This window comes from Neomonachus schauinslandi, chromosome 7, assembly GCF_002201575.2.
Source record: "Neomonachus schauinslandi chromosome 7, ASM220157v2, whole genome shotgun sequence".
Taxonomy (NCBI): Eukaryota; Metazoa; Chordata; class Mammalia; order Carnivora; family Phocidae; genus Neomonachus; species Neomonachus schauinslandi.
In genome coordinates, this window is record NC_058409.1 from 102,713,099 (window position 1) to 102,785,187 (window position 72,089).

Consider the following 72,089-nt stretch of genomic DNA (forward strand, 5'->3'; position numbering starts at 1 on the left):
CATTATATGTCACCAAATACCATTTCTTCCCCATAGTAAAGAGCTGCAGCTGGGATTGGATGTCCTCTTGACTATACCCTGATATGTGGCTGTGCCCTTAAAACAGGCAAGGGCTCAGATTTGCAGTCTTGGGAGTCAGAGCTCTGTTCACCCACTCATCCTGGCCCTGAAGGAATGGACGGTTCTTGGAGAGCCTCTATGGCCCTTTCAGTGAACCAGCCTCTTAGGACTGTGAAGAATTCAGCTTCACAGCAACAGAGCCTGGCAGGAAGAAAGAAAGAGAGGACTGGCTGCCCACCCATCATTTGAGACTAAGAAAAAATTCTGGAATTAATAGAAATGTTCAGGTCATGTAAGTCTCAGGAGAGATATTTGGAGTTATTGCATATAAGGAAGAGTTTAAGCAATCTATTGGAAAAATCAACCATCTATGTATCCATCCCTTCACTACACAAGTAATTATTGAGCACTTACTATGTGCTGGGATGAGCAAAACACTGGGCAGGAGTGGGAGAAAGTGTTAAACAGGGAGGTGTTGGTCAAGAGCACAAAGTTTCAGTTATGCAAGATTAGTGAGACCTACAGATCTGGGACGCCTGGGTGGCTCAGTCGGTTAAGCAGCTGCCTTCGGCTCAGGTCATGATCCCGGGGTCCTGGGATCGAGTCCCACATCGGGCTCCTTGCTCAGCAGGGAGCCTGCTTCTCCCTCTGCCTGCCTCTCCCCCTGCTTGTGTTCTATTTCTCTCTCTGACAAATAAATAAAATCTTCAAAAAAAAAAAAAAAAGACCTAGAGATCTACTGTATACCATGGTGCCCATAGTTAACAATAAATACTATATACCTAAAAATTTGCAAAAAGGGTAGATCTGAAGTTGAGTGTTCTTCTCACTAAATAAGTAGGATGGGAAGAAACTCTTAGAGGTGATGGATACGTTTATGGCATTGATTGTGGTGATAGTTTCATGGGTGTAAACTCATGTTCAAACTCATCAGGTCGTATACATTAAATATGTGCAGCTTTTTGTATTTTGATGATACCTCAATAAAGAGGTTTAAAAAAAAAACACTAGCAATACAACAGTTAACAAGATAGTCAAAGAGATGTGACTACATTTGTACCCTGTGATTGTGTGGCAGTTCATATAAGCCATCAAACATGGGATTATCTTGTAATGTCAGTTGTGTACTTTTTAGTTGACACTTGCATCCTCCACCCACCCCCCACAGTGCGTCTACCCTCACCCAGGGGTAGGGGCATCCATGTATAATGACGGTTATATACAGCCAAATGCTTGTTTCATTGGCCTGCCCCCAAGACTGTAATTCTCAAGGAGTCATTTCTCTGGGTTCAGACTGTGCAAATGCAAAAGTCCCCATTTAAATGCAAATAGTCCTGCAGCCATGACACATTACATCATTGTCATTCATTAACACCTTTCAAGTGCAACAGCAACCAGGAGGTCTAAGAAATCTTGAAGAGGGAGAGAATCTAAGAGAGTGCTTCCAGGAAGAATAAGGCTAGCTGGCCAACCACAGCAGGGGGGTGGGAAGGGGCCTACCAAGAGATTGAATAAAAGTGAAGTGAGAATGAAAATTCTACTTGGAGTGGTTGAAAAACTCTTTTGAAGGAGAGACCAGGGGCAATGGGATAAACAGTAACAAAGTGAATGATGCCTGGTATTATGTAATTAACTACTCCTATATATTTTTACAAATATCTGAACCTCTTAATGGTTCACAGTCATTTTTGGAAGTAGGGAGGATATACCTTAATAACAATATGAGAAAAATCTTTACTCAGCAGGAGAACCAACCTACCCAAATAATTTTAGTTGGAGAAATAACTAAATTGGAAGCTCTGATGAGGGAGGAGTCCTCCAAGAGGTACTAGATGACCACTCTAGAGCTAATTCCAGAGTCTGGTTTTGTTGAAGTGGGGGTGGTCTATAAATTGGGGACATAAGCTGAATAGCTTGGATAATAAAGGAGTCTTCAAAGCCTATTTGGAGTAAGAGACAGGGAATGACCAGTTTGCTGGCAGAAGACAGAACAGGGATGGGACCTTTATCAGCTCTCTACAACGTGGTCTATGATACAAATCATCTTCCTTGTTTCTTCATGAAATCTTCAGTAAAAAATGAATTTTTGTTTATGTGTCTTAGAACTGAGGGTTCACCAACGACCCTAGTGAATAGCAGGAGCACCAGCTTTCCTCAGGAGGTCTGCCACATCTGGATTCCAATTATAACTATTTAAGCACCTCGAGTTGTACCGGACCCAATGCATGGAGCCTGCTGCTTAATGCAGGGTTAGATTTGGAGATGGAATTTTTTTTCATGGTAGTGAAAAGGTCTAGGATATTCAGAATACAGTATTTTTAATGGGACAACACCAATCATTGCTTCGTTTTCAAAACCAGTTCTCTACTTCTTAAAAACGAAGATGGCTAATTTTCAAAGCCAGGGGAACATAGCAGGTATAATTTCCCCCATTTTCAGGAGAGATGTGACTTTCACTAAGCAAGACTAGAGAATTCCACCAAGGTCACTTTTCTCAATGATGACAAGAATCAAAGAACCTAGCTCTCCACTGAGAGACAGATATAATCCATGGGGCCTGGGAGCCACATTTGAGCACAGAGCTTCATGAATTTGATCTAAAAGTAAAATCTATTTTCCTCTCCACCAGAAGGCTGCTGAGACACCATTGGGTGGTACTATTGCTTACATTTTGAAATTCCAGATAGTCAAGGCAAGTCACATTTCAAACCCACAGCAGAAAGAAGAGCAGAGCATTCTCCAAGGAGCCTAGAAGTTGGCATTCCACCAAGGTATATCACCAAGACAGTTCAACTACAGAAGGTTCAAGGTAAGTAAAATATAATGTCTTGGAAAATAACCCAACTCACATAAAAGACACGATCTACAGATTCAATGAGCATTAGCAACCCTCATTACAATTTCCATGCAATTTGACATCCTAAAGAGCTCTACTCTTGGTTTGAGATGGATTGCCAGCAATTGCCACTCACTTTTGTTTAGGGGCTAATGGGGGAAGGCATACTGTTTTGTGGTTTTTGCTTTCTGCAAACATGCTTAAGCCTTGATTAGTCGATTACCCCCATGACTCCTATATCCATTTACAGTAATTTCTATTAAGAAAAGTTCCACCTCTTGCACTAATGGGAGCTTTGACGATCAACTCAAGGTCCCTAGCTACTATGTTTAGCTACTATTCCTGCTTGGCATTCCAAGACCTATCTCTGAATTATAGAAAAACGGATCTTTGAGGAATGTAATGATTCTGATTACGCCTCCTCTCACATGCCCTTCACTAGCAGATAGAAATCAGCATGGGTGACAGCCAGGAAGTCAACAGTGAAAACAATCGTTACAGTTGTCACCGTCTGCCATAACACACACAGGCGTACATGTGCCACACACAATGGGATTTCATTCAACAGAGCAATCCTGTATTAATTATATGTTTCACTGTTAATACTTTGTCACTAATTTAAATAGCTCCTTCCATGCTGCTTTCCCAGAGTAAAACCAGACATGCCCACTGCTCATTACATTACAATAAAGATTTTATTATCACAATGAATTACATGTGCCACCTTTTTTCAGGGGCACATTCCCAGCTCGTGACAGCCAGAGGAGCAAGAGGGGAGAAGGAAAAAACCAAAAACATAAGTCATATATAAAACAGGAGGAAAAAGACAATAGAGAAGTATACCAAAATTTGATGCAATGACTATGACTGGTGGCGGGAACCCTCCCCATCCAAGCCTGGTGCCTAGAAAACTAAGAAAAAGCTCCAAAGCAGTGACTTTAAGTAAAGTCCTCTCCTTACTACTCAAAGTGTGGTCCACATGACAGCACCAACGGCATGCCTGAGAGCCTGACAGAAAGGCAGAATCTCAGGCCTCACTTAGGCCCACTGAATCAGATTCTGCATTTTAATAAACATGCAGGTGATAAGCATGCCCACTGAAGCTTGAGAATTACTGCCATTGTCAGCAGTCACCAATATAGAATAAATGCCCCCCACTCCTCTCCATGACACCACATGAGCCCATCAGTACTCCGATGTCATCTAGAGATAAGGAAGGAAGACAGACGATACTGACTTGACTGACTTTAGCTAGAATAAATTAGTATTACGTTTCCTGGCATCAAGCAGAATGAAGTCTCAAAAAGGAGACCAAGTTAAGCTATCAAAAACTAAAGTGACTTTTTTTGCATAGCTAATTAATTGTTAAATCCACACCTTTACTATTATCAGCCTTCAAGCATCAGTTCACGTGTTTTTTAATGGGTCAATTATTTAAATTGGGTTCTTTGCAAGACAGTTCACATTTCTCTATCATCCATCCATGATAGGCCCACCAGGCTGTGTTATTCACTCAATACACGGTACACATCATCTTGCATTGGTAAGTATTTTTTTAATTTATATATTTATTTTGAATTCATTAATATTTGAATTTGTTAATGCAAGCCTTTTTTTAGAGCATCTGTGTAGGTTAGAATTGCTTTCAGCCCCAAGTAGCAATGCATATCTTACAGCTGCTTGCAAATTTTCACAATTCAATTCCCTTTCTGGCAGTTTCAGGACTGATGCAGAGGTTTAGCAATGTCACCCAGCACTCAGACTCTCCCTACCTTTCTTCTCTTCAGTCTTTACCATATTATCTTTTTATATTTGGGCTTCTTGCTTCAGCAATATGGCTGACTCAAGTCCAAACATCACATCTTCACACAACCACATTTAAGACAAGAAAGGAGCTAATCTCCTCATCTCATTTTACTCAAAGCAAAATCCCTCCCAGAAGACTTCCTTTTATGTCTCACTGGCCACAAGTTGATCACATGGCCACCCTGAAATCTCTAGAGCAAATGGGGAATGGGATTACCAAACTAGGTTTGGACCCTGGACTCTGGGAAGTAGTCCATATTCCCAGATCATATTGTAGGCTGGACAAAATTGGGGGTCTCTAAACTTAGGAAGAAATGAGGAACAGCTGCTTTATAAGCAGCCAACAGTGTCTGATGCAACCACAATGCTCAAGGCATCCTTCTAGTCACTGTTTAGAATACAAAAATGAATTAGGCAACTGCAGGCCTAACTCACAACATTGATTGTTTGCACTTAATAGACACTGGGTGCACTTAGCAGGCACTGGGACCCATGCATGATATGATCTCTGCCCTCCTAAGGACCTTTTGGCCCCATCCCTAAGCACACTCCTCAGAGCTAACCACTCTTCACAGTTTGATGTATATCTGTGTAGGTGGATACCCCCACACTTATTTTTATTAAAATGTTATCACAGTCTTACCAAACACTTACTATATTCCAAGAACTATTCTAGATGCTTGAAATAAAACAGTGAATGAGACAGATGCTTCAGAAGCATGCTTTGTTCACATTAAAATCTGCTTTTTTCTCATGGTTGTCTTGAAGGCCTACTTCTTTCTTTGTAATGTTTTTCTGTATCACATTCTATGTTTCTACCAAAATATATTTAATTATTCCCTTTTTAACAGACATTGGGGTTTTAATTTCCCACCATTGATGGCATACAAGATCTTGATGAACTTTCTTTAAAAGTACCCTATAAACACATACAGGAGTTTTTCTGTTGGACAGCTTCCTCAAGTAGCTTGCTAACATACTTTTTTCCTTTGTCGCCTCAACACGAGGCACAGTATTTTACACACAGTGGGTGTTTCAATAACATTTACTGAATGATCAGTCTCCACCATCCCCACCCAATCAAGAACCCCTTGAACTTTCAACATGACTTTTTTTTTTAATGTTTCAATAAGAAACTGAATTCTTGCATTTAGAGTACATAAATAAAAAATTTAAACCCTAATTCTATTTTGTAGATTTAAGTTATAATTCACTCCAGTTTATTAAAAGAATTCTTTTGGACTTTCCACAACAATTTGGCATTTTTAATATGTTTTCATTATTAATAAAAATCTGTGTTTTAAGGAACACGTTTTCAGACTGGCTTTTGAAAGGGTCCCCAGAGAACCGCTGTGAATAGCTACCGACGTGAAGAAAACCCAGCATTGACCATGTGAAGTTATCATCTGCATATCCACAGGGTCCCTTCCCAGAGGCTGTTTGGGGATCAGTGCTCCACATGGCACTCCTACTGTGTGACAGACAGCAGGGAAGATGTCTTCTTCCATATCTCGCCCATCTGATGTGGGTGCCAGTAAGTGACAAATGAACACAATTGTTATTTGTGTCGAATGTGATAGATGTGGGCTACCACCTAATAGAGTGCTTATTAAATGTGTACATTTTTTGTCATTTAATAACCAAAGGGAACTCCGTACTTGCGGGATTGTGAAGAGAATTTCAAAGGCATGCGGCACCGAACTCAGCACGCACCAGCCACATCTTATAAAAGGCATGTAGGGTAAGTCAGGGATGGCTGTGAGGGAGCAAAAAATGCTGTACTTCAGGGAATTTGTGATTTGTGAACTTGGAGGATGAGAGGAACTTCTCCATATTTAAGAATGCAGAAACTAACAAGAACCCTTTAGGCACATAAAAGTTCAAACATTAGGGGGGAAGAAAATGAACGTATGAGTAGGTTAGTGCAGGGTTTTCAAATATTTTTTACTGCAACCCACAATAAGAAATACATTTTACATCATGACCCAGTGCAGACATGCCACACACATGTAACTGAAATGAAAGTTGCATAGAGTAATACCCTTACTACATGATATTTTCCATCCTATTCCATTCCATTTCAGCTTTTAATGAGGTCTGTGCCCCACTAAATTGATTTCAGGACTCACTGATGAATGGTTTATTATCACTGATGGTCAGCAGGTATCCACTGCAATTTTTTTTAAGTCACCTTCATGAAAGATAGGAAACTCGGGCACATAATCATCACATACCTACAGTTTTAGAATCATAAAAGATCTGGGTTTTAGTCCCTGCTCTATTACTAGTGTATAACCTGGAAAAAGTGCTTAAATTTCATAAGCTTCAGTCTCTCCGTCTGTAAAGTGGGGATAATAACAGCATTAATCATATAATGTACTCTCAAATGACAACTACTATCTCCAATATCAGGAGGATGATGACGATGGTGATTTACTCACTCATCCTGAAAAATAGCCCAGAAATGGGAACATAATCCAGGGGAGGGCAAGCGCTACAAAAGGCAAGAAACTTCTGTGGAGATACCATTCCATTTATGAACTGCAGTTACCCAAATAAAGGTTTCCTAAAAACATAGTGATCACATTTTTCAAATTCTTAAAAGGCACAGTTTATAAGATACTGCTAAAACAAGTACATATACATGCATGCCCATAGCCGCACTATTCACAATAGCCCAAAGATGAAAACATCACAAATCATCATCAACAGATGAATGGACAAACACAATAGAATATTATTCATCCATAAAAAGGAATAAAATACTGCTACATGCTACAACATGGATGAACCTGCAAACCATCCTAACCGAAAAAAACCAGGCACAAAAAGTCACATACAGATTTCATTTATATGAAATATCCAAAATAAGTAAGACCACTGAAACATAGAAAGCAGAATGGTCGTTGCCAGGAGCTGAGAGGAGGGGAGTGTGGAAGAATATGCTTAATGGGTAAAGGGTTTTACTTTTGGGTGATGAAATTGTTTTGGAAATGGAGTGGTGATTGTACAACATTATGAATATATTTAATACCACTGAACTGATCATTTTAAAATGGTTAATTTTATGATATGTGACTTTCACCTCAATAAAATATGTTTCTTAAATGAGCATGCATAGTACATAAAAAGAAACCCACTAATTATTAGTGAGTTTTATTATCTTACTAATAAGTTCTTTTCAGCCTCTCAACAAAATATAATGTTATTATCACATTGTTATTCTTAAAAGATTGTTACAATCTAAAGGTATTAAGTCTGTCTTAATAACATTCTGACTAAAAAAATTCACATTCACCTCAAGAGATAGGAAGAGAAGCCAGCATCTAAAGAAAGAAATGTATTTAACAACACACAAAACTCCCACAGGGGCCACACAAATAGGAGAGGGAGACCCAGCCAAATCTGAATGCCAAAACATGGCACAAACCTACAGGAAGAAAGTCAAGGAAAGTTAATACTTTTAAAAGGCAAATTTATTTATTAAACCTGGAGATGACAACAGGGAGGATGCTTTCATGGGACCAAGACTATTTCAACAAGCTAGAAGAGAAAAAGAGAGAGACTGAGAAAAAACAAAATTGAAGAATTTTATAGACTTTCTTCATTGAGATATATTTGACATACAACATTTTGTTAGTTTAAAGTATACAGCATACTGATTTGATACATTTACTTTGCTTTGGTTGTCACTATAACATTAGCTAACACCTCTATCACATCACATGACTTCCATTTCTTCTAGTGTTGGGAAAAATTAAGATCTACTCTCTTAGCAAGTTTAATTTTATAACAAAGTTTTGTTGTCTATAATCACTGTTCTGTGTATTAGGTCTCCAGGACTTATTTATCTATTATTTGCACAAAATAAAATTTAATGGGAGCAATATGACACGTATATCCAAGTGTCTTAAAACACCTATATTTTGGTGTTTTTAAAAAGGTGTAGAATGGTTATCTGGTAAATCTGGTTTAGGAGCTATGTGTTTTTTTAAAAAGACAAATTCCAGAGTCGTCAAAAGCGTTGAAGTGGTATAGATAAGCTTTGTCATTCCACATGGAAAATAATTCATTTTTTCCCCAGTAACTTCACATTCCATTAGTCTGAACGACATGGTTTTTCTGTTTGTAACTTTAATTTATTATAGATCTGGCATTTGATATCTTTCTGTGAACAACATTAAAGCCCCTTCCCTTGTCTTACTGTTTTTGGGGTATGAAATCAGTCTTATTTTTATATACTTGTATATTTTCTTCACGATGAAAGTTATATAATCTCATTACGGCGAATTTGGAATGAATTCATCTCTAATACCAATACTCACTGAAGAACACCAAGTAGTTATCAATGCTAGGAGCTAGGGCATTGGAGGTGAACAATAATGTGAACGTTCTGGTTTATTTCCTCCATTCTGTAAAGGCATGTCCTGTTTTGTTTTTTTTTTTTGCTTTGTTTTTGTGTTTTGTAGTTATAATTATAGCAAACAATTTCATATCCTTTTTACTTAAATTAGCCCTTCCATTTTGTTACATCACTAAATTTTTTAAAAGTAATATATGTTCACAGTAAAAATTAAAATAAATATTTTTATTGCTTGCAAAAAAAAAAGACATAGGGTTTCATTTAAATAACTGATATGTGGTTGCTTAAAAAAAAAAAAAGCAAAGTTAGATTTCATTGGTAGAAGTACAGTGTCCATATCCAAGGAAAGGACAGTAACAGTCCCACTGTAATTCCTATACTGAGTACCACATTTTATGAGGGACACTGATCCACTGTAATATATTCAAAGGAGAACACATTAGGTTGGTGAGGGGTCTAGAAAAATATTGCAAGAAAAATGGGAAGAATTTTGTCCAGGGGAGAGAAAGCAAAGAGAAACACCATACAAAGAAGATTAGGGGTTACATTCTAAATGATCAAATAAGAAAATTTCAGACAGTCAAAATTATCCACAAAAATACTCTAAACCACCTATAGAATACATTTATGTGTTTTTGTTTATATGCACTGATATTTGAAAACCTCAGAGGGAATGAACAAAAAAGGAAAGTTTCTATGCAACTCTGCATCCAATCTTTCGAATAATTTATCAACCCCTATCCATGAATGGGAGCTTGTATTAGATTCTTAGAGCTTCTGTAACAAAGTACCACAAACCTGAGGGCTTAAAACAAAAGAAATTTATTTCTCCACAGCTCTGGATGCTAAATGTCTGAAATCAAGGTGTCAGCAGGACCATGCTCTCTAAGACTCTGGATAGAATCCTTGTCTTTCTAGCTTCTGGTAGTGGCTTCAATCCTTGGTGTCCCTTGTCCTGCAGCAGCTGCACTCAAATCTCTGCCTCTTTTGCCATATGGCGCTCTCGCTGTGTGTCTGGGTCTTCACATGGCACTTTCCTTTTCTTATAAGAACCCCAGTCACACTGGATTAGGGCCCACCCTCACACTTCATTTCAACTTGATGACATCTACAAAGATCCTATTTCCAAGCAAGGTCACGCTCATAGGTGCTGGGACTTAGGACTTCAACATCTTTGAGGGACACAGAATTCAACCCACAACAGAAGAGTATGTAGAATAGATTCTAAGGTAAATTCGCTCCTGGCAAAGTGTCTACCATTAGGCTTTAACAGAAGCCCCTATACATCAATAGATGTGACTAGATAATGTTTGTTGATAGGGTAATTAATGTTTGCTAGTCTTTCATGTAAATTTTCCTTGTTCCAACATACACACATACTGTATGAAACTCTGAAACCTGCAAAGCTTGGGGAAGGAGCTTGGTCAGCTGCTTTCTGTCTTTCTAAACTGGCTGACGCCACTGACCAGCTTCACTCTTCTGCCCTTGGGCATCTTGCTAGGGAGGTCAGGTTCTAAAGCCACAGATAAATACAGGCAGGTGAGAGGGGACTGTCTTGGCCTTGGCACTCAATAGCTACAGGGCTCAACCACCTCATATATAAAATGGAGAAAATAATACCCCCCCCCGCACATACACAAGATCGTGGTGCATAAACGAGGTAATACTTGTGAGAACTGCACTGAGAACAAATGCTAGCCCCTTGCAAGTACTCAACAATGGCAGTTGTGCTCACTGTCATTTTTTTTTTTAAGTGCAAGCTCTATTGTGTGAAAAGAGATTTAGTGAATTCTGCAGTGATTTTAAGGGAATTCTTACTTAAAAGAGTAAGTAAGCAATTTGGGCAATCCACAAGTGGTCCAGTCTGCTTTGCAAAACAGAGTTCCCCCTTCATAAACAGGTGTAAGCAAAAGCTGTCCCCATAGTCAGGGATGCCACAGGATGTTTGCTCTCCTCTGAACACAGTGGGATAACACCTACCTCACAGGATTATTTTAAAGATTAAGAAAATCACAAAGGAAAAAGGCATGGCCCAGTGCGTGGCACATAGCAAGGTGTTTGGGGGTGTTACTACTATTGTAATCACTTCTGTTACTAAGTCATTATTACAGAAGATTCTTACCCAGACGAGATCAATCAGAAGACTCCCTTCCAACTGTTGGCAGCACGACTTTATAGGAAGACTCACTGCTGGGTATATTTTCCCATTTACTTAGTAAGAATATCTGCCTCATTAATATTTCAGGAAGAAATACAGCCCAGGGGTCCTAAGGGCTGAGATTTTTGAGGACTCATAAAAATGTTTATCCTGAGATATTCCTGGCAGCATTGTTTATAAATGTTAAGACTGAGAAATAACTAAAACACACAAAGTTAGAGACCTAGATAAAAATAATGGTGCGTGATTAAGAGCACAGGCTCTGGGATTAGCCCTATAGAGCAAATCTTCTCCTTCCCTTCCTCCCTCCTTCCCTCCCCAACCTTCTCTTTCCTATCTTTTTCTTCTTTTTCTCTTTCTTCTTTTAAGGTATTGTGATCCCTCTGGAGTCAGCCAGCCAGGTTTAAAGTTCCACTCAGCCTTTGGCAAGTTAACCTCTCAAAACCATGCTTTCCTCTTATTCATGGAGCTATTTGCGAGAATCAGAGCAGGTAAAGCACTTAGCACAGTGCTTGACATAACAAGCCTCCAATGATGGTGAAGAGGTAATGATGGTTATGATGATATGATGATGCCAGCACCATGAAAAATAATGCTGGAGGTCTATCTTTTCCTGCTTCATGAATAAAATTAATATATGTGGCTAAATACTAGGTCATGCAATAGAGGGATCACAATACCTTAAACCTGTGATGGGTTACTATCTCCTTTATACCTTTCTTTAGTGCCTGAACTTTTCTTTTACAGTGACTTTAGAATCTAAAGAAAAAAAATCTATTCTATTTTACAAGAAGAAGAAGAAGGAGGAGGAGGAGAAAAGAAAGAGAAAAGGTTGGGGAGGGAAGGAGGAAGGAAGGGAAGGAGAAGATTTGCTCTATAGGGCTAATCCCACTTTCCCCTACCGCTGAACTCTGTGCCTTCATTGGACCCTTTTAATTACTATTATTTAAAGACTTGAGGGGTTTTTTTCCTGGAAAATGAAAAATTCTTTTGTAATGCAAATGGTCTTTCTCTGGTGTATTTGTCCTAGAATTTGGAGATTGGACGATTCTTTTTTTTAAATTTTGTTTATTTAAATTCAATTAATTAACATATAGTGTATTATTAGTTTCAGAGGTGGAGTTCAGTGATTTATCAGTTGCATATAACACCCAGTGCTTATTACATCATGTGCCCTCCTTAATGGCCATCACCCAGTTACCCCATCCCCCCATCCCCCTCCCTTCCAGCAACCCTCAGTTTGTTTCCTATGATTAAGAGTCTCTTATGGTTTGTCTCCCTCTTTGATTTCATCTTGTTTTATTTTTCCCTCCCTTCCCTTATGATCCTGTTTTGTTTCTTAAATTCCACATATGAGTGAAATCATATAATTGTCTTTCTCTGACTTATTTCACTTAGCATAATACTCTCTAGTTTTATCCACATCATTACAAATGGCAAGATTTCAATTTTTTGATGCCTGAGTAATATTCCATTGTATATAAATGTGTATATATATATATCACATCTTCTTTATGCATTCATCTCTCAATGGACATCTGGGCTCTTTCCATAGTTTGGCTATTGTGGACATTGCTGCTATAAACATTGGGGTGCAGGTGCCCCTTCGGATCACAGCATTTGTGAGACTGGAAGTTTCTTAAAGGCAGGGCAAACATGAGTGCCCATCCAAATAATGGTAATCTTTTTTCTTTTGCAAACTTAAATTTTGATCATTTTTAAGCATATAAAAGTTGAAAGAATAATATGAACACCTCTGTAGCCACCACTTAATTTCACTAATGATTAGCATTTTGCCATGTTTGCCTTCTCTTCTCTAACATGGATATATATTTTTTTCATTTATTTATTTATTTATGTACTTATTTTTTGCTGAGCCAGTTAAGTTGCAGGCATCATCCCACTTTACTCCTAAACACTTCACTTCAGCATAACTTGCTGAAAACCAGGGCATTCCCCTAGATAAACACTTCACTTCAGCATAACTTGGGGAAGAATAGGGCATTCCCCTAGATAACCACTGTATTGGATAATGGCAATTAGATTCTCACACCAGTAAAGATTGCCACATAACTATTTATTCATTCCACAAATATTTATTGAGAACTTACTATCAACCAGTGAGCTAGAGTGATAAGCAAAATAAACATGATCCTGCTCATAGAGAGACCGACATTTTATAATAGTCATACTGATGACTATACAATATAATTCCAAATGTGGCAAGAGTCATAAAGTGCCACATCATATTTACTTCAAACTTACCTTTGATTATCTACTACTATTTTGATTATAACAATCGCTAGTATTTATTGTATTAATTAGAAGATTTCCAGTTGCGGGATGCCTGGGTGGCTCAGTCGGTTAAGCGTCTGCCTTCGGCTCAGGTCATGATCCCAGGGTCCTGGAGTCGAGTCCCACATCCGGCTCCTTGCTCAGCAAGGAGTCTGCTTCTCCCTCTGCCTGCCTCTGTCTCTCTCTTTCTGATAAATAAATAAAATCTTTAAAAAATTAAAAAAAAAAAGATTTCCAGTTGCAAGTGACAGAAACCCAACTGAAACTAGCTTAAGAATAAAAAGGAATATATTGGCCTACTCTAGGCAATAAGCAGGAGCTGAAATGATAACTCCCTTTGAACTTCCAGACCCTGCCTTCCTCCTCAATGTTGATTTAATTCTCAGGCAGCCTCTCTCCAACGTGGCCAATGGCATGGCTACTGGCAATCCAGATACACGTGACCTATAAAATTCTAAATCCAGAAGAAGGAGCCCTCTCTCCCAAGGTTCCTGTACCAGCTCCGAGAAAAGACTTGATTTGCCCAGTTTGGGTCATGTGCTCTTTATGAACCAATCCCTGAGGCCAAAGGAATGAAGTGCTCCCATTGGTCAGGCTGGATCCTACGCCCACCCATTGTGCTCCAGGTACAGGCAGGAGTAATGACATCCAAACTCTAAAGAATGGTTCTTGTACCAAAGTAAGACGTGCTGGAAGGTCAAAAGCCATCCAGCCACCCTATGGCAGTGTCTGAAATTGTGCCTCTCCGCAGGTCCTGGAGGCCCAACGCAGTGCACACTCCAAGCCAAATACCGGCAGGTGGGGATAGGAGGCAAAGGCTTCCCGTGTCTAGCCTGATCTATGTCTTAACAAGCCGAGTCCACCAGAGGTCGGGGCAGAGCGCAAAGCAGGAATCGTCCTGGGGCTGAGTCTTCAACCCTGCTGCAATCAGCAGCTCACGCTGAAGGTCCGTGGGCACACACAGGCTGCAGAGGCCAGAAAGAAAACCCAGACTGTGGCAAAGCAAACATGTTTCCTTCAGAACTGCCCTCCTAAGGTGCCAGGTCTAGACTTCGAAGCAGGGGCAGACAGGGTTAGGGAAGTGATTTTTTAAAACACTGTATTTTGCAACTGCACATGTTCTGCTGAAGAAACACAGATACCAGGGCTCAGAATCACGCAAAGTGAGATACAAAATTACCAGTGTAGAATCCACCAGAAAAACTGTATTCTCTTCTCTGCCCCTTCACCCCCGCCCCACCCCTCACCTTCCACCACCCTTGGGCCTGTTTGCCACACCTATGGCTTTTCTGCAACTTGATCACACCAAGCCAGTTTCCACCGAAAAGCCTTTGAACTTGTGGAACCCTCTGCTTAGAAAGTCCTTTTCCTAGATCTTCCCTTATTGAGCTCCTTCCTGTCCAGGAGTCTCTTATGAAATGTTAGCTCCCCATCCAAAGTAATGCCCTACCCAGTAGCACTAACACATCACCTTGTTTATTCCCTTCATATCACTCATCACCCTCTCAACTTACCTGTTAATTTGTTGATTTGTTTCCCCCCCCCCACAACAAAACAACACAACTCAGGGACTTTATTCTGCAGTTTACCCAGCACCTGGAATAGTGCCTTCTCAGACCATATGGGCACAGGAAACATTTAATGAATGAACAAACAAATGAATGAGCCCCAGTTTCCCACATATAAAATGAGATCGCTAGATTATATACTAATAACAATGGTAAAATACATTGAACATGCACTGCATGTTGGGCACACTTCTAAAGGCTGTGGGTAGCACTGTAGGTGGCTGCCTTTATATCTTTTCACCCCTAAAAAGATCTCAAATATTCTCAGGACCTTAAAAATCCAAGATGTTTCATATGCCCAAATTCCTCACTTAGCCATTTATTCCCTTGACTTAGCTCAGAACCTTTCAAGATACATTTTTGTCACAGGAACATTTGTTGAAGTGAAATTTCACCTAGAAGCCCTATATGAAAAACAACTGGAAAAAAAAAGTAGGTGTATTAGACAATTAAAAAAGCCTCCAACAAATTTCAAGAACAGGAATCAAAGATCGTCATCTCTGACCACAAGGTAATTGGGTTAGAAAGTTTATAAAAATAGATAGACCTTTCTCGTTGTAAAAGTATTCCAGCTAATAATTAAAAAGGATGATATAGTATTTTGCCACTTGTCATGAGTTAATGGATCTCGGCATGAGAATGGAAGTCCACTAACATGACAGAGACCATCAGACACCATGTACCTCCTGATTAAAGAACACAGAGCCCACGAAGGCATCTCACCAAAAAGATCACATAAAATCTGATTAAACCTCAAGACTGAACAATCAATTTGCAGGAAATACAGAACTTGTTAATTTACACCACAGGAATACAATCAGCAAATCCAGACAGAAGGACATTAGAAAACTGAATTCCTCCAAAATAAATTATGAAAGAAAAAAGATGGAGCAAAAACTGATTAAAAGAGGCTTAAGAGACATATCAACCAATCACAATACGTGGACCTTTTTTGGATCCCGATTCAAGCATACAACCTGAGAAACAAAAGATTTCAAAATATATGAGAATTAAAAATGTTGGCACTGAATAGATGAATCACTGTTTTTAGAATGGTATTTTAATTATATTTTACTATATAGAGTCATTTTATTTTACAGATACAAACTGAAATATGAATAGAATGAAAAGAGTTAATAAAAAGATAAACTAAAATTTCCCACCTATTTGGACATTTAAAAATACTCTAAGACAAAAAAAGTTGCTACAGCTTTTCAAACTAGAAATGAAAAAGCCACTGAAGCATCATACAGGTTTTCAATCCTAATAAAGTAAATATCAGTAACTATAACCTACATAAACAAAAAGCTATTTGGGGTTCTCGGTATTTTTTTTTTAAGACAAACAGATTCTTGAGACTACAAAAAACCAGAAAAACACTGTGGATGATCACCAGCCATAATAGGTCACTTTCTTGCTGTGACCTCATAAAGAGCCATTATTATGGAATTCCAAGCACCTATAAAAGCCCATGGTTGGGCCTAGGTTTGCTGTCCTTCCAGCTCAAGAAGCTGGTTTTCAGTGACCTGAAGGACATTTGACTAAAGTAAGCTTGTTTTCTCCTTGGCATTGTGGGCTTTTTGTATATTTTGTTTGTTACTAATTTTTTTCTCTTTTTCTCATTCTTCCATTTTTTTCTTTTTTCTCACTTTATTTTTCCTTTTTTTCTTCTTACCAGTTTTCTTTTTTCTTTATTTTTAAAATTTATTCTTTTGTCTCATTTCTTCTTTTCTCAGTGTGTTAGTATTTGTCTTTGTTCATTTTTAGTCTGCCATTATGTTTTGATTCCATTATAAAGATCAGTTCAGTGAGTGGTCTTTGGAAGTGATTTTCTTTTGAGATGACCTGGACCTGGACCTGGACCAAGCTTCTCACCAGCCTATCTCAAGCTTAAGCTGATCCTGAGACAACTTGCTTTCAAGCCCAGCTGTTAATCCAACACGTTGCAGGGCTTCTCAGCCAGCTCTGCTGAGGAGACCATGTTGACAACAACCAGCTATTCAAGACCATCAGCAAGGGTACTTTGCCATGGTGAACTTGGCCTGACACATCCTGACTAGGAAGAGGTAGCCATAAAGATCACTAACAAGACTCAACAGAATTCCTCCAGCCTCCAGAGACTATCCCAAAAAGTAAAAATCATGAAGGCTTTGGATCATCCCCACATAGTGAGATTATGTGAAGTGATGGAGACTAAGGACAAGCTTCCTTGTCATGGAGTAAACTAGTGGAGGTGAGTACCTAGTGGCTCATGAAAGTATGTAAGAAAAAGCGATCCAAGCCAAATTCTACCAAATAGTGTTTGCTATTAGCAAACTATAGCATCATGCTATAGTACAGTATAGTAAATAGTGTTTGCTATACAGCATCACAAGTTCATTGTCCATAGAGACTTAAAGACAGAAAACTAGCTCTTGGATGCTGGCATGAACATCAAGACTGCAGACTTTGGCTCAGCAACTAATCCACCATTGGCAACAAGTTAGACACCCTCTGGAGCAGTCCCCGTTTATGCTACCCTGGAACTCTACCAGGGCCCAAAGTATAAGGCACCCACCTTGGCTGTGTGGAGCCAGGGAGTCATTTTCTATATGCTGGTCAGTGGATCCCTGCCTTTGATGCACAGAACTTCAGGGAGCTGCAGGAGGGAAAAGTGAGTTGAATATACCATATTCTCTTTGACTTGAGCTTGGAATGTGAAAACCTGCTCAAGAAATGTCTCATTCTCAATGTCCCAGCAAGAGAGGCACTTTAGAGCAAATCATGAAGGATCCATGGGATGAATGTGTGTCATAAAGATGAAGAACTAAAGCCTTACATGGAGCCAGTCTCTTGAGTAGAAGGACCCCACAAACTGAGTTGATTGTGTCCACGGTTTGCTCATGGGAGAATTTCCAGGACTCACTGATGAGCCAAAGGTACAAGGAGGTGGTAGCCAGCTATCTGCTCCTGGAACACCAGAGATCCAAGCTGCGGGTCTACACCCTCACCCTGAAGCCCCAGCCTTCAGCAGATCTGACCAACAGCAGCACTCCCTCCCCATCCTACAAGGTATAGCACTAGGTCTCTGCCAGCCCCAAGCACTGAGTTTCAGTGAACCTGTCATTCCTACCTTTAATTGCTGTATTAGTCAAGTACAATGGCCGTAACAAAATGCCACAAACTGGGTGCCTTTAACAACAGAAATTTATTTTCTCCCAATTCTGGAGCCTCAAAGTTCAAGATCAACGTGCTGTAACGGCTGGTGTCTAATGAGGTCTCTCTTCCTGGCTTTCTTGCTGTCCTCACATGGCCTTTTCCTCTGCACCGATATATCCCTAGTGTCTCCTCTTCGTATTGGGACATCAGCCATATTAAATCAGGGCCCCACCCTTATGACCTAATTTAACTTTTATCATCTCTTTAAAGGTCCTATATCCCAATATAGTCAACAGTGGGGGTTAGAGCTTCATTATATGACTTTGGTGTGGGATGGGGTGGGGGGGGGGCAGTAGACAGACAATTCAGTCCATAACAATTTCTAAGAATTCTCAGAGGAACCTGGCAAATCTTGAGAGGGTCAGGAGACAAGGCAAAAAGCAAGCAGCAAAGCCATCATGTCTACCAGCCCCCATCCTGTCCAGAGAGGAAGACCACCCCTGGCCCCTCTGCAACAGCAATCTCTCTATCAGCCCAAATGAGAGCAGGAATTCCCCACTTTGGGGGAGAGCCAGCCTTGGCTAGCCTCCATGCAGAAGGGCAAAGACAGCCTAATCATGTCAGGGTCCCAGGGCCTCCAGGGCTTCTGCTTCCCCTGCAGGCTCCTCGGACTTTTCCTGCCAATGTCAAGCATCTAAGACAGCTTGGGCGTTGCCCAACCAGGTCTCCGGGCCTCCCCACCATGGAAGGTAACTGTAAAGTGCTACAGCCCAGCACATCCCTCCAGTGTGTCCTTGCTGCCTCCCCTTCATCCTTCAGTATCAACAGCAGTGCTGGAATCCCAGATAATGCCAATTTCCCCCAGGGTGTATCCAAACCAAACTCCATATACACTGGGCAGCTCCAGCAGGTGTGGGACCAGCAGATTTTGCCCCAGTGTGCCCCCAGCCTCTCCCTCTTGCAACAGCCACAGCCAGCCCTGGGCCACAGGGGCTCCTTCAGCAGGTTCTCCTTCAAGTGTATATGAAGACATCTTTGTTTGAGATTTGCTGGGATGGAAACTGAATGAACCAAAAAGCAAAAACTAAGTGGAGATGTTCAACCCTGGAGGGGCCAAGCCACACTCGCTGCACTTAATGTGGAATATGACCATTGCAAGTTCCATGGAGCCCAACAAGATGATGCGAGAATTCAGCAAGGTGCTTGACACAAATAGCTGTCAGGACAAGCTGAACCAGAAATGGTGATGCTGTGCATGCAGGGCACCCCAGGGCCAAGGAGGCTTCCCGCAGTGGAAGATGGAGGTATGCAAACTCCCACAGTGGTCTCTCAGCAGGGTTCATTTAAATGCATACCCAGCACGTCCATGACCCTCAAAAACAAAATAACCAATGCAGTTAAGCTTTAAAAGACTGCCAGATTTGTAGAGCAGTGAAACTATATGATACTGTAACAGTGGATATGTGTCATACATTTGTCCAGAGTCACAGAATGTGCAACACCAAGAGTGAATCCTAATGGCAACTAAGGACTTTGGGTGATGATGAAATGCCCACATAGGGTCATCAGTTGTAACAAATGTACCACTTTGGTGGGGGATGTCAATAGTGGAGAAGGCTGTGCATGTGTAGGAGTAGGGGATTTATTGGAAGTCTCTCTACCTTCCTCTCAATTTTTCTGTGAACCTAAAACTGCTCTTTTAAAAATGATCTTTACAAAAAAAAAAAAGGCTACCAGGAACCACCTGGGAGAAAAGAGGAGGGGCCAGCTGGCTCCATCTGCTAGCCTTCTCTCAGCCTCACCTTGAAGGCAGAGACTGGACTGGTTTGTTTCCCCGGGGGCACTTCTCCCCTCCCCTATCATTCTGTGGCTTTTCTTCAGGGTTTGTGAGAGAGGGGAAGTGGTTCTATAAAATATAAAATAAAGACAAAAAACAAAACTCTTCCTCCTTCCTCCTTTCCCTGCTCCTCCCCCACTGCTTGTGTTTTGTGCCTACACAAGAGTTTGGTTACATACAGGGGGAATTGAGCAAATAAATACATCAAGGATAATGGAAATCAGGGTTCTCACTGCAATAGGAGGGTCACAAATATGGAAAAGATGAAATTAAAAATATACCCTATAGTTTGGGATTGGAATTGGAGGTATTAGTGTGAACTCAACAGTTTTAATATAGATACATATGTGTATGTCCCCATTCTGTCCACTAAGACGGGACAACATAATATACCAATAATAGTGAGTACCCCCTAGATCTTGGTCCTGTATATTACCCTCCACTTAAGTAAACCAAGGGTCTTTGGAGAAATGGCTAATTCCAGGGCTGGGTAGGGAAAACACAAGATAAACCTGCAACATCTTTTTGCTCCAGAAAGTAAGGAAGAGCTCAAAGAATGATGAGGGCATAACAAAAAGACACAGAAGTATCTATAAAACAGAGCAATCATTCTAAATGGAAAATGCTAGAATCATTCTTTTTAAACAATGGGATAGATCCCACTAATACCTCTTCTATTCACATTGTGAAGGTTTGAGCCAGGATGATAAAAACAAACTGGAGTTCTAAGAATTGGAAGAGAATATAAATCTATAGTTCATTGCATATTATAAGATTATTTAAAAATAAAACTCAAAAAATATATTTAGATAAATTATTAGAAATAAAGTTTAGCAAGTAGGCTGGCTAACAATTCTGATGTAGAGTTAGTATCCAATCCCACAGAATAAGGGCTCGGTCCCACATGACTGCCCCCCTCCCACTACATCTCAGATGGCAATCTCAGGTTTTTTTATGGTGAAAAAAATTTTATATTTAGAATTAGCTAACTGGACTGCTTAGATGATCTTAATTTTGTTGGCAATATACAAAGCTCATAGGAGTCAAACTATGCCTTTTCTCTCCATCAAGCCTGATGAGAGTGTTGACGTTGGCCAGGTCAATGTCACGGTGGTACTTTTTTTTTTTTTTTAAGATTTTATGTATCTACTCGACCGAGAGAGAGACACAGCGAGAGAGGGAACACAAGCAGGGGGAGTGGGAGAGGGAGAAGCAGGCTTCCCGCTGAGCAGGGAGCCAGGATCCCAAGACCCTGGGACCATAAACCGAGCCAAAGGCAGACACTTAACCGACTGAGCCACCCAGGTGCTCCTGTCACGGTACTTCTTCATTGCCACACTGATCTGGTGCTCATTGTCCCTGACATGCACAAGGAACATAAGTGTGTTACTATCTTCTATCTTCATCATGACTGACTGGGTGGCCAGGGGAACTTGATGAGATAGGGGTCAAGCTTCTCTCCTAGCAGCACTCTAATGATATTTGAGCTGCTTTCTGAGCTGCTGCTGTAAGGTAAGTGATGTGTACATCTTTTTTCTGTAGCTGTGGACATCTTTCAGCATTGTCTCTTGGACTTCAAAGCCTTTGCTCAGCAACAAACAATTAGAAAATATAGTTTAAAAAAAAAATCCATTTGTAGGGGCACCTGGCTGGCCTCAGTCTGGTAGAACATGTGACTCTTAATCTTGGGGTTGTAGGTTTGAGTCCCACATTTGGTATAGAGAGTACTTAAAAATAAGGGGTGCTTGGTGGCTCACTCAGTTAAGCATCCGACTCTTGGTTTCAGCCCAGGTCATGATCTCACGGTCATGGGATCGGGCCCCGCATGGGGCTCTGAGCTCAGCGCAGAGTCTGCTTCAGATTCTCTCTCTCCCTCTCCCTCCTGCTTGTGCTCACTCTCTCAAATAAAATTTTTAAAAAATAAATAAAATCTTTAATAATACAATAAAATTAAAAATTTTTTAAGTCCATTTACATAATTCAGAGAACATCAAGTTAAAACAATCTCACAGTGTGTCAGAACCACATAGGAAATTATAAGACCTTATTAAAATATTAAGAAGACCTAAATAAAAGAAATATCTAGGATGTCCATGGGTAGAAAGACAATATTGTGGAGATATCCATTCTCTCCCAATTTATCTATAGATTTCAATGTAAAATCTCAACAGCGTTTTACATGGAACTTGATAAGTTGATTCTAAAATGTATATGCATATGGAAGAGGAAAAGACCAAGAATGGCTAGGATCACCCATAGAAGAGTCGGGCAGAGGACTTGCCCAACAAACTATCAGGAATATTATGAATCTACAATAATTAAAACAGTCATATTTGTTCAAGCTCAGATAAATGGACGAGTAGAATAGAATGGAATGGGATAGGGTAGGGTAGGACGGGATAGGATAGGAATAGGATGGAATAGAGAGCTCAGAAATAAACCCACACACTTATGTGATGTTTTGATAGATGACAGAAGTGGCATATGACATCAGTAGAAAAAGGAGTAACTGTTCAATAAATAAAGCTGTGAAAAAAAATACAATCCATATAGAAAAAGAAATTAGATCCCTGTCTCATTCTATATCCAAAAATCAACTCCAGATGTATTAAAAACATGTGTTTTTTTAAAAAACAAAACTTGTATTTTTAATTAAAAAAGCATTAACTGGGGGTGCCTGGGTGGCTCAGTCGGTTAAACGACAACCTTTGGCTCAGGTCATGATCTCAGAGTCCTGGGATAGAGCCCTGCATCGGGCTCCCCGTTCAGTGGGAGGCCTGCTTCTCCCTCTCCCCCTCCCCCTGCTGGTATTCTCTCTCTCTCTCTCTCTCTCTCTCTCTCTCTCTCTCTCGCTGTCTCTCTCTCTGTCAAATAAATAAAATCTTAAAAAAAAAAAAGCATTAACTGGATATTTTTTTTACCTTGAGCTAGGGAATGATTTCTAAACAACGTAAAAAGCACTGACTATGAAAAAAAAATTAAGAAATTGTTTATCATCAAAAGACACCTTAAAGAAAGTGAAGTAAGACCCTAGCTGGATGTCCTACAATTTAACTCAATTCTGATGTAGAGTTAGCATCCAATCCCACAGCTCAGTCCCACATGACTGCCCCCCTCCCACTACACCTCAGATGCCAATCTCAAGTCCAGGTGGTTACCTACACTTCTGACAGGCTATAAATCAGAGGTTCCCAATACCTCCTCTTTAATCTGCTAAAGAGGTTTACTTACTAGATCACTGGTTTATTATAAAGGATATTAAGGATGCAAATGAACAGCCAAATAAAGAATACAGGTGATAAAAAGATAAAGAGATAAAGGTGAGATCTGGGAAGGATCTGAGCACAGTATCTTTGGTTCCTCAGGAGTTTGGGGTAAAACCACCCTTCCAGCACTTTCTTGTTCACCAACCTGGAAGCTTTCTGAACCCTGCCCTTTTGGAGTTTTATGGAGACTTCATTACATAGGCATGATTAAGTAAATCATTGGCCTTTGGTAATGGAACTTGATCTCCAGGGGTGTTGGAACCCTCTAATCATAACATTGTTTCCCACAGCAAGTAGCCCCCATCCTTAAGGGTGGTCCAAAAGCTGCCTCATTAACATAAACTCAGGTGTGGTTGAAAGAGGCTTGTTAGGAATAACAAAAGACACATTTATTGCTCACATTACTTAGGAAATTCCAAGGATCTTAGAAGCTCTGAGCCAGGAATAGAGGAACACCAAATATATAGTTATTATAAATCACAACATCACAAGACTCCAGAGAGCTCCCTCACCCATTCCACCATGTGAGGACAGAGCAAAAAGACAGCTGTCAATTAACGAGCCTCTTACCAGACATTGAATCTGTTGGCTTCTTGATCTTAGACTTCCCAGCCTTTAAGACTGTGAGAAATTCCTGCTATTTCTAAGCTACCCACTCTCTAGTATTTCATTATAGCAACCCGAACAAAGACAGGGTGGTTTCACTCATATGCCTGGTGGTTGGCAGAACTGATGGCATAGCGGCCTCCTCTGGGCTCCCTCTCTTTGCTCCCCATGTTTTCCCATCTTCTAGCAGGCTGATCTGGGCTTCTTCATTTAGTGACAAAAGAGGTCCTAGCAGCAAGCGAGGGCAAGCCCAGTGTTTTTATTTTTCAAGCTTCTGCTTGCATCACATTTCTTAATGCCCAGATTTACGAGGTAGAAAAAAAAAAAAAGACTCCATATCTTGATGGAAGGACAAGCAAAACCATGTGGCAAAGAGGAGAACGATCTGGGATGAGAAGAATTTGCAGCCATTTTACAACCTACCTAACTGTAAACGTTTAAACAACAAGGATGTGGATTCATATTCTAAGTAGTCAGTGACTAAGTAGATGACTTAAATTACTACCCTCTCATCCTCACCCTCTGTGATTTGATTCCTAAAGGAAAGCTTTTCCACCAAGTTTATAGAATGACCCATGTTTTTGCTTTTCACAGAGCTCTCTTGTGCAAATCTCCTGTCCAAATGGGTTGACTGAGACATTTCTATAAATATACTATTTATATCAGTGATTCCCAAGAGAACAAGCACCCCACACACACATCAAAACCCCACCCACAGACTTACCAGACATGAGGTAGGGGCACATAATGTGAAAACACTCAAACTGCACAATTTTATAGTTAGGAAATGAAATATATATAATTATTTTTATAATACAAATTACAGAATTTATCACATTCCTAAAATGGAGAAATGGGTTTTAAAACTTGAGAAATGCCAACCAGATGATAGAGAGATCCCAGTTTCTAGGTATTCCCTGAGTTCAGTAGAAGCCATTTCTCTTCCGAAAGAGACCCTGTGGTCATAGGGTCCAGTTAGAGAGACAGCATCCCTGGAAAAGTGACAGGAATATTATTCTCCTGGCTGAATCCACCCCCTGGCTAGTTGGCACTTGGCAACCTGACAAGTGTTTTACATTCAAAAGGTCAAGTTCTGAGTGAATCTGCCCAGAGACTCTAGTACCTCTCACGCCTGGATGCGATCCATCCCCTGCCCCTGCCATTCTGACAGCCCTGGAAGAAGTGACCCAGGTCCCCAGTTTGGGCTGTCAGCACAATGACGGCAGCCCTTTTACTGAAGGTCAAACTCTAATTCTCACTCCAGGGAGCCTTCCTCTCCGCTCTTTCTCTCTTTCAGCTTGTCTACCTTAATAATTGTTGGGATTTTTCTGCTACTTTATAGTCTTCAAAACATCTTCCCTTTCACTTGATCCTCTCCAATAGGGAGAGGAGATCAGAGCAATCAGAATTTCCCTTTTGTAAAGACAAACTGAGGTCCAAAGAGACCAGGCAATTGAATGTTGGGAGAAAGTGTGATATGTTGATTAAGAAAAAAGGCTCTGGAGTTAGACTTCTGCCATTTACCAACCAAGTAACCTTGGACAAACTACATAAGTGCTCTCTGACGCAGTTTCCCTATATATAATAGATAGTTTTTCCTATTTCATAAGGTCTTTTTGTAAGAACGAAATATGATAAGACAAGTAAAATGCCAGGAGTATAACAATAGCACCATAAGCCATCAGTGTGTTTTTATTATTTATATTGCTTCTGTTGTTATCACATAGCTAGGGAACGGCAAAATGAGGACTAGAACACACATCCATTGGCCTGAAAGCCATATTACCTATCTGCATCTTTCAGTAAAGAGAGTGGGAGTCTGTTCTGCTTTCTCAAATGAGAAGTAAGCTATCCCTTGAAGAGGTAGTCTAGAGGTCTCCTTTAAGCCAGTCTTCTTAAAAGAAGATGTTTTCTTACAGCTTGCTAAGACTTCAGAAAAGAAACCCAGCTCTCCTGATAATCAAAGTTCTTGCTTCTACCCAGGAGTTTCAAATCCTTCCCAACCAACCTTTTATCGAATTTGTTCAAAACTCACCAAATATTAATTGTTGAGTTCTTTTTCCTCCTTTATCCCAGGGTAGTTGTTAATAAGTATGTTAGTGAGCAGGAAAAGATTATAAAATCAGCAATAGGGAGAAGAAGGAAAAAATAAGAGTCACGTGATGTAGTAATTGGGTGGCCAACTCCTGAATAACCCACAATCTGACTTTGCCCACCATAAAGAAAAAAATTAGAAATGTGTAGTTATAGGTTGCAAAAATAAACAAATGAAAGCTTAGAAGCAAAAAAGAATTAAATTTCAAATATAATCGTGATGATATAGAAAAAAAATCAAATGGGAGAGAAAATTAAAAGTCAGGATCCCCAGGAAATACATTAAACCATGACTGTGAAAGACAAAGAGAATGAAAAAGAGAGAGAAAAACAACATAGAAATCTACCTTCATTGCACTGTGTCTGACCAAAGAACAGTATAATGAATCTGCCACTACCATTAAATTAAACACAAATTGCTTTTGTTTCTAATTAACATCTGCCTGGCCAAATGTGATGTGTGAAAGTCTTCTTTTTAATGCCTTTCCCATGCCACAGAAATATTACAACCAGAATGGAAGCTTATGGATGTTTTTCAATAGCTTCCTCTAAAGTAGAGGCCAAACCTTACAGAAGGTATATATGAAAGTAATTTGAATTCCAAATGCACTTATAAGGACCAGCTCCATTACAGTGCATAGCAAATGAATACACAATGAGGAGATATTCCAGACCAATTGTTCCAAATTATGCTTTAGATTATCTTCATTTCTCTTTTGAAAATATGTCTTGTTATTTTTAGCATAACATAAGAAACGCTTGACTTTTCTGGCATCAAATCCCACCTCCAATTTCTATAGTCTCTCTCCCTTATGCCTTTACACACCAGTCTGACCACACTGGACTTAGAATCTTGTCATTTCTCATCAACTCCTACCATCTTTTAAAGCCCAATTCAAACCTCCCCTGCCCCATGAAACCTTTGCCAGCGCTCTCAGATGGAGTAAGGAATCCCTCCTCAGTGCTCTCATCACCTTATGTCCATGCATCTATTATTCTAGAGGTGGCCTTCAGCAAGAATCTTCCCTTTTAACATCTGAACTCACCAGGTTATGGGTATAGCCACAGTGCCCATATAAATGGATTGTATTAATAATCGAGTAACAAAGGGGTACCTGGCTGGTTCAGTCAGTAAAGCATGAGACTCTTGATCTCGGGATTGTGAATTCAAGCCCCACATTGGGTGTAGAGATTACTTAAAAATAAAATCTTAAAAAAAAAAAACTGAGTAACAGAAATCTATGGGAGCTAGCTTAAATTTAAAAGGGTGGAAAGGTGAGGTACAAATTATAAGCATACATGGAAAGCATACAAAATCCAAGCCAAGATCCTAGAAGAGACAGATACAAGAAATGGAAAGCCATCTGGAATCCAAAAGTCACACTCTCCCATATTCCATCACCAATTCACTCCTACAACTGCTTTGCACTACAGACTGACTATTCTACTATCAGATTACACAGCAAAAGGGGAGGATGGTGGTGACGGGACTCAGTTCCACCACAATTTTTGCACCTACAGGGCAGGAATCCAGCCATGCAAAAAGAATGCCTTGTTGTCTCCTCTTTGGTCCCAATTCCAAATTCCAGGGAAGGAATCAGAATGCCTAGTTTGAGTCAGGTATCCAAAGCGGTCCAATTTACTAAGTTCAGTTGGTCAGGGCTATATGATTCAAACACAGTTATTGAGGACAATGGAAACGGGGCCAAAGAGAAGAAAAAATCATTGTGAGCTAAGCAGACAGCCCAAAAGGTGACTCCTACACAGGTATTTTGTTAAATAGAAGGGAGAGAGGAAAAGAAGGAGTGAGTGAGGGAGGGACAGGAGGAGGGAGAGACAAATCCAAATATATTTGGAGGGCTTCCCTATAGTGATCTGAGTCAAACCGGAAGGTTAGGAGTTTAGTGTCTTACTGGAGAAACAATGAAATCCACTGGTAGTGACATCATCGATGTCCACATGCAAGTGATGAGTATCTGCAAGTAAGCGGCCACTGACAGGTACTCTTACATTTGACAACGTGTGTGCCAATCAAAAGCAGAGATCTATAGCTTAGGAAAATAAAAAATAGGCAAAGAGTTCAATGAAGGGGAACCTGGGTGGTTCAGCTGGTTAAGCGTCTGACTTCGGCTCGGGTCATGATCCCGGGGTCCTGGGATCGAGCCCCGCATCGGGCTCCCTGCTCAGCGGGAAGCCTGCTTCTCCCTCTGCTCCTCCCCCTGCTCATGCTCTCTCTCTCTCTCTCTCCCTCTCTCTCTCTCAAGTAAATAAATAAATAAAATCTTTTAAAAAAAAATGAGTTCACTGAAGAACCCAAAACCAAAAAAGCCATAACCTGTCAGTGTCATCTGCTCCAAACAACCCAGAGGTCTGTGGTCTTCACATTTAGTATGCATCAAATCCTGTGGGAGGCAAAGGAGAAACCCGTATCTACTCACACTGGTGTGTAAATGTGCACTTGCAGCAGACAATTGGCTGCCCTTTGGCCCTCAGACTGTGAATAAGATTAAAGTCTTTGTATGACCAACAATCCCCAAAGTGTGGTCCATATCAGAATCTCAAACTAGAAATCTGCAAATTTAACAAGCTCCCGACAAGCTTCTTGTGCACAGCATCACTATGTAGTAGTAGGGTAGGCAGCCTCTAAAATGATCCTCAGTAATCCTCAAGCCACACCATCTTGTAGCCGCCACCCCCTCAACATTGTACCAGGTTTGGTCTATATGACCAATAGCAGGAGTAACAGTATGTCATTCCAAGATTAGGTTATAAAAAGATTTCAGTTCTAGGCTTGATCGATCTCTCTCTCTCTCTCTCTCTCTCTCATACTCTCTCTTTCTTTCTCCTTCTCCTTTTCCCTCTCCCTCCCTCTATCTTTCCTTAGACCACTCTCCTGGGGTAAACCATATGATGAGCAGCCCTAGGGAGAGAAGCATGCGGCGAGAAACTGAAAGCCTCCTGCCAACAGCTGCATGAAGGAGCTTAGAGGTGGGTACTCCAGCTCCTTCAGAAACTGCCCCACCAGCTGACAGCTTGACGGCAACATCATGAGAGACTCTGAAATCAGAACCATTCAGCTCAGTCATTCCCAGATCCCTGACCCTCAGAAACCGTGAGAGATAATAAATGTCCATTGTTTTGAGCTGCTATGTTTTGGGGCAATTTGTTACACAGCAATAGACTATTAATACCAATAGCTAGTCTCCGTCCTGTGTGCCCTTCCTCTCCCTGATTACTGCTCCTCACATCAAGGGATGAAGTTTAATTTTTTCTCCACTGAAATTTGGGTTGGCCCTAGGACTGATTTGAGCAATAGTAGGCTGCAGAAGTGACATTCTGAAATATCCGGACCCACATCTTAAGAGGACTAGAAGCTTCGGCTTCCTAACCCTTGGAACACAGACACATGCTGTGAGCCACCAAAGCCATGAGGAAAGGACATGTGGAGGATAACCAAGGTGCTTGGTCTGGCATCCCCAGTTGAGCTCACAGCCAACAGTCAGCACTGCCTGTGTAACATGTGAGTAAACCGTCTTGGACATCCCACCCAATTGAGCACCCCGAAAGACTGCAACCTCCCCTAACACCATGTGAAACAAAATTGCCCAGTCAATTGAAAGAACTGTGAGAATAATAAATGGTTCTTGTTATTTTAAGTCACCAAAACACACTGTCTTAGGCTAATAAATTTATTCTTTAATTGCATTCTGAGCATCAGTCTGTAAGTGAAGTATAGATAACTCTCCAAAGAACCTTTCTAGGCAAAGAATTCATGCCATGTAAGATAGTGCTGCACCTTGTATCTCCCTCGTACCCCCCATGATGTGGATATCCACCGTAAGCCTACTTAGGCTTTTTGACACTGGCTCCCCCAATCTCATTCCTGCTTCTAAAACTACATGAAGAACTTCCCTTTCCTGAGATCTCCTAGGCCCTAGCACTTTCCTAACTACTTTACTTCTCTTAATTGATGAAATTATTATAGCAACTCTAGGAGCTAGGTCCTGTTGTTAGCTCCATTCTCCATATGGGGAAACAGGCTGGGGAGGTAAGGAGCTTGCCCAAGCTCTCACAGAGCTAATACACAGTAGAGCCTGCAGTGGGACCTGGACACTCCGCTTCTGCATCCACACTCCTAACCACTATCCCATACCACCATCAAGTCTATGAGGTAAATTAGATGCTGTTATTACCTCTATTTTAGGGACAAGGACCTGAGGCTTAAGGACAGTGAGTCCCTGGCACAAAGTTCGCACAGTTAATAAAGGGAAGAGCTAGCAGGAAAACTTCCACTAACGCCTACATTCTTCAATGTAATCTTATTCTAGACCCCTACATTTGGACAAAGTGCAGATTGCAGGAGAGTCTGGTCCAGTCACGTAATCTCAACTCTTGTAGACTCTACTTTGTCAGGTATTTTAAGAACGAGGGTCAGTGAATCACACATCTGTGGAATAAACTTGGCAGCTCCTTAATCCTCCCCACCTCCCTTTTGGAGGAGATCCTCAGAGCTTAGAAACACTCCCTTGAGTTTTTTAAATACTCTGCAAACGGCCCATTTTCAGGGACTCAGCAGAAACTCACCATATTTAGAAGTTCTGAGGGAAGAAAAAAAAAGTCAGCAAACACAGATCTGCAAAAGAGAGGTACTACTCCCTCTGTAATTGCTTTCATCCTGAAAACCCTTTGCTCTGTCCTTGTCTTAACTTGTGAACATCACTTCCATCCAGGAAATTTTTTCACATCTATACCCTATAAACACAGTGAAAAAAGAAAAGAAAAGAAAATTTCCCATACACTGTTTCATCTGACATTCATAAGCTTCTTTTGATAGCAAAAGGTATTTTACCTATGTAGCATGATGGTTTATTGAGATTTACTGCAGAATGATAATCTACTGAGATATTTCTCTGTGTCCATCTCTTGTCTATCAGAAAAAAAATGAATGGTATTTACCCCTCCCCAAAGGGCCTTTGTTCCAGGGCCAAAAAGGAAAGCTGCTTGACAGGGGTGGAAATAGGAGGGCTCTGATTACAACCCCAAATCACACTTGTAAGTCCTGAAGGCTTTGTCCAGGGTCAGGAGAGATGGGCTCTTTCTAATAGGGCTGTAAATACTCAGCCAGCAGCCCAGAGGGGATTTGGGCAAGGCATTCTAGGAGCAACTAATCTGCACCTAACTAAGTTATTCCAGAGTGGAGAGGAGTGGTCAGTCACTCGGTCCTTTGGTGCTTTGAGGGTAATCTGAGGTAAGATTCCTCAGGCCAGTGGGTGGGGGAATAAGAGTTGACCCTCCTCACACCTATGAGGCATGGCCTCAAGAACCTCAGCAGCAATCCATCTTTACCCATCTTTGGGTAATGCTTTAATAGAAATCAATGCACAATGTTCTGGGGAACTCCATTAGATTTTTAAAAGGTCCGTATACATGGTTTATAGCTGCCATCTATATGAAGATTGCAAATAAAAGCTATTCAAGCTGTATTTAGTCAAAAATAAGAATTTTTTAATAGAATAATATGATGTCGGTTTCTTCTCTATCAGATAACAGAACCCTCTCAGCATTATAAAATAGAAAATGTATTTAGGATAGAAATGAACTGTGGGAGTTGCTGGGGAAGAAATGGTCTGAAAAAGGCAACTGGAGGATCAGAGAAGTCACTAACCAGCATTCCTGGAGCCTACACTGGGGGGATGAGCCAGAATGGTCGGAAGCAATGAGGGTACTGTAAAGCATACGCCTACTAATGCCAACGTCGACATTGCCTGTTATATCACTTCTCCCTTTGTAAGAGTCCCACTTGCACGCATTCAAAGAACAGAAATGAACCCCCAAATTCTACCTTTTGGAGGAGTTATGATGCTTTGGCTTACACTGGAGGGAAAAGGGTCCTCATTCAACCTCCTCATTTTCATGCCTGTATGTAAGAAGTGACAATGGTATTCTAGTTTTACTTCTCTGCAGGAGTTCTTGTCTCAAGCAGAATAAGCCTTCAAGTCTCAACTTAGTTGATTGTGACTTTATTGATTTTACAAAACTTCCAGAACAGTGAATGGGTAAGTGATGGTTTTGAAACATGTTTTCAAGTTCTCCCACAAAAGGTGGGATGTAATTCAACCTCCGCTTGATTACAGGCTGACCACAGTGCCTTCTTCAAAGGGATAGAATGCAGCACAAGAGATGCCACGAGACCTAGGAGGTTAGATGACAAAAAGCAATACAATTTCTACTTGGCTTTTTCTCTCTCTTTAGAACATGTGCCTCTGGAACCCTGAGCTATCATGTAGGAATTCCAATTACCCTGAAGCCGCCATGCTAGAGAGATTACATAGACCTTGCAGAGATAGAGAGAGATGTTGGAGGAGCCCTGGTTGATCCAGCCCTCAGCTGTTCAAGATTCCCAGCCTAGGCAAGGAGCAGCTTTCAAATGACTCCCCTCTCCAGCTGCCAAGCTGCCCCCGCCCACACCAAGGAGAGCAGAAATGAGTTCTCCACTGAGCGCTCTTCAAAATGCAGCTGTGTGAGCAAAAGAAATGTTATGACAAAAGTCATAAGTTTTGGGGTGGTTTATTATGGAGCCATACTGAAACAAGATGCAAAGCAATTTTCCAAATAAGCTATAGAGTTCTAACTTAGAGTAAAGTAGAGCTGCCAAAGATAAAACTGCCTATATACCAACACATCACTATGGAAGTTCATTCATCTGTGTCACTCATCTATCCAACCAACAAATATATATGAACTGTCTGTGTGCTGCGGATTCAGTGGCAAAGACAGAATGATCTCTGCCTTGATGGAGTCTCATGCTTTAGATTACTGTGGATTAAGGAGACATTGAAGGAGTAATTTATGAGTGTTACAAAAGGGGAAGCCTGGGATGCTCTGTCAGATAATAAGTCATATGTCTTTTCTAGAAATTTCTTAAAGATGTGTTCCTCTTAATTAGTAAGAGTCCTTTAGAATCTGGCAATGTTCTGGATATACAGAGCAAAAGAAAAGATGGCAATTTACAACTTCAGCAAATGCAGGCTTCCTGTGTTATAGAGGTGTATGGTAGCTGCTTTCAACTGTGGCAGTCAGCTGTCCTTCCTCTGAATCAAACATACATAAACAAGATGCTAATTGTATGCTCTTTCCTGAGCCTACTTTGAAATTATTTATAATGATGAAACTGTAAGATCATCTTGTCTAAGAAACACTGCTGTGCAGAGTGGCCATAGGTTGGTTGCAAATCGAAATTACGTACAAGGTCTATATTAGAAGCTAAAAGCTTTCTCATCAGGCCACTGATAATGAAGTTTGCTAACCATTCTAGTGCATAAAGTAGAATTATGAAAACTGATTCAGTCTAATTATCAAAGGGTTGGAGTTTTTCCGCTATTCTCAAAATGTAGCCATTGAAGTGGCTTGAAAACTCGTTGTCCAGAATTTAAATTGCCTATTGCCAAGGCTCAGTGACTGTTCCAGGAATGAACAAAAGTGCTTAAAATCTTCCGACTGTTTGATTACAGGTACCTATCCGCCGTTTGCTCGGTCATGTACAACTGTGCAATTAAAACAAATGGTGGCACATAAAAGGCTGACTGAGGTAGATTTGGCCAGTGGGCAGAGAGCCGGTCTGTTAGAAGGAAGTGCCAAGCACAGTAGGGAAAACAACGAACACAAAAGACACACAGGCCCCCATGCAACATACCCTCTTGGAGCTTACAGTCTAGTCGGGGAGAAAGACCAGTAAATGACATCAGTAAGACAGTGTGTAAGAGCTGTGTTGCAAAGGAGCAGTTCAGCGTGGCGTGGGATGACGGGATGCTACCCTGAGGAAGCAGCCTCTAAGCTGAAGGCTTTGTAGGAGTCAGCTAGGCCAAGGTGTGGGGGAAAGGGGAGAAGAAAGCCTGGTTCAGGCTGAGTCAGGTACAAGCTAGGACACTAGAAAGACTCAAATTGTTAGAGGAACTAAAAAAAAATTCAGAATGGTTGGAAGATGAGGAGGCAAAATAGTGTGAGAAGAGGCTGGACAGATAGGGAGAAGGCCAGCTGGGTCATGAAGGACCTTGTAAGCCATTTTAAAGAGGTTTGACTTTCTGTGCCTTAGATTTCATTTCTAACATGAAAAAGAGGAGTTTAGCTAGCACCTCAGATTTGTTCTTTAGGAAGATATTCAATTTTATGAGGATCTCTAAAAATCAGGTAAATGGAAGAATCAGTTCTTCTCTGGCCTTAGGTCAAGACAGCAGAGAACATGGAGTTGCCATTCTCATGCTCACATTTTTGTCTTCCCAAGACCGGTAGCAGTTTACTCCTTTTCGCACTCAGCCCTGACCTCTCTCTGCCCAGCAGATTGAAGAGGGAGGCCACAGAATGAAGTCTAAAAGCTTGGAAAATATCATTTTTTGTTCTTAAGAGGGAATCATGCAGCAAAAAGGATAAGGATTACTGTTTCAGAAAAGCACAAGACTAAGTAAATATTGAGAGTTTAGAATTGTCAAAGATTTTATTTTTAGCATGAGAAAGACTCCTGCACAGAACATTTATTCCTTTTATCTGGGTCTCGGAAAAATTATGTATCTTGTAGTTTACTAGTTTACTATACAGCACATGTGAATACACTACCAGCACTTGGTAGCAACCATTTTTACTACAGGCAAAGTGATTACACATCTGTAAATCTACCAAGTAATGGAATGACCTCCTCCCCTGAATGTTGTTGACCTCTTTGCAGAAAGAGCCTTACTCAAGTGTAGGATGCTTTCTAGGTTGAGTGCTAGACATTTAATGCACCTAGCATGGTACTAGGGAGTGAGAAAAATAAGAGATGAATTAAATACAAGTCATAGTCCATCGAAAGTCCAGACATAGGCTTATGACATGGGGCAGGCAGGGCTTCAAGAGCAAAATCTTTACACTCGCCTGTTTCCTGAACCAACCAGGGAAAACTCATAATAAAGAAACCCCTTAACACTAAGCAAAAAGACAAGTATTAGTATTAGTTCTCTATTGCTGCTATAATAAACTACCACAAATTAGCAGCTTAAAACAACACAAATTACCTTATATTTACAGTTCTAGAGATTAGAAGTCTAAAATGAGTCTTACGGGCCAAAGCCAAGGTGTCAAGAAAGCTGTGTTCCTTCTGGAGGTTTTAGAAGATCCATTCCTCTCCTTTTCCTGTTTCTAGAGGCTTTCCCAATTCCTTGGCTCATGGACCCCTTCCCATCACTCAGTCCTGTTGTCTCATCTCCTTTTCTGACCTTCCATCTCTCCCTTATAAGATTCCTTATAGGGGTTTCTGGGTGGTGCAGTTGGTTAAACACCCAACTCTTGGTGTCAGCTCAGGTCATGATCTCACGGCTGTTAGATGGAGCCCCACATCAGGCTCCATGCTCAGTGAGGAGTCCACTTGGGATTCTTCCTCTCTCCCTCTCCCTCTGCCCCTCCCACTCATGTTCTCTCTCCCTCTTTATCTCTCTCAAATAAATAAATAAATCTTTATTTAAAAAAAAAAAAAGAATCCTTGTAATTACACTGGGCCCATCCAGATAATCCAGGATAATTTCCCTGTTTCAGGATCCTTACCCTACATCCATAATGTTCTTCTTCTTTTTTTCTTTTACCTCAATATAAATGTAAAAAGGCGGGGCAATCCTTAATTTAATCATATCTCACCATCCCTTCTGCCATGTAAAGCGGCACTGTCACAGGTTCCAGGGGTTAGAACATGGATATCTTTGGAAGGCCATTATTCTGCCCACCACAACAAGAAGAGAAGAATCTGTAAAGTCGGAGAGGGCAAGATTCTGTCGGGTTTGTTCAACATCATCCCCAACACAGTACCTGGCTCATCATCAGTAATCAGCATACACCAGCTGAGTAACTGAATAAATAAATAAGGAAAGATAAATGATGTGCTATTTCCTGCACTAACTCCTCTTGTGAATAAGGAATAGATGGTTCCAAAATCTGTAATTTGCTGTCTCTTAAAAATCTGAAGGACTGAATGGGTACTGAGTGCCAGTTTGGGAAGATGAACGAAAAAGTTTTGGAGACTGATGTTGGTGAAGGTTGCACAACAGGATGAATGTATTTAATGCCACTGAACTGTACACTTTAAAATGGCTAAAATGGTCAATGTTATGTATATTTTACCACAATAAAAGAATATGAAGAAGTCAAGTCAAGAAAAAAATTATACAATGGGCCTTTACCAAAACAATACCTGACCTGGATATCCCTCCTAGAATAATTTCCTGGAGAGAAAGGTGTGGAAAATCCTCAATCCTGGGGCTGAATCTTCTTCTCATCATTTTGTTTTTCTCCTAAAGCATTAGAATTTGTGACAGGTCATGTTCACTATGAAAAAATGTTTTCCTTTTGCTTTTTGAGTTACACTAATGTAGGAGAGATGAGTCAAGCAAGTGGATTTTTATTTGGGCCTTTGGTTAGTTTATTTTTCTGAGTATTTTCATTTGTCTACATCATGATTTTAAACTCATACACATACACACACTCCCTCTCTCTAACACACCTACAAACTCATACACACGTACACACTCACACACAAACCTGCAAAAAGTCAGAGCTTTGCTCAGACCCAACAACTCTGTGAAGTGAATTTTTCATTGATTTATCAGTTCATTTGAGCAAACTGCAGACACAGCCTCGGAAAGACCATTCTCAGAATAGATGGTCAACTTTTATCCCAGAGCAACAACTAGGAACCAATTAGAGCCATTCTCTTCAATGGGGCTTATTATTGGTGCTAATCTGTGAATAGAAGTGTCCAATTGTGAGAAAGGTTAGCAACCCCAAATAACATGCCCATAAGGTTTATTAGGCTTCTGCCAACACCTTTAGGCTGCCTTAATTGCTTCTTCAGGGCTGGTTTCACACAGAGAATGGAGTCATTTCCAGTGCTCTAGCCTAGTTCTCTCAGCTTCAGGTGTGGAAGGCAGGGAAGAGCACAGAAAACTTGGGTCACTCTACTCAACCTATAAAAGAGGTATTTTAAGGAACTTACACAACATTGCACAACTAAAGTCAGCAGAACAGAACCTGGGGCCCAAATCTGTCTTACTCAAAGTCTATCACATTTCTACTACATCACACACTAACCCACTACTGAAGAGTCAGCCCTCAGAAAAAGAACAAGCCAATGTGTGCCCTCCACAAATATTGTTCAGTTCTTCCTATCCTGGCCCCCTTTCAGCAGCCCTCCTTCTCATACTCTCACAGGAGTCCAGTCCCCTGCCACACACACCCGTTAAGGAATAAAGCAGTTGGTGAAACGAACTTTTAAGTCAACTACAGCTAGAACTAACTGTGTGCTTACTCTGTGCCTGGACCTGTGTTAAATGTCTCACATGTGTTATGAAAAATATTTTGTAAAGTCTTATTCTTAGATATGATTGGTGACGCTGAAGTCTGAGAAATCACCAGCAAAACCAGAGCCTGAATTTATGACACCAGACCGAGTTCCAGGCCTTTCTATTCCACCACATTGCCCTTAGGGCCAAAACATACAACTCCATCTTCCTAACCACAGTGAATGTCAGTAAGTGGAGTACAATATTGACTTTGTCATATAAACAAAGCAGGCAAGGGGAGAGTAGAGATGGCAAAAGAACAAGGGGCCCTTAGCCAAGGGAAGAAAGGACTTTTCTATGAACAAAGCTCTCTTACATTTTGCTCTCAAAGAATTTCTTTATAGCAGCAAGGACTCTATGAAATACATTTGTGTTGGAAAGCACAAGAATGTATCAATATTTCTTCTGTGTTTTCTGTCTTGGGTTGAAGGAGCGTGGCAGAAATTGTTCCTTCCAGCAGGAAGCTAACCCTGATTCTAGCAGATAAATAAGATAAGATGGATCCAGAGTCAGTCTTCATAGTCCCAAAGTCCTCTCGCTCCTCTGACGAACATCTTAGAAAACTAGATCAGACGTTTCCTAAGAGATTTGCTCACAAGAGGTTCATTATTCTTTGAATCAGGCTGGAGTAAAAATCCCCCTGTGAAACGGAGGGGGCGGGGTGCTACCCCTTGGATAGCTTAATGTTATTTCCTGTCTCAAGATCTCCAGGGCTGAGAGTGCTCACCCTTGAGCACCCCTTTGCAAAGTCGGTAAGGGGTGTGATATGCAAGGAAAAAAGACTTTTCATAGAGATTCGGAGCAAGAGAAGATTCAAGCTGGATCTTGATTTTTCTTTTCTCTTCTTTTCTCTTCTTTTCCATTCTTTTCTCTTCTTCTCTTCTTTCTTTTCTTCTCTTTTCTCTTACTAAGCCACCCAAGAAATTGCTTCTACAGACCAAAAAAAACTGAAGGTTTGAAAGGAGGGATTCTAAGCACTTACTTTTTGGCTTTGTGAAAAGAAATCTTTTTCTCGAAATTAAGCACAGAAGCAAGCTAACACCACCAAACCAGTGGTAAACAACTTTGACAGAAACTAATCAGGACAAATCAGTGTGGCAGGGATATTTGGTCACCTTTGAAAGTGCCGGAAAATCATACAATTGTCAGACAGTAAGTGTCTAGCCTGCAAGCCAGGACAATGCAGGAAACTTCTCATGGATGAAATTAATACACAGAAAATCCCTCAGTGGGCAGCAGGTACTTTCCAGGGAAGTTTGCGCCTGAGCTTAGGAAGAATCAGAGTCAAATGCAACAGACAGTTCTGGGACAGAGCTAAGCTGACCAACAACATGGTTTTTATGCCTATCACTTGAACTTGTAAAATTTAAAGAGTTGAAGAGAAGAATTAAATCTTCCACTGACAAGTCTCCTGGAGAGCTTTCTGTTCTCTTGCTGGTTATGGCATTTGAGAACCCCAAGCAAAGTGGTCCTAGTGGAATGTGCAAGGATAATTCCACGTCATCTGACTGACATTAAGTTAGAGTTAAATTGTGAAGTTAGCGGAAGCCTCGTGATATAACTGGAAAATAAAACACCTGGGTTCCCATACTGGCCTGGCCGCCATCTCCATGCAGAATCAATGCTAGACCTTATTTTTAATCTCTTCTGCAAAATGAGCGTTTTGATTAGATTGTCTCTAGCATTCCTTTAGGCCTTCACAATCTAGATTTCTAAATTCATCTCTGGCCCCTTTTATTTCCTTCTATTCCAAGTCCTTCTCCCCCAGTTTTGTCACTTGCCTACTACATTTCAAGGCAGAAGACTGACCCATGTTAATGTCTGTAAATGTTATTTGATTCAGAATACACACACACACACACACAGCCAAAAGGATAAACGTTTTATGATCTTCGTTTTGCACATGCAAAAGCTGAGCCTCAGAGAGATTAAAGCATTTGCCCAAGATCAAAGTTCAAGAAGAGTGTTATATCAGAATTTGAATCCAGGACCATCTAACTCTGAAGTTCACATTCTCCTTGCTATATCTTACAGTCTCTCTCTGTGACTCTGGACCTTTCCTATGAGTCCCAGGGCAAATGGCTCTTTTTCTCTCAGCTTGAAACTCCTAAGGAACAAACCTCTGTTCCCCATCAAAGCCTATTTGTCCTATCTCTGATTTCCTCAAATGCCTATCAGTTTTGCACACATTTTCTTTATAACTGGGAGAGGATAACCTATTCTAATAATCTATTCTAACCCATTTATAAAAAAGAGGAAGAGGGGCACCTTGGCAGCTCAGTCCATAAAGTATCCTACTCCTGGTTTTGGCTCAGGTCATGATCTCAGGGTTGTGAGATTCAGCCCTGCATCGGCTTCCACACTGAGTATGGGGCCTGCTTAAGATTCTCTCTCTCCCTCTCCCTCTGCCTATCCCCTGCTCACATGCGCACGCTCTCTCTCTCTCTCTAGAAAAAAAAAAAAGAGGAAGAAACTGAAGCCCAGACAGGAAGCATTTTGCTCATACAGAGTATTTACACGTAAGACCCAAATATAACCCATCAAACCCAGCTATCACATTTTAGGCTTTTTTAAGCTTTAAGCTGTCACACAGTCATGACTGCTAAAATATCACTGAATTATCTCTGATTAATGAATTAATTCTCATAAGTAATATTTTTTACAAATAAGATACATTTTCTTCCATAATAAAAGGAATACGTGTTTATTTTTGACTATTTGGAAACTAAAGCAAAGTAGGACAAGAAAGAAAGCCATTCGTAAATCACTCAAAGAAGAACACTATTAATTTTACCAAATTTATTTCCAGTACTTTTTTCTTTCTCTTTCTTTTCCTTGGCATCATTTCAGGGTTTTTTTATAAAACTTTTTTTCTGATTATAAAAATAACATGTGGTCTACAAAGAGATACCACTGCACACCCATCAGAATGACTAAAATTTAAAAGATTCACACCATCAAATACTGGCAAGGATATGGAGCAACCAGAACTTCCTTACATTGTTGGCAAGAGTATAAAATGGCTCAACCACTTTGGGAATGGGTTTGGAGGTTTCTTACAAAACAAAATATATACTTACTCTATGACCCAGAACTACACCCAGGTATTTACCCAAGAGAAAAACATATGTCCACAAAAAGACTGTATAAGAATGTTCATAACAGCTTTATTTATAATAGCCAAAAACTGGAAATAGCTTAGATGTCCATCAATAGGAGAATGGAAATACCAACAGTGGTACATTTGTCCCACCCCAGCAACAGAGAGGAACTCTGTTGGTTCCTGCATGGTCTGGACCTCATGGTCCAGAGAGGAACTCTGCATGGTCAAATCTCAAAAACATTATGTTGAAGGGGTACCTGGGTGGCTCAGATGGTTAAGCATCTGCCTTCGGCTCAGGTCATGATCTCCAGGTCCTGGGATCAAGCCCCATGTCGGCTTCCCAGCTCAGCGGGGAGTCTGCTTCTCCCTCTCCCTCTGCCTCTCCCCCTGCTTGTGCTCTCTCTCTCTCAAATGAAAAGATAAAATCTTAAAAAATTTTTTTTAAAAAGGGGTACCTGGGTGGCTCAGTCATTGAGCATCTGCCTTCTGCTCAGGTCATGATCCTGGGGTCTTGGGATCGAGCCCCACATAAGGCTCCCTGCTCTGCGGGAAGCCTGCTTCTCCCTCTCCCTCTGCTTGTGTTCCCTCTCTTGTGGTGTCTCTCTCTGTCAAATAAATAAATAAAATCTTTTTAAAAAAATTTTTTAAAAAACATTGTTGAATAAAATAACTTTATATAAAAGCCTACATACTAGATGATTCCATTTACATGAACTTCTGTGACAGGCAAAACTAACCCGTCCTGGAAAAAAAATGAGCACAGAAGTTGCTTTGTGGAAAGGGACTGACCGGGAATGAAGGAACTTTCCCAGGTGATGACAATGTTCTGTATCTTGCTAAGGATTTGTCAGATGGATGCATTTGTCAGAACCCACTGAATGGTACATAGAATTTGTGCACTTCATCGCAAGTAAATCTTACCTTATAAGAAAAGAAAGGTACACAACAAACACTGAATTTTAACAATAAGCATAATGAAGTATTTGGGCACAGGTACATTGAGGCCAACAACTTATTTTGAAATGTATCAAAAAATAAAATGGATAAATAGAGAAATGGGTAGTTAAGTGATGCAGTAAAATGTTCATTGTAGAATCTAGATGGTGGGTATATGGGTATTCACTATAAAATTCTTTCATATTTTCTGTATGTTTGAGAATTGTCATAATATAGGGGGGAACGTAGGGAAAAAAAGTAGAAAGTATGGGAAACTCAAGATGTTCAAAGAAAATAAGACTCTTCCAAAGCACTAATACCCAACAACAATATTGAAAACAACAGTGAATTGCTTTCCATCCTTTTTTTAATATTTATGGGTAAGGGGAGGTGTTTTACAAAATTAGTACCAAACAGGTATAAATCTTCCTATTATGAAGTAGCATTTTATGAATGGCACTTTCCCAATTATTCTTCAAAAATATTGTATTATAATTTTTTTTTAAAGATTTTATTTATTTATTTGAGACAGAGAGAATGAGAGACAGAGAGCATGAGAGGGAGGAGGGTCAGAGGGAGAAGCAGACTCCCTGCCAAGCAGGGAGCCTGATGCGGGACTTGATCCTGGGACTCCAGGATCATGACCTGAGCCGAAGGCAGTCGCTTAACCAACTGAGCCACCCAGGCGCCCCTGTATTATAATTTATTTAAATTTATTTTGGATATTTTAGGTTATTTTTCACTGCTATAAATAAGTTTGATGAACATGCACAAGTAAATAGATATTTTGCCTAGGGCCTTATAGCTACCTAACACCGTTACCAAAAGGAAATACTTTTCAAAGCAATATAACACTGTGGTTTAAAGGGTGGAAATACATCTGGCTCCACCACCTACTAACCTGTTTCCTTAGGAAATGTACTAAGTCTCCCTAGATCTATTTCTTCTTCTGTGCTCCAAGGTAGTATTCTGGAAAGTGCCTAGCACTGTGCCTGGCACATAACTAATGCTAAATAAATGACAGCTATTATTATTTCACCCAGTCATGTTATTTGTGCACAGTGACAGCTAATTGAGAATATTTCTGACAAAAGAAATATTCAGGGAGACACAGCAAAAACCATAGATATAACAAAAAACCCATCTAATATGACTTAGTATCACCACATCTTGCAGTTTCAATTCTATAAGAGGTACTCAATAAATATAAGCCGAATAAATTGGTGATGAATGAATGTATAAATAAGAGGGCAGCTACCTGACTTTAATTCACCTAGGCATGAGGGCAGGCTCAACTTCCCTTGTAAGCTTCTCCTGGCCCTGTCCCTCCGGAAACAGCTGAATACATCTGTCTTTGTTAGCTGAAATTACATGGGATGCCTCAACTTGGAGACCAGAGTTCAAAGTCTGGCCTCTATCTCTAATTAGCTGTGTCTTCGGACTAAGATACTGGTAAAAAAAAAAAAAAAAAATTCGCATTATGCTATGACTATTACGATAGTCTCTAATGAGGGAGGGGTACAGAGCTTGTCATGATCCCCCTTGTTCAGATGTGGAAACTGAGGCACAGAGAAGTGAAATGATTTATCCAAATTTCCTCCTCCAGACCAAGAGGCAGTCAGGTATCCACAGGCCCTTCTGGCTCCAAGGGGCTTAGGCTGCAAGTAGCTTCCGCCATAGACTATCCTTCATGCCTCATCTTTCTGTGTTCCCTCCCCCTGCTCCCTTTCCCAAAGCCAGCAGCTGTGCCAGGCTGTGCTGGGGATTTTTGACAGCAGAGGGGGCTACCAAGCCAAACTGGGCTTTCTCCAAATAAAGAAGAGAAGCGTGCCTGCCTGCTGAGATGCCTCCTGAGTTCCTCATTCCATCCTGAGTTCTGGGAATCCTCTTGGGTCACAGTAGTACAAAATACTCTTGGAATCGGTGGTACAAAATATAATCCGTGAGGAATATGTGCTCTGGTCCTCGCTCTGCCAGTAACAACCTGTCACCCCAAGAAAGTCCCTTCATAGAAATGTAAAAAATGGGGGCGCCTGGGTGGCTCAGTTGGTTAAGCGACTGCCTTCGGCTCAGGTCATGATCCTGGAGTCCCCGGATGGAGTCCCGCATCGGGCTCCCTGCTCGGCAGGGAGCCTGCTTCTCCCTCTGACCCTCCCCCCTCTCATGTGCTCTCTCTCTCTCTCTCATTCTCTCTGGCTCAAATAAATAAATAAAATCTTTAAAAAAAAAAAAAGAAATGTAAAAAATGTCCTAGCTCAGGGGTTCTCAAACCTGGCTGCACATCAGAATCTCCCAGGCTGTTTAGTGAACATACACAATCCAGGCAGATACCAGCACGGCCCAGCCACAGTCAACCCCACTGTGTTCTTAGACATGGCCATGCAAGGCGAGCCCTTGGGCCGCCACTCCTTCATGCTGTTTGCAAACAAAGTTCTAAAGACAGCAGAAAACTTTCATGCTCTGAGCACTGGGAAAAAGGATTTGGTTCTAAAGGTTCCTGCTTTCACAGGATTATTCTGGGATTTCTGTGCCAGGACGGCGACTTCGCATGCCATATTGGCACTGGTGGCAAGTCCATCTATATGGAGAAATTTAATGATGAGAATTTCATCCTAAAGCATATGGGTCCTTCCATCTTGTCCATGGCAAATGCTGGACCCAACACAAATGGTTCCCAGTTTTTCCTCTGCACTGCCAAGATGGAGGGCTTGGATGGCAAGCCTGGTCTTTGTCAAGATAGAAAAAGGCATGAATATTGTGGAAGCCATGGAGCACTTTGGGTCTAGGAACAGCAAGACCAGCAAGGTCACCATTGCTGACCATGAACAAATCTAATAAATCTGATTTGTGTTTTAACCATCAGACCATTCCTTCTGTAGCTTAGATGAGCACTTCTTCACCCTCACCTGCTCAAAATATCCTATAATCTTTGTGTTCTCATTGCAGTTCTGTGGGTTTCATATTTTGCTTATCCCCTCCAACTCTAGCGGGATTGCAGAGTTAAGTTCATCATATAAAATAAGAACTAAACCAAAAAAAAGAAGAAGGAGGAGGAGAAAACACACAATCCAGGGCCCCATCCTAGACCTATTAATCTCCCAGAATCTCCAGGGGTGTAACCTGGAAATCTGTAACTTGCCAATTTAAGCCCAGGACTTTCTAATACAGAGACATTTTGGGGAGCCACTAAATTAGATAAATTCAAGGTTCTTTTTTTCTTCCTTCTGAGATGTAAACTCGAAATATGTCAACCTCTCTCCTGCTCCCATAAAATATAACTCCTTTTATTTCTGGTTGATTGTTCATCAAATGCTTAGAGAACTGTCTTATGATTTGAAGGCAGAAATACAGCAGAAATAGAACATGAGCCACAAATGTGAGCCACATTTTAATTTTACATTTTCTAGTAGCCACTTAAAAAAAAAGTTAAAAGAGGGGCGCCTGGGTGGCTCAGTTGGTTGTCTCTGCCTTCGGCTCAGGTCATGATCCCGGGGTCCTGGGATCGAGCCCCACATCGGGCTCCCTGCTCAGTGGGGAGTCTGCTTCTCCCTCTGACTCTCTCCCCACCTGTGTTCTCTCTCTCACTCTCTCTCTCTAAAATAAATAAATAAAATCTTTAAAAAAAAGTTAAAAGAAACAGGTAAAATTAAGTTTAAAGGATATTTTATTGAACCCAATATATGCAAAATATTATCCATTTCAACTTGTAATAGATGTAAAAATTACTGAGCTATTTTACATTTTTTTTCTTTTGTGAGGTCTTCATGATCTTGCATGTATTTTACTTGTACAACATTCAATTTTTTTTAATTTTTATTGTTATGTTAATCACCATACATTACATCATTAGTGTTTGATGTAGTGTTCCATGATTCATTGTTTTGCTCTATAGCCACATGTAGCCAGTGATTACCCATATTAGTCAGAGCTGTTAAACCACATCAATAGGAGGTAGTGCAATAATCCATTAGCAGTGTCCAAGATAAGCAGGAGTTTGGGGGGGAGGCACACGTGACCTCTAGTTGTCATCACTGGGTAGTGAACACCAAATGACCTGATTTCTAGTTCTCTAGAGATCAGGCAAAAGGACAAAGGTCAGAGGGGACTCAGCCTAGGACTCACTCATGAGGAGGAGACAGAAATCCACACTAGTGATTAGTGGTTAGAAGCACTGCAATCAAGTATAACAAACATTAAAATAAGTAAGACAAAGATTTAGCCAGGAATGAGTAGAATAAGCCCAAGCACCAGCACTTGAGAATGTAGGTTATATTCATTTTATGAAAATAATCTTCCTAACTCAGGGTCAGTCTAATGGGCCTATTGAAGGGCTACTGATTGATTTATAAGGAACATTCACAGTGTGGCTGAATATCCACTGGAGAGATAGCCAGCTGATATACACTGCAGAACAAGTAGGGAAGGAAGGTGCCTAGACCATGAAATTAATAATGTAATCAGTAATAAGATTACTGTACAGTAAAAGATCATATTTAAAAATTATAATTTAAAAAAGCACATTACTATCCATTTTCATTTGTTCCTTATGATATGGGCAGGCAGGTGGGGTACATGTCCCCATTTCAGACGGAAACGGAGGTTGAGAGAGGTATGTGTTTGCCTAAGTCTCACAGCCAGGGAGTACACAGCATAGTTTCTCCACATGAAGCTCTCTGGTCCATATGGGAATTCAACCCTGGCCTCATTATCAGTGAACTCTGGCCAGCTACTTACCTGATGCAGCTATGAATATCATTAATTCACTTTTCAAAGGCCTTTCCTCTTCTAATAGATTAAGTCCCCGTTAGCTTTCTGTCCAACCCCTCCTCTGTGTCTGCATCTGTACCACCTCTGCCCCTCAGCTGTCTCTAATCATACGTTTCCCTGGAAGGTGTAAATGCCTTTGCCTGGGGCAAGGATGCCTTTTCTACAGCTGACAGCCAGCTGGTAAGACCAGAGCAGCACTTTCCTCTGCGGGCTGAGTCCATATAACAACTTGCAAAGTCACTCATGGAGGCATGGAAGGGTTTTGAACCGAAAAGTCATATGATGAAATGAGCCGGTGTATAAGGCAGAGGGACAGTTGAAGAGGAAAGAGGAAGAACCAGAAATAAAAAGAGGAAGAAGGGAAGAATAGTAATAGTTAATATTGGCTCTTTTTTTCATTCAGCTCTTAGCTTCTATGACTTCCTCAGAGAGGCCTTATCAGTCCAATCTACCTAACGTAGCCTTCCCATCACGCTATCAGACAATCATCCTTTGATTTCTGCACACCATCTGTCACTCTCAGATGTCTTTGTTATTACCTGTCAATATCCCAGGTTGACTATAAAGTCCATGAATGCACAAACCTTACCTATTTTATTCACTGTTCTATCTGCAGATATTGTAACCACACCCAGCCCATAGTAAACACTCATTAACTATTATTTTAATGAATGAACCAGAGGCTGGACTAAGTACTTAACACCATTTACAAGTTATATCTCTGAATCATCACATTCATCCAAGGAATCAAGTCTTATATCTGCATTTTACATGTTTTAATAATCTAAGCATAATGTGGTAAGTGTTTATAATCTGCATATTGTAAATTCACTAGTGATTTCCTAATCCCCCAGATCCAAAACCCTTTTCTTGAAGAAACCTTTCCTCATTCATTCCAGCCTTGTTTCCACACTGGAGACTGTTGACCCTGGTTTCCTCCTAGAAAATCTCTTTTTGGATTCCATTCAGTCAGTCATTTAACAAAAGTTTGTTAAGCACTGACTACATGCCAATCACTATTATAAGAGCTGAGGGTGCAAAGTTCTGGACAAGCAGAAATTGGGAAGAGGCCTAATACAACAATGCTGTTTTTCTCCCCATCATTTGTTTTCAACTTTTTCCACTCACTGGTCCCCAGTTTTCCTCAGTCTCTCAAATGTGAGTATCCCAAGGTCCAGCTGTAGGCTTCTTTCTGTGTACATTCCCACCTGAAATGGTGACTTCAATCTACGATTGCCTCTTAAGTAGTCACCTATATGCAAATGCCTTCTAAATCAATAATCTCCAATGCAAACCTTTCTCCTAAACTCCAAATCTGCATCTCTGTTCTACCAAAACATCCCATCATCACCTCTTCTCAATTCAGCAACCCACAAATGGAATCCATCCGGTACCCTGTCTTACCAAACTAGCCTGAATTCCTGGCATCTATTCCCTCAGAGAGGTCACAAGGGAGAAACCAAAGAGACCCAATAATTTTTAGCTCCAGTTAGGTTTATAATCAACAATAGAAGCATCTGCTCCCTACCAGGTCTCGAACCCTGTCCTCTACCTCTTCAAATGTCATGACAACCAAAAAATAAATAAGTTTTCTATGGTTCAGTATTAAGGAGGAGTATCCTTAATGCACTGGGTCAGTCCTGTGGTCTGAAATGGCTAAAATAGCAAACTAGTAGCAAGAGAACTGGCCTCTCACCAGGTGACATACAGATTGGGAGAGGGGTAGAGTGGACTAGAAATCAGGGCTGTAAGTACAATGGACACAGTCTCAGCTGTACCATAGGATCAGCAAAGGTCTTAGGCTTCAAGGTAGGAATTAGGAATAGGGGATCTTACAAGAATGTTAAAATCCTTGCAATTAAATCATGATACACTACTTAAAGCCCCTATTACACTGATTCCACTTTAACCCCCATTCAGGGATGGGCTAGAGTCAACAGGGAAAATTTTTAAGCAAATAAACTTTTCTAGTACAACAAATTCAAAAGTGGTCCTGGAATTTGAGCTACAAAACAAATGGAAAATCCTTGGCCTAGCAGATTCAGGTATAAGGAATGAGAAATGGACAGACTTTAGCATAAGAAAAATCCTTGCTAGTCAACTCAACCCCTTGATCACTGCTGGAGAAATTCCCTCTATTGCAGAAAAGATAAACTGAGTCCACTGAGGACCACTGCTAATAAATAGTATTAAATAAATAGGACCACTGCTAATAAATAATAAATAAATAGCATCTGTATACACATTCTTGGAGAAAGAACGTCATGATTGATGAATGACTTCGGCCATGATGAGGAGTGACAGGATTATCCCACATATTTGCCATCCCAAATGGTCAGGCAATTTTTAGATTTATTCTACTAATCATAGTCAACAAACATCAATATTTTATTTTTGTACTACATAAAAATGTGGATTTAATTTGACCAAATACATTTTATTTGAATCAAGCTAAGGAACAGCTGCTAACATTCCATTATCGCTCAGGACAAAGCCATGGGTTCAGTCTCTGTGGGCTAGTTAACTTTGCTCTCTTGAGCAATTCCTGATTTCATCACTTGAAAAAGTCATAGACTAAGTTATAAATATATTTTATTCAGTTATGTAAAAAATCAAAATGAAATGCACTGTCGATATTAAGATATCAACTACCCCCAAGTTAATCTATAGATTCAATATTATCCCAATCTAAAATCCGGTAAAAGAAATTATAATCTAAATTTCTATTCAATTATAGAAATTGACAAGCTGACTTTAAAATTTGTACAAAAACGCAAAGAACAGGCCAAATAATTTTTTTTAAGGAACAAAGTAAGAGAACTCACACTGCCTGATTTCAGGAGTTATTATAAAGTTATCATAAACCAAAAAATTTGATATTGGTGAAAAGACATATTTGTAGATCAGTGGAACAAAATAGAGGGCCGATAACAAAGATGTCAAGGCAGTTAAACGAGAGAGGATAATCTTTTCAACAAATGGTGCACCAAAATAAACCTCACCCTTACTTTATACTACAAACACAAAAACAACTCAAAATGCATCATAGGGCTAAATGTAAGAACCAAAACAATAAAACTTTGGAGGAGGCAAACATTCTTAAATCAGACACATTAATTCAATAAGTTGGACTTCATCAAAATTAAAAATTTTTGCTCTACAAAAACCACTATTAAGAAAATTAAAAACTGGAGCACCTGGGTGGCTCAGTCGTTAAGCATCTGCTTTGGCTCAAGTCATGGTCCCAGAGTCCTGGGATGGAGCCCCACATCAGGCTCCCTGCTCGGCGGGAAGCCTGCTCCTCCTCCCCCTCCCATTCCCCCTGCTTGTGTTCCCTCTCTCACTGTCTCTGTCAAATAAATAAATAAAATCTTTAAAAAAAAAGAAAACTAAAAACCAAGCAAGCCCAAGACTAGGAGAAAATATGAGCAAAATAGATACCTGATGAAAGACTATACACATATATTAAGAACATTTACAACTCAGTAATTATTTTTTTAAAGATTTATTTCTTTATTTTAGAGAGAGAGAGAGAGAGAGCACAAGCAGGAAGGGCAGAGGAAGAGGGAGAGAGAATCTCAAGCAAACTCCGTCCTAAATGCAGAGCCCGACGTGGGGCTCAATCTCACCACTCTAAGATCATGACCTGAGCCAAAACCGAGAGTTGACACTTAACCGACTGTGCCACCCAGGCACTCCACAGCTCAGTATTATTAATAAGAAAACCAATTATAACCTAGACAAAATATCTGAACCATCACTTGACAAAAAAAAAAAAATACAGATGGCAAATAAGCACACAAAAAGTAATTAGGGAAATGCAAATTAAACCACAATGAGATATCATTATAATCCTTAAAATGGTTAAATAAAAAGATGTCTATATCAAGTGTTGATAAACACATAACTGAAACTTCCATACACTGCTAGTGGAAATGCATAATGGTACAACCACTTCGAACAATTTGGCAATTTCTTAAAACTCAAATATCTGCCTACCATACCATTCAGGCATCCCTCTCCTAGGTATATACCCAAAGGAAAAAAAAGATATATGCATACAAAGACTTGTATGTGAATGTTCATAGCAGTTTATTTGCAACAGCCCCAAACTGGAAACAACTCAAACGTCCATCAGTAGGTCCTTGGATAAACAAATCAGAAATCCATAAATGGAATACTACTCAACTATAGAAATGAACAAACTGTTAATACACACAACATGGATGAACCTCAAAATAATTACACTGAATAAAGAAATTAGACATAAAAGACTGTATACATGTTCGGTTCCATTTATATGTAATTCCAGAAAATGCAAAAATATTCTATAGTAAAAGAAAACAGATCAGTGGCTGCTGGGGAATATGGTATGGGAGAGAAGGGATTATAATGGAACATAAAGAAACTTTTGAGAGGTATGAATGTGTTCACTACATTGATTTTGGTGATGGTTCACAAGTTACAGACATGTGTAAACTCATCAAATTGAACACTTTACATATGTGCAGTTTATTTTTATGTCATTTATATTGAACAAAGCAGTTTTTTTAAGCATGAGAAAAGACTAGAAATTTAAATATACTAAAATGTTTAAGAAATTATATTTGATCATTGAAGTATAGATGTCATATATTTTATATAAATTTCCTTTGCTCTATTTGTATTTTCCAAAACTGTAGTATTTATTTTTAAGTGTTTTTATTTTTTCTCAAACATACCTTTATATTTGCTCCTTTTAACAAATTTAAACAACAAAGAAGCTTAAAAGGGAAAATCTACTCACTACACTCACTACCACTATCAAATCCCAAATCCAAATTAACCACAACTAACAATTTGGTGATGGGCTTTCCAGGCTTTTTTCCACGAATAAACTGAAAAAAATTGTTGTGTGTGTGTATGTGCTAATTTGGGAGTGGGATTTGATGGTGGTAGTGAGTAATGGCCACTTTTCACTTCAACTTTCCCAATCTCACAAAAGCTCCTCTTTTGGCCAATTTTAACAGACTCATATAGAGAAGGGAACTCTGGGAAACAGTTCCCAGCTGAACCAAGCTGACCCAGCATAATCTAACACATATAATATAGTATATCATGCTTTATTTCTTGATCCCTTTATTAATTGTATGTATTTAAGTTGATTCTATGTTTTTGCTGTTTAAAATTGCTATGAGGGCACCTGGCTGGCTCAGTAAGAAGAGCATGCAGCTGTTGATCTCAGGGTCGTGAGTTCCAGCCTCACACTGGGTGTAGAGATTACTTACTTACTTACGTACATACATACATACATACAAACATACATGGATACATAAACTAACTTTAAAAAAATAAAATAAAATTGCTACAATGAATGCCCTTGAGTATATATATCTTTGTATCAGTATTTTTTGTAAGATAAATTCCTAGATGTAAAATTGCTAGGTGAAAGGATACATGGGGCGCCTGGGTGGCTCAGTTGGTTAAGCGACTGCCTTCAGCTCAGGTCATGATCTTGGAGTCCCTGGATCGAGTCCCGCATCAGGCTCCCTGCTTGTCAGGGAGTCTGCTTCTCCCTCTGACCCCCCCCCCTCTCATGTGCTTTCTCTCTCTCTCAAATAAATAAATAAAATCTTTAAAAAAAAAAAAAAAGAAAGGTTATGTGCACTTAAAGTATTTATAGATAAGTTCAAATTGCCCTCCAAAATGATTATGCCAATTTACACCCTCTTCTGCCTTGTTTCCTTGTCAACACTGGGATATTACTTAGCAATATGGTAGAGGAAAATAGCATCCTGCTTCATTTTGCATTGCTTAGATTATTAAAAATGATTGAATCTTTCATATTCATATGTCTAGTAGGCTTATACTTCTTCTTTGAGTTGCCTGTTTATATTCTCTGTTGTTTTTTTTTTTTAATAGAATTGTCATTTTCCTGTTTTCTTGCTGTTCTCTATCTTTTAAGTACATTTTAGGTAAATATTTGCAAGTATTTTCATTCAGCCTGTGGTTTACTTTATAATTTAGCTTATAGGGTTTGGCTTTTGCTTTATATTGTTTTGGTTAGGGTCACGTCAATTTATTTTATAATTAAAAAAAAACTCAATATGTGCTAAAGGACTAAGTCATTTCATTTAACTGTGGCTCTATCAGTATAAGGAGTCCCCACTCCTAGAAAAAACCACAGATGTATAGGTTCTATTGGTGGTAGGTCAGAATCAAAGCTGTCCTAAAAAGAATTACACTTGACCCTTGAAAAACACAGGGTTAGGGAAAGCAACTCCCCCATGCAGTCAAAAATCCACATATAAATTTGGACTCCCCAAACACTTAACTACTAATAGCGTACTGTTGACCTAAATCCTTACCAATAACATAAACAGTTGATTAACATGTATTTTGTATATGTATTATATATATTATATACTGTACCCTTATGGCAAAGTAAGCTAGAGAAAAGAAAATGTTATTAAGAAAATGATAAGGGGGCGCCTGGGTGGCTCAGTTGGTTGGGCGACTGCCTTCGGCTCAGGTCATGATCCTGGAGTCTCTGGATCGAGTCCCGCATCAGGCTCCCTGCTCAGCAGGGAGTCTGCTTCTCCCTCTGACCCTCCCTCCTCTCATGTGCTTGCTCTCTCTCATTCTCTCTCTCTCAAATAAATAAATAAAATCTTTAAAAAAAAAAAGAAAATGATAAGGAAAATACATTTACAGCACCATATTGTATTTATATAAAAAAAAAAAACTGTATATAAGTGAATCCACACAGTTCAAACCCTATTCAAACAATGTTATTCAAGGGTCAACTATATAGCCATTCTGCTCTGAATGACCTAACTACAGTTTTGGGGAAATCCGCAGAATTCTAATTCTGAATACAGAAACTCTCTCTGAATGTTTAACCAATATTCACGCTGTCTCAGAACTCTGCTTGGAATTTCTCAGAGCCCATTCAACCATGGAATACTAAAACTGAGGCACCCGACTATCATCACCACCATCCCCTTTTTGCACGCACGGTAGACATTGCTAATTGACCACTCTTTTCTTCCAGAGCCCAGATGTGGTACCAAAAGTGTTCTCTAGGAGCACCTGGCTGGCTCAGTCGGTAGAACATGTGACTCTCGATCTTGGGGTTGAGAGTTCGAGCCCCATGTTGGGTATAGAAATTACTTAAAAATAAAATCTTTAGGGAGCCTAGGTGGCTCATTTGGTTAACCGACTGCCTTCGGCTCAGGTCATGATCCCGGAGTCCCTGGATCGAGTCCCGCATTGGGCTCCCTGCTCAGCGGGGAGTCTGCTTCTCCCTCTGACCCTCTCTCCTCTCATGCTCTCTCTCACTCTCTCTCTCTCTCAAATAAATAAATAACATTTTTAAAAAATAAAATAAAATCTTTAAAATAAAATAAAATTTAAAAGACTTTCTCTATGGAGCATTCCAGAAGGCTTCTACCAATCAATCAGAACTGGTGTTTATGATAAAACTTGTTTTGCCACTCTGGTTCCAGTCCAACCTTCTATTTTTAGAAAAAGAAAAAAAGACCCAGGATGGGGATGTGACATCCACAAAAACATTCAACAAGTTAGTTGCAAAGCCAGAACTCAAAACTAGCTTTCTGCCTCCCAGCCGAACGCTCCTTCCAAAGCACCATTGCGTCCTGCCTCTTCTGCCACCACCATGGAGCATCTGGTGAAGACCTTTTTACATAAATAATACATATAAATGGTTTGATCACATCTGTGTCAATAATGTCCTGATAGGCTCAGAGCTGGATTAAGAGGGGGACTACTTGGGCAATCAACAATCTATTAAGGGGCACTGAAAAACAGTTGCAAATGTAAGAAAGTGGAGAATTTGTCTCAGTTAAGACTTTCTATGGAATTGGATGAAGTATCAAATAAGTTGTTTGTGGTGGGAGTGGGGGGCAAGGGTCCCCTCAAGGAGCAGTCTCAGTACCAACAGATACTTGGTACTTAGACACTTGGATACTTAGATGGTCTCTAAGCCGCTGGTCTGATTAACTTTTATTTTGCAGAGTGAAGCAACAACAAATCCTTGGGGACGATAAAGAAAAGAATAAAGACTGACAAAAGCTAGCTGCCTTCTCGGTACTTCCCCCAGGCATGCTCCTCTACACTAATATTGAGCAAATATCTGACTATCAATCTAAGGGATCACTATATTTTTGGTCTGCTCTGAGCACCAAATCATTGATCCTCAGGGTGCAGTCATATGTCTCCAGCCAGCTTTGTTCCTCATCCTCCCCCCACCCCATCAACCCCTAACTTTACCCATCCTTCCTTCTTACCTGCTCTATAAAGGCTTCCCTAACTTCCACACTGCCCATGGTTACCAGTTTCTCCTTTTGAGTATCATCTGCATCTTAATTAGGCAAATATACCACCTGTTATTAGCAAGTATCTCTCTATGGAAGGACAAACTTCTTCTCCACCAAGCACGAACTGTGCCTTTTCCTTATATGTAGGCCATATAGCACCTAGTCGATGCTGTCGTTGCTCAAAAAGTATCTGGTGATTAAATGGCAAAAAAGAAAAACTCATATTCACTTCTGGACTTGACTTTCAAAAGGTCCATGGAGATCTTGGTAGCATATGGAGTTTCTTCTCCTCAAAGGCCTATCTGACTGGGTCCTGTGCCAGTCATGCAAGGATTCTGCTTGGAGAAGCATGATTTTAATTTCCCTAAGCTGTTTCTTGTCTTCTTTCTTTCTTTCTTTCTTTCTTTTTTTGTGACTGACTTATTTTATCATAGTATTACACATAGAGTAGCAATTTGTTTCTTTTTTTCTAAGATTTTATTTATCTGTCAGAGAGAGAGTGTGAGAGCACAAGCAGGGGGAGCAGCAAGCAGAGGGAGAAGCAGGCTCCCCACTGAGCAAGGAGCCCAATGCGATGTGGAACTCCATCCCAGGACCCTGGGATCATGACCTGAGCCAAAGGCAGACGCTTAACCAACTGAGCTACCCATGCATCCCAGTAGCAATTTGTTTCTATTTGCTCTCATGCCCAAGGCTAGCAACAATTTGTGGTGAGGCCCACAATGTAATTTATTTTATCCTCTATCATGCAGGCCAGAATTAGAGAGAAAGGTGGGGAAGAAAGAAAAGTGGGACAGGAATAAGAGAAAGATGAGGATAATGTGAGTTTGCCGATAAATGCAAATCTTATCTAGAACACTGGTTCTTGACTTGAGGGAAACTCTGTCCCCCAGGTAGGTGCCAGATTAAATATAGTACACCCAGTTAAATTTACACATTCTAAAATTTACTCATTGTTTCTCTGAAATTCAAATTTAACTGAGCATCCTGTATTTTTATTTGCTAAATCTAGCAATCCTATCCCAGGGGACATGTAACAATGTCTAGAGGCATTTTTGATTGTCATGACTTGGGGGTTGTTAAAAGATAAACTGAGATATATTAAAATTTTTAAGAGTTTATTTGAGCAAAAATCTACTCAAATCGGCAGCACCAAATCATAAGTAGCTAGAAGCATTCCTCCAACAAGACTTTTATAGAGAATACGTGGAGGCAGTGCAAGGATTGATTGGCTATAGCTTGAGCCGTTGCCTTATTTGGGAAAACCTAGTTGGATGTTTGTGATTGGTTGTCCTTAGGTTTTGATTTCTTCCCCTTGAGGCATTTATAGGTTTAGGCTTTACTTAAGTCTGCTAAGGTTTTAGTACCACTTCAGTCTAATGGCCTCCTTGTTTAATCAATTTAACAGGGTGCTACTGGCATCTAGTAGGGTAGAGGCCAAGGATGCTGCTAAACATTCTATAAACATTCTGTAATACCCAGGACAACCCACGATGGGATCCCCCACTGCAAAGAATGATGTGGTCCAAAACGTCAATAGCACTACTGTTGAGAAGTCTTGGATAATTTTTATCTCTAAGAAGTACCTAGTATGGCTAAAATAGCACAGTAGGAAAACAGTACATATGTGTATGTGTAAGTATATATTATTTTCCCCGCAGAAAAACTATTTGCAAAGTTTCTTTCTTTTAAATCTACAAGCTATGATAACCTAGAGTTTCATAATGGTAATTTCTCCCCAGGGAGATATGACAAAATTCAGATCACATTTGGGGGAAAAAGTACTCAGAAACAATAAGTGATTTTCCAGGATCCCAGAGAGCCCAAGGAAAAATAGAATTAAAACTCAAAACTGCTGAACACATTGCTCATCGAAATAAAGCCAGCCTATCTGCACCTCTCCTCAGCTCTCACCATGTTCAGAATAGGGCAATTGCAAAGGGCTTTAGTTTTCAAGAGGAGATCAAAAGTTTTCACAACTGATTAGCATCCAGAAAGCAATAGCTTCCCTTAACCTTGAGATGCAAATAGCCAAAGAATGTCAAGGGATCTGAAGGGCTGGAGGATTTGATGGAAGATCAAATTCCCGACATTTCCAGGGCAATTAGTTTCACATGCAAAGTCACAGGAAGGTCCTGGTTACTCTCCAGGAGCAGTAAAGCTGTAATAAGACTCTGAGCTTCACGAACTTGGACTAATTGGCCCGCATCCACCCAGCAGAGTTCATTACTGTTATCCCCATTTCATAGAACACAGAAGGTGGATAGAAATCTTTTTACTCCACCACCACTAGACACAGGCTTCTTTAATATTTCCCACTTCGATCACTACATAAACTCTGGGTACTGGGATTGCTTAGCTAATTATTCACAGTCGAGGAAAGGAAAGGCCTGAAATTAAGTCAAATTTCTTTGCAGATGTCTCTTAAAGTGCCACTTGAAGGTGAGTCCTGGCCACAAAAAGGTTTAAAACAGTTCAACATTTTTATCTGATAGTTAACGAAACCAGGGAGGAAGTTGTTGTCAATTACAGCCAGGACTTTGGAGCATGAGCTAAATTGATTTTGAAAGATCTGATTACTGAACCACTTCCCTCACCCTGGCAGCCAGGGCTGGAGCCACGGCTGACTTCTCCAGACGTGCTGTGGCAGTCGAGATCCAGCCAGGTGGCCGCATCCATTTGGTGACTCATATGCAGCCTGTTGTCACGATGGATTTTCTGCTCACAAATGTACAGTTATGCCTGCATGTCTTTTTGTTATCACCTTGGCCTCTCAAGGGCAACATGTCAGTTTCCTCCAGGGCCACTTAATGGCTGGGGAATCTTCCACTGGGCAACCCTGACTGACTGACAAGGTATATGACAACCCCAGATTCTCTAGGGCTTTCACTTTGATGTTTCTCTGCCTCTGGCACTGATGAGCCTTCACCTTATGCAAGCTGGCAGCCCGCCTTCTCAAATCGGCCAAAGGACACTGGCTGCAAAGTTGTGCCCAGGGAGAATGTGGCCAGCCAAAGATGCTGGTGCAGTCCTTGCTGGCAAGACTGACTCCCGACTGAACATCTTAGCATTGGCCTCCTCAGCCTTTTGGCTTTCCACTAACCTTTCATGAAAAAGGTAGGGCTGATAACAGGAGGCCTGGTCCTACAAAGGTTTCTCCCCCCTTCACCTCTCATGGGTGCTTGTAACATGAGGTGTCGTGCTTACGAACAGTGCTTCGCATTTTACTAGCTTTGTAATCTTACACCAGTTATTTTTTAACTACATTTTTCTCATCTATAAATGTAGGATAACGATACTGAGATTGCAAAGAGCTGTAGGAAGCAAAAAATGAACCACCGGCACTTGGTAAGGACTCAATAAATACGACCTTATCTGCTGGTCGTGGCAGAAGTGGTGGTGGTAGTTTGGGCTTCCCCAGTCGATCAAAGGCATGGGCAAATTCAAGCCTTCAGGCCCACTCTATAACACCCACAGAAATGAAAGAAAAGAAAAACAGAAAGAAAGAATGAATCATGAAGGGGGAGAAAAAAAACTCCAAGTTCCATTTTTTTGTTTGCCTGTTGCATTCTAAAACCTCTCTCCAGCCCCAACCCATCCCAGCGCCCTCCTCCTGCCCTGTTTTTACCAGAAATCTCCACCACGCACTGACCTTTATGCAGACGGCCCTCTCACACACACGCTGGCACACATTAAAATCCTGCTGTCCATGACATCAAAGCTCCCACTGTCTCCGACGCTCTGGTCTCCCCTATCACAGCATACCCCCCGGTGCGGCTTGTGCACTGGCAAATCAAACCGCTACCTTCAAGGGGTGACCTGAGGAGTACCAGGAGGCCATGCTTGCCCGAGAGCCTCCCCGAACTGGTCCGCTGCAGAGCCTTCTTTTTGTCCTCACTGGCCCAAAATGTCCAGTGTGAAACCTCCAGTTTTGGCAATGCCAAGCCATGGACTACTGCAGAGATGTTCATTTATCACATGAGGAGAAAGCCACTTCCCTAACTAGGTACTCAGTAACACCTTGTTTCACAAGAATTGAGCAGACTAATGTGCTGAAAAGAGAGCCAGGGTGAGACCTGGCCCACAGGATGAGGAAGTTTTGACAGAATCTTAGGGAGAAAACATTTTACTGCAAGAAAAGCAGGCGGCTCTGGGGACCATAATTACCAGGGGAAAAATAAGGCTTTCATATCCAGGAACTTAGAGGGTAAGATGCCCAAGACTGTAGGGCAGAGATAGAGGAAAGGTCACCTTCTCCCACTTGGCTTTTTGTAGCTGCGTCCTGTCTCCCTGAACCAGAAGGCAACGCTGTCTGGCTGGGTATGCATATTTACGGCCCCATGTTGCTGCAGACAGAAAGACATGAATATCTTAAATCTACATTTTCTGTTTCTGTCATGAGTGTGGAAACTTTTGCAATCACATTGTGGAAGGCAGGAAGTTTGAGGGGAGAGATCATTACCTTTTTGAGCTTTAAGAGCAATAAACATTTTCACCTGCAGGATATCAAAAAAAAAGGGGAGCAGCGGGGGAAGGAGGGGAAGGGTGCTCCATGTGGGCTTTTATCATGTCCCTGTGGTGGGTCACTTGATATGAGAAAAGGATCTAAGGGTAGAAAGAGCAATAATAAATGCAGACCAGAACAGCACAGAGTTCTAAAGTATCTCAATTTATAAAGTTGTTACTTTGGGTTACCTGGAGCCCCTGAAGTATCAAATGTAATTTTTATTAACTTGCATAGATGCCATTAACATTTGGCATCTAATTCTTTCATGCCTACACACCTAAAAATAAAAAAATAAAAATTTACAGAGAAAAAAAAAACAGGCAGATGTATTAGGATAACTACTCTCCCCACAAAATCTCAGCGATTTGATAGATAAAGTTTTATTTCTCATTCCCATCACAGTCCAATGTGGGATGCAGAGGATCCCCAGATCCTTCCAGTGGATTCTCTCTTTGGAGTGGGTCAAGATGGGAGAAGGAGAGAGCACAAAGAAGGCTTCCTTGTCCTTACCCAGCTCAACCCAGAGGCAACTTACATCATTTCAGCTTATATCACATTTGTGGGAACCAGTCATACGCCCCAGACTTAATGCAAGGGGCTGGAGAAACAGTCTAGTATGTGCCCAGGCAGAACATAACATGGACTGGTGAGTACTTAGTCTCTACCATAGCAAGTGGACACTAATTTTAGCATCTAGTCAGTTTAACATTTCGTTAACACAATATATAATGCAGATATGACTGGGCTGAGCAAGATTCAAAGTTGCAGCAGCTGAATCAGAGAAACAAATCATCTTTCCCTAGATGGGCACATCTTTGGCAGGTTTGCTGTCACTTCCTATTTCCTGACCATGGCAGACGAGGCTAATTAATCATGACTTTCTTTCCTATAACTCCAGTCACAGCTACACAATCTTTCTCCGTTTAGAACTGCAGATGTTCAAGACCAAGGGATCAGAGTTGACATACAAAACAAAACCTATTTTCATCCCTGATTCTTTCCACCCTCACATTTTATAAACAAGGAAACTAAAACACAGGAAAGCAGAATGACTTCATTTATTCATTGACAAAATTATGTTTTGTCCCTACTATATACTAGATATTATGCTAAGCATAGACAATATTCCTTCAAACAAGACGCAGGCCTGCCTTCAGGAACTTAGAGGCGAGTGGGAAGTCAGATGAGAAGATGGGTAATTATAATACAGTATGACAAGTGCCATGAAGAAGGTAAGGGCAGGATGCTATGGGAGAACAGGGCAGTGACAACTAACCTACTCTTGATGAGGTTTAGGGGAATCCTGCTGGAGGAAGAGCCATCTATGCTAGTCACGAAAAAGGAACAGACTTTAGGCAAGCAAAGGGCGAAGCTGAAGGATAAGAACCAGCCTGTGCAAAAGACCAAAAGGTAAAAATGAAGATGGCATTTATCCTGCCTGAAAGAAATTTATCCTTACTGGAGTCCACAGCGCAGAGAGAAGGAATTAAGAGTGTATCCATTAATCATTGCTGTGTAACAAACCACCCCAAAACTCAGTGACTTACAATAATAACAGCATTATTATTGCTCATGAGTCTACGGGTCAGCTGAGCAGTTCTTCTAGTCTCAGCTAGGCTTATTCAGCTAATGTCTGGGCATTAGCTAGCTGTAGCCTGGTTTCCAGGAGCCCTGGCTGTCACAGCTGGGCTCTCCTCCAAGTAGTCTCTCATCTCCCAGCAGGCTAGCCTGGCCTTGTCCACATGGCAATGGCAAGGTTCCACAAGAAAGGGCAGAAGCACTCTAAGCCTCTGATGGCCAGGCTCAGAATTGACTCAGCGCCACTTCAGTGCACTCGGTAAGCCAAAGAGAATCAAGAGGTGAGGAATCAGACTCTACCTCTTGATGGGAGAAGCTACACAGTCCTTTTGCAAAGCATAAAGATACAGGGAGAAAGAATTTAGGCCATTTCTTAAAATCAATCCACCACAGAGGGAGAACAGTCGCAAGAAATAAACCTGCAAAGAACATAAAAAGACTTGTTTTCCAAACTCAGGTGCTTAGAGAGACAATAGACACGTTCAGATACAAACTCTAAAAAAGGGTTGCTTTAGTCCAAAAGATAGTTGAGGAAGGACTAGATCATGGCAGGAAAGATGTACTGCGTAGTGGTTAGATTCAAGAGATAACTATAGATACTAACCTGTTGTGGGGGTTAAAAAAAGAGAAGCATCTAAAGTTACATAGCTGGTGAGTGGCAGAGCTAAAATTAAAGCCAGGTCGTCTACATCCCAATCTGACGTTAGTGCCCTTCTTCCCCTAGGTACAATATTCCAAGTTCAGAGAATTTTCCATCACTCCCCTACCAGGTACAGTGATTCCTTGGCTTCTTTCTGAATTAATCTCCAGAACACAGGCACACCAAGGCCGTTCTAAGAAGTAAACCTCATTGAGATGTGAAGCCCTGCTTATCGCACTAACTGTCAGTAACAGAAAGCTTTGAGAGATAGGGAAATAACAACAGACCCTAATAACTAGCCTGTCTACGGGGTGTGGCTTACAGAATCATTAACCATCCTTAGATAAATAAATCATGGCTGTTGCTTACCCAGAAGCATGCTTCTCAGAGTTGCTTATGTGAGAAACAGCTCAGTTGCAAACCAACACCTGCCATGCATCTAACCTTTTGACTTTCAATGTAGGGCTCATATTTGAAACCAGTTTGTTTTCTCTGCCTACACCATCTTAATCCTTTGGCATGTCTCTCCCAGCCAGCAGTCTGCAGGCCTCAGTTTAATGTCAACTGCACTAGTGAATGACTTCTCCAGAGCCCCTCAGTGAATCACATGTATGCCAAATACATATTGCCTATATTTTGTCTAATCATTGCAAACATACCCTCCAAATCTGATTTAAGTCTATCTGATTGACTTTACAGGTCACAGCGATAACAGAAACTACCTCTATTTATAAGGGATACTTGCCCCTCTGCTTGGACTGTACACTGTACTTTTCTGCCAAGGGGCTCAAAATATTTTGTGAATGTTGTTTCATTTAATAGTACATTTTTGGAGTTAGGTTCAAGTCAGGCGTCATTACTCCTTTTCTCCACCCCAGGTCCAGTGTGATAGCTGAGTGCAGCCAAGATGGCCTCAATACTCCTGCCCATCCCTTAGATTGCACACCCTTTTGCAGCAATTCCCACCAAAAGTTGCAGTCTCTGTCCCCACCTCTTGAATCTGGTTTGGCTTCATCACTTCCCTGAACCAACAGAATGGCATATGCAACAGTGGGCAACTCAACAGGCCTTGCAGCTTCCAGTGTGGCTCTCTTGGAGCTGGTGCCATGTTAATTAATGAGAGCCTGCCAGATAGCCTGCCAAGCTAGCTTGCTAGGCGATTAAACAAGAGTATACGTACTGAGTCCCTAGCACATCCTCGGTGTTACAGTAGATGTGAGTTTCTCACCTCATTTTCTATAGTAATCAGTTTCTATCCAGGTAAGACTTGAATTAAATTAGTAATTTTTACACCTTTCTTTTTTAAGAGTAGGAGAATAGTTTTTCTCTCTTCCTTGCTCAGAAATGTACCAAGGACCTGGTGTGATGATGGCCAGTTGGTATGTCAAATATGATTACCATCTGAAGGACAGCAGCAGGGCTCTTCAAAAACCCTTTGCCCCTTACTGAGAGAAAGGGTTCACTTTGTAATATGTTCTCAAGCAATGAGGACAAAGAGTACTTTGAGTTCTGAATACTAAGTATAGTTCAAAAATCCAACTCATTGGAAGCAGAAAGGAAAATCACAGGCTTTACAACAAAGTCACTCTTCAGGTTCTCAGAATCACTTGAAAAGACCAATTTTACTGTTTGCCTGCCAAACCTGAGTTTTTTGTCCTATGGCTGCTAACCATGTAGGTCTCCATGGGTCACAAAGACCTCAGAAGCAGAGAGACTGAGCCGCTGTAGCAGGAAAAACCAGTCAAACTGGTGGAGGGCAGTGCAGCAGGGTGGCAACTTGCTCCTTCCTTGGAGTCCTCTGAGGTTTACAAGGAGAAAGGGGTGAGGTAAGTGGATGGGGGCAGTGGAGAGGGTGGTCTGACAGTTTCTTGCCAAGACCTGTGTGTGTGAGGGCAGCAGCAGGGCTGATAACAGTCTAAAAACTGAAAAGCCGTGAAGAGAAAAAGATACAGTGCCTACTAAAACATCCTGACCACCATCAGGAAATATTATAATAAAACCAGGGTCAGCAGTCTTCCAAAGCACCCACCCAGCTCTCTGATGCATGCTGTTCCCAGTACATAGGGTACTGTGGGCACCAGGGACTGATCGTGGAGAAGGAGGGAAGTGGACGATCAATAACTCCCACAATGAGGTGTTTGTTGGGGCGGTAGGGTGGGGAAGGCTACATTTATGCCAGTTTTCTTTGGCATGTGAGTTGATGCTTGCCAATACTTGCATTGAATTGAAGTCTGTATGAAAGTTATTTTAATGAGGAGAAACTGTGACTCAATACTCCATTTTTCAGCAATGTCATATATTTTTATTTTTCTAAACCACACAAAATCCACCTTCCTGCCCTATGCAATGAGGTCAGTGAGAAGACTGGTATCTGTCATTTTTGTGGCTTCCTCTCTCTGCCTTGGTCTGTATCAGAATATGGGGACAAACGGAGGTAAGAGCTCTGGTTCAGTCCCCATCAGTCACTATTATCACCACTAAGCCCTCTAAGGTATGCACATGGTTGAGAGCTGCTCCCTCCATTGGTTGGTGCTAGCTGCTCTGCCTATTCCTTCATTCTTCCTCTCCCTAGGTCCCCAGGCCACAGGGGCTGAGATACTTCCCAAGAGCACAGCATCCCCACAATCACCTGCTGGCCAAAGGCCTGCAATTTTTGAAGGGCTTTGTACAAGGGGCGGCCTAGAATTCAGATGCCCTATACAGAAGTTTACGATCCCTATCCCTCCCAATCTCCAGGGCAGAACATGAGCACAGCCCTCTCAGCTGGAAAATGAAGAAGGTAGTCAATGCACCTTTGGATCATGGAACCCAAAATTTAAGGCTGCCTGCCCCTCCTCGGATGTGAATGGAAAATTTACCCTCTCATTCTTTGCCTCTGAGTTTACCACAATGAATAAAACAAAGCATAAGCTAAATAATTATTAATGACAGGTTGCCTGATGCCAAACCAGGGTAATTGCTCTATCCTCCCACTTTGGGTAAATAATAGTAAACTTTTATTGATAAGCCCAGAAATGAAAAGGTGCTTACACAACTCGCTCATGTTTTCTTTGTCCAAGCTAGCATGGTCTCTAAGACAGTAAATTCCCTGGAAGTCATCACCAAATGTTTACTTTTCAATATAATTACAACATGAGGCACAACTAGGCAGTTATTTATGAGGAACCCTTCTAATAATAATCATCAGCATCATTATTGTCAGATATTACCATTTATTGGGAGAGCTTATTTTGTGATAAACACTACACCAAGAGCCATACATGCATTAACTCATTTTATCCTCAGAACAAACCATAGAAGTAGGCTTATTATTCCCATTTTTCAGCTGTGAAAATTAAAGCTCAGGAAGATTACCTTGCCCATGATCACTAGCTAATACATATAAGAACTAGGGTTAAAGGACACATGGTCTGACTTGAGAGCCCAAGCTTTGAACCTCTATGATATGTAGTCTTCCTACCACATACAGGATATGTCCAAGAGTGACTCAGGAAGCTCCTGTCTACCTTTCCAGACATGCACAGCCACACATCACATTTCAGGTCCATTAAAGAACACACAACTCCTTGAACACACCCTGCTGTTTTACACACTGGAGCCTTAGTTCATCTGGGTCCCTCTGCTAGGATCACTTGCTTCTCACCCCTTTTGATCATTCATCTCACAAAAATCAGCTGAGACACAAGTTCCCTAGAAAACTTCCCCAATCCTTACCCCAGGCTGAGTTTGTATCCTCACTCTGCTGTCCCCTAGCACCCTAGGCATTCTTCTGTCACTGTCCTTCCCACACTGTACTGTAGTATTATATTTCCTGTTCATCTGTCCTACTAGACTTTAAGTCCCTTTAAAAATAGAAGATATATAGATATACATATACACACACACATACATACACACATATATATCCTGTTATATATCATATATGCTTATTATTATATATAACATATTATATATCCTATTATATATAAAATGTTTACATATATTTTATATATTCATTCTTTATACATATTTTTAATCTCCAACACTTAATATATTCTCTATTGTGTATCAGATACTCAATAAACATTTGCTGAGTTCCACTACCAACAATGTTCAGTGAGTTTCCAATGCTTACCTAGAAGCAATACCCACAGCTTTAGAACAATAGGTTAAAAATGATCACCTTCTAATTCAACCAATATTTATCACAAAATCACTTACTAAAAGAACATGAAGGGACCTTGGACATCCAAATGGTATACAAAAGGAAGACTGAAATGGGGAGCAAGGAACTGAGTTCAAGTCTCTCTTAGCTACTTTCCAGCTCAGACAAACTTGCGACCTATCTACATTTTGGTTGGCTTATCTGTGGAATATCTTATCGGGCACAAATCGTTGATATGAGGATCAATTGAAATAATATTTATGGATACACTTTGCTTACTAAAAACATATAATCAGATGTTTTTTGTTTTGTTTTTGTCTTTCACAGAATCTGGGGCATAGTAAATGTTCAATAATTGCCATTAAAATGAATTAATACTTAAACTCTTCATTTCCTGGAGGCGCCTGGGTGGCTCAGTCGTTAAGCATCTGCCTTCGGCTGAGGTCATGATCCCAGGGTCCTGGGATCAAGCCCCGCATCGGGCTCCCTGCTCAGAGGGAAGCCTGCTTCTCCCTCTCCCACTCCCCCTGCTTGTGTTCTCTCTCTTGCTGTGTCTCTGTCAAACAAATAAATAAAATCTTAAAAAAAAAAACAAAAAAAACCACTCTTCATTTCCTGGTTGAGATATCAGAAATTAGATTAAGTAACTTGCCTAAGATTCTCCCTAGACTGCAAGCTCACTGACAGCAAAAGTTTTTTGTGTTTTTGGTTTTTTTATCCCCAGCATCTATCACAGTGCCTCGCCTATGGTAGGTGTTCCATGAATATTCCTGGAAGGAAGAAAGGGAAAGAGGAAAGGAGGAATATCATACAACTAGAGTGACTGAAAGCTCCAGAGTGCTGATTCTCTAGTCATAGGTTTTTCCACTTGATCATGGCATTGGGTGATGTAGGTCAGTGGTTTTCAAAGTGTGGTCCTGAGAATCAGCAGCATCAGCATCATTTGGAAACTTCTGAGAAATGCAAATTCTCAGGCTCCATCTCAGATTTGCTGAATCAGAAACTCTGGGGGTGGGGCCCAGCAATCTGGGTTTGAACAAGACCTCCAGGTGGTTCTGATGCATGCCAAAGTTTGACAACCATTGCTGGAGGAGAAACTCTTCATTATCTGCCTATGTTTGAGAATAAGTGGACAGAAAAAGGTGAATTTATTTATAGCTTTTAAATAATTTATTCTAGAAACCTAACGCACATTACTTTCATTGTCATTTCCTACTAACTTGACACACTTATGATACAAGGGGGAAATATTTCTGGAAAGATTACATCAATAATGCAATACATTTTTGGTTAAAAATAACATTTACTGAATTGTTTTCTAAGTATAGAAGACTACATAATCATTGCTAATAATAAGGATAAAACTGAAAATTGTAGTGACACTTATATAGAGCTTACAATGTACCAGGCACTATTCCAAACACTTTTCCTATCTTAACTATCTTATTACTCAAAACAATCTCATGAGACAGGTACAGTTTTTTATCATCCCCATTTTATAGAGAGGAAATTGAAACATAATGTAGAGGTTATACAACTTGCCAAAGGTCACATGGCTGGTAGATCCAGGATTTGTATTCATGAAGACCAGCTCCAGGGTCCATGAGATTAAGCACTATGCTATATTATAAATCACCCATAATTGAGAGATCATCACCAATTATTAATAATTATGTAGAATTTAGTATTTTCCTTCAGCTTAGTAAATATATGTGTGTATGTGTGTATATATATATACATATTTATATACACATTTGTGCATACATACATGTATATATACTATATTGGTAAATATATTTACTTACAATTTATTTACATGTAAATAATTTTAACATAGTTTTTACATTTTCAACATATTTTTTGTACTTTTTATATAAGTATTACAATTTAAAAAATAAAATCAGGTCACATGCTGCTATAACCTAATTACTTTATTTAATAATATATCATAAACACATCCCAATATTATTACAATTCTAAAACAATTGTAATGCTGCACTTAATTCTCTTCTACTTTATGTAATCAACTCTCTAGTGGCAGACAAAAAAATCGTATCCAATGTTTTGTATGATACATAACACAGTAATGAACATCTCTGAACTTAAAATGTAATGATTATGCACTTCATTTTTGAATTTCTGCATAACTCTCCAATGTGGGCTCACACAAATAATGAAAAATAACTCTCTCCAAACAGTACATACAGTCCATAAATGTTCTTACTTTAAAACTTTATAACAGCAAAATTGAATTATACCCCACAGCCCAGCAACTAGACTATCTGATAATTATACAGGTCATTTAAAAATACTATGAATGACAATTTTATTAGCTTTATGTTAAGGAAACCACAGGTCATCAGAGATTCAGAGATGCAGTGAGGGAAGAACTGAATAGAAGTCAAAGGTCAAAATATTTGTGAAGGAAAATAAAATCTCTCCTTGCATGTAGATTCATCCTATGGGTAAGATAGTATCTAGAACATAGCAAATGTTTTGTAGCTGCATGAATATTAAGGCCTGGTAAACAGATGAAAACATAAGGGAAACTAGAGATGGGGAGAACATAGGCCCTCTTTCCTGACTTCTCTGAAAAAGCTATTCATTCCATTGTGGCAGATAACTTGAATATGATTCACAAACCAACACTACAGAGAAATATAAAAAGCAAAGCATGTTGTTTACATACAACCACATTCCTGGTACGGACTTCTAGGGCCTCAGCATGTTTGGGTCTGGCCTGAGGTCTCTCAAAGCCCTTCTCCCAAGGAACTTGAGGAAAACCAAAATACTTAAGCCAAATTGGAAAGGCCCGTGATGTCTGCTGAAAGCTAAAAATAATACGATCTCTGTGTCCACACTTAATTACAGTAGGAGGGAGAGGCATGATTCTACTAAGATTTAATATGATTCCCCAGACTTGAGGGTCAGTGCTGGGGAAATGTTTAGGGAGGAGACAAGTTGATAGTGCCAAAAGTTTCAGGAAACCCCCTCTTTTTTTGTCTGCTGTGTGGGGAGGAAGTGGGGGGAGGGTAGGAATCTGGATAATGAAACACCCAGCAATCCCAAAGTCAAAACGACACTGTAGTAGAGGAGTGGGGCCTCTATTAAGAATAGATATGATACGTGAGGGCACCTGGGTGGTTCAGTCAGTTAAGCATCTGCCTTCAGTTGGGTCATGTCTTTCACTCAGGTCATAATCCCAGGGTCCTAGGATCCAGTCCCGAATTGGGCTCCCTGCTCAGTAGGGAGTCTGCTTCTCCCTTTCCCTCTGCCCCTCCCCCCCCCAACTCATTCTCATTCTCTCTCTCTCTCTAATAAATAAATAAAATCTTTAATAAAAAAAAAGACTAGGTATTATACATGAAATTGTAGGGAAAAAAGCCATCTTTTTTTTTTTAAAAAAAAGATTTTATTTATTTTTTGACAGAGAAAGATGCAGTGAGAGAGGGAACACAAGCCGGGGGGGGTGGGGTAGGAGAGGGAGAAGCAGGCTTCCTGCGGAGCAGGGAGCAGGCAGCCCTATGCGGGGCTTGATCCCAGGACCCTGGGATCATGACCTGAGCCAAAGGCAGACTCCCAGTGACTGAGCTACCCAGGCACCTGAAAAAAAAGCCATTGTTAAAAGAGATATATACTGCCAGAAGCAAGCAGGTCATTACAGTGTCAGAACTTAAGGAGACTTTTTTCCCTATAATTATCTCATTCACTTTCCTGCCAAAGGAAGAGTTTGTATTGCAGAGAGATGGGCTCTTCCAGTATAACTGATCCTCTTGGATCATGTAACTTTATTTATTTGATCATGTAACTTTATTTTTTTAAAGATTTTTAAAAATGTATTTATTAGAGAGAGAGAGAGAGAGAGAGATCATGAGCAGGGGGAGGGGTAGAGGAGGAAGCAGACTCCCCGCTGAGCAGGGAGCAGGATACGGGATTCAATCCCAAGACCCTGTGATCACAACCTGAGCTGAAGGCAGATGCCCAACCAACTGAGCCACACAGATACCCTGATCATGCAACTTTAAGGGCATACTGTTGACGTAAATGAGAATCCTTAAATGCTAAAGTTGGAAGGACTTTTGTGTTCAACAGATCTCATCCTAATATTTCTCAGATGAGAAAATTAAGGCCTAAAGGGATGAAGTGACTTTTCCAGAATGGCAGAGCAAGTCCATAGTAGAGCCAGGACGAGGGCCACAATCCTGATTCCCACTCCTACACCACATGGCCACTGCCCCGTGTCTGTGGTCTTAGCCTAATGATATTACTTCCTTCAGACCATCAGCCAACAAATACCATTTTACCCAAATGCTGTTTAATTCCTTTGCATTCCTTTGTTCAACACCTATTCGAGTATTTTCTACATGTCAGTGTCCTAAAGGCACGTGAGAAATTAGCAAGATAGGTCAAGCATTCCCAGAGTAAGGAAAGAAACAGACAAGAAGCAAATAAACATATAAAGAAGATAATTTCAGGTTGTAATAAATGTTATGAAGATGATATAATAGATTAATGTGGCAAAGAGTGTCTGGGATTGGTAGAGGCTACATGAGAGAGAGTGGTCAGGAAAGGCTTCTCTGAGCAGGTGACATTCGTGGTATAACCTGAAATACAAGTAGGTGTTAGTCAACTAAAGATCTAGATGAACAGCATGTCATGCGGAGAAGGAAATAAGTGCAAAATCCCTGAGGCAGGGGTTCCAGTTTCAGGTAAGATGGAGTAAGTGCATTCCATCCTATCTCACCCTCCCACTCAACGTGGCTAGAAAGCACGGTGTTTTCTTAATTTAAACAGAAGCCGAATTGAAGAAGACCAGAAGGTGAGGTACCACCAAGCCAGCTATGAATTTCCTTTTTTCTTTCCTGGTGTCCCAACCTGGTTTCGAGACATTGTGCTATCTGGAGCTGGGCACTAGGCACAGAAAAATAGAGGTCCAGAAGAAGCCCTGTAGCTCTGTCCTCAGGAGAGGGAAGGGGAGCTCCTAAGGCGAAAGGAGATGGAAAAATTGTCTGGAGTTGTTCTCTTCTCTGTCCTCTCCTGCGCCAGCCCCCAGGTCATCCCATGGTGGCAACAACAAAAACAACCGTGGCAGTAAAAGCAGCCAGGGCCTGCAGAGGCCTAACATTCTGAGGAGGGGAGCCTTCCTCTCTGATCAGAGGGGCTGTGGTCCCAAGGAAGTGGGGAGAATACCTATCGCTTCCTTTCTCTCTCACTGTCCTCCCACTACATGGCCCCTGACATGGGTGCAGCTGCAGGAAGTCCAGCGCTGAGTGTTGTACCTAAAGGCCTGAAGACCAAACCAGGAAGCACTGGGGACCCAGAAAGGACTGGAGATCATGGAAAGGGAGGAGCCAGAAAGAACTGTCCTTTTATAAAAAAAAGAAACGCAGATGACTCAAACATTACAAAAAGATGTTCCATCTTGCTGAGAGTAAGAGAAATGTGAATTAAAACAATGCTGAGATACAGTTTCTCACCTTTTGCCACCTATTTGGCAAAAATAATCCAAAAGATTGACTACGTATTCTGTAATGATACTTTGGGGAAACAGATCCTTTCATTCCTTGATAATGGGAAGGCAAAATGGTACAATCTGTATAGAGGAGAATTAGCAACATCTTGAAAGTTTTCATTTTCTTTTTGACCCAGAAACCCCACTTTCAAGTATCTATCTCAAAATAACACATACAAAATATGAAAAGTTGTATCCATACTTTGCCAAGTATAAACTGGCATTATTTGGAATAGCAAAAAACTGCAAACAACCTGAATGTTCAGCAGTAAGGATCTGGCTGCATAAATACTGGTACGTGCCTGCAGTGGAGTTCTCTAAGCTGTGAAAACGCTATGAAGTGATCTCCAAGGTATAACAACAAGTAAGAAAGCAGAGAAAAGTTATTTAGTAAACTCCTGTTTAAACACATACACACTTACACATAAATTATATCTATATGGAATGCTTATATACATTTCAAACAGATTGTTACCTATTGGGGAGGGAAGAACAGGGTAGAGGGGATAAAGTGAGAAATTAGACCTCTGAACATAATTTGTTTTGTAGATTTGACTTTCAACCACATAAATATTCAAATGATTAACTAACAAAAATAAAATACTCCCAAAGAAACGGAAACAAAATAAAACAAAAGCTAACAGTATTTTGAAAGAAATTATTCCACATGACTTTAAAACAGAGTAATTTGACTATATATACCTAGTAGGGAAAAAGAACTACAAAAAAATACCTTAAACTATTTTTAGTAATCATATTCTTTAGCAATATTATTGCAATTATTATTCTGAAACTATTATAGTCATGGTAGAATAAAGCAAATATGTAACTGTTAATGTTGATAGGAACCAAGATTTTCAGAATAGGAGAAAAGAAAATCAAATATATAAACCAAAGAAGTTAGGGGCACCTGGGTGGCTCAGTCAGTTAAGTGTCTGCCTTCAGCTCAGGTAATGATCTCAGGGTCCTGGGATTGAGCCCCACTTAGGGCTCCCTGCTCAGCGGGAAGTCTGCTTCTTCCTCTCCCTCAGCTGTTCCCCATACTGTGCTTTCTCTCTCTCTCCCTCCCTCAAATAAATAAATAAAATCTTAAAAAAAAACAAAAACAAAGAAGTAATACCCTGTAGTAATAAATTTTGAATTATTATGAACTCATAATACCTTTTTTCTTTAAAATAAACAAAAAGTATTTCCAAG

General features: G+C 40.5%; 2 pseudogenes; both read left to right on the plus strand.

Annotated features, from left to right (window-relative positions):
• Positions 1–17,020: 17,020 nt before the first annotated feature.
• Positions 17,021–19,632, plus strand: LOC110585377 (annotated as a pseudogene).
• An 8,318-nt stretch (positions 19,633–27,950) lies between these two features.
• LOC110585366 lies at positions 27,951–44,261 on the plus strand (annotated as a pseudogene).
• The last annotated feature ends 27,828 nt before the right edge of the window (positions 44,262–72,089 follow it).